At 42.8% G+C, this 72,089-nt stretch overlaps 3 protein-coding genes across 6 annotated transcripts; 1 reads left to right on the top strand and 2 right to left on the bottom strand.

Annotated features, from left to right (window-relative positions):
* Positions 1-23,715: 23,715 nt before the first annotated feature.
* On the bottom strand, positions 23,716-29,679 carry lrrc8db (leucine rich repeat containing 8 VRAC subunit Db). Its single transcript, XM_068707899.1, has 2 exons — positions 29,224-29,679; positions 23,716-27,853 (listed from the first exon to the last, which is right to left on the bottom strand). Exon 2 carries the CDS (start codon positions 27,849-27,851, stop codon positions 25,296-25,298), a length of 2,556 nt encoding a protein of 851 aa, XP_068564000.1. The 5' UTR covers positions 27,852-27,853; positions 29,224-29,679; the 3' UTR covers positions 23,716-25,295.
* A 232-nt stretch (positions 29,680-29,911) lies between these two features.
* On the bottom strand, positions 29,912-40,894 carry lrrc8c (leucine rich repeat containing 8 VRAC subunit C). The gene is made up of 3 exons (XM_068707898.1): positions 40,708-40,894; positions 36,080-36,222; positions 29,912-34,629 (listed from the first exon to the last, which is right to left on the bottom strand). Exons 2-3 carry the CDS (start codon positions 36,215-36,217, stop codon positions 32,380-32,382), a joined length of 2,388 nt encoding a protein of 795 aa, XP_068563999.1. The 5' UTR covers positions 36,218-36,222; positions 40,708-40,894; the 3' UTR covers positions 29,912-32,379.
* An 11,677-nt stretch (positions 40,895-52,571) lies between these two features.
* Positions 52,572-58,616, top strand: LOC137870524 (kynurenine--oxoglutarate transaminase 3). Of its 4 annotated transcripts, none has more exons than XM_068707894.1 (14): positions 52,572-52,658; positions 53,738-53,822; positions 54,235-54,296; positions 54,793-54,937; positions 55,554-55,703; positions 55,868-55,954; positions 56,080-56,202; positions 56,286-56,406; positions 56,602-56,678; positions 56,767-56,856; positions 56,947-57,133; positions 57,689-57,762; positions 57,886-57,972; positions 58,057-58,616. In XM_068707894.1, the coding sequence occupies exons 2-14, from the start codon at positions 53,739-53,741 to the stop codon at positions 58,111-58,113; spliced, it is 1,344 nt and encodes a 447-aa protein (XP_068563995.1). In that variant the 5' UTR covers positions 52,572-52,658; position 53,738; the 3' UTR covers positions 58,114-58,616. The 4 variants fall into 4 exon arrangements, with proteins under 4 accessions (XP_068563995.1, XP_068563994.1, XP_068563997.1 ...); XM_068707893.1 differs by having other exon boundaries at positions 52,609-52,714; XM_068707896.1 differs by lacking the exon at positions 53,738-53,822 and having other exon boundaries at positions 52,617-52,658.
* The last annotated feature ends 13,473 nt before the right edge of the window (positions 58,617-72,089 follow it).

Below are 72,089 nucleotides of genomic sequence, written 5' to 3'. Positions count from 1 at the left end.
TTTGTTGGCACTAAAACTTTATTGCAGGGGGGGTCATATGTTACATTTAGCATCGCAGTTGCTCAGTGGAAAGACATTAAGCAACCTCTGTTGGGTTTATCCCAGTAAGAGTGGGCCACACATCCACAGATAAATGTCATGTTTCTCATTCAGTGTTGCTAAAGCGTCTAGTCAGCGCTGATTGGGAATCCACTCAGCCAGAACTAAACTGTGTTTGCTCTATCCACAGTGGAGAGAGGGAAGAAAGAAAAAAAAATATTCATATTAGCAAAAATAAATGTTGGTGGGTTGTTAGAGAGTCTGATTATGTGTGTCTCAGGCAAATTGGCGGTAATGAGTCAAGAGACTGCACTCGTTCACATACATTAAAACAGCGATCATTAGGAAATTAGGGCCCAGATTAATCCTGTTAATGACACGCTGGTGCTCATGGGAGGAAAAAAAAAAAAAAGAAAAAGGGAAAAAAAAGACAGCCCCAGATGTCGGGGATGCGGTGCCGTGATGAAGCATCGACGAACGCGTGCGACGGCTCCTTCTCTCGCCTCCCGTCTCTCCCTCTCTTCCTCTCGTTCCTCCTCTCCCCTACGCCTGACTTGGGAGGGATGGAGCTGCTCCTGCACAGCGCCGCCACTTGAAATGCAAACGAGGAGAGTGTGTGTGTGTGTGTGCGTGTGTGGGGGGGGGGGGGGGGGGGGGAGACTGCTAATGAGAGCAGATCCCAGTGATAAGGAGCGAGAGAGAGTGGGAGAAAGAAGGGGGGAGAAGGGAAAGCGAATAAATTAAAAGAAAAAGAAAAAGAAAAAAGAGGAGCGATCTGAACTGAGGATAAGACGCAGCAGCAGGAACTCTGATGTCCCCAATTAGGAGGGATGTCACCCCCTGTCTGGGCCGTAGTAATAAAGCCCTCACTCTGTATTCGGAATCACATGGCTCCAACACTGTTAACATTCTAATATCTTGGGCGTGCGTGGTAACATTAATTACTTGGCCATTTGGATGGCTCCTGAATCTCCTTAATGTTTGCCTCCAAATGGAAATCTGAGCTCCGGCTTAGGAGTGTTACATCAGGAAATAATAAGTCATATTTACCCTACCAGCAAGCAGTCACGGCTGCACCGCAACTGCTTCCATTTCTCCTATTGACTGTTTGGATATACTGCCCTCCTATACAAAGACAATTATTCTGTGAATTTTAACAAGAGTGTGATCCCTGGAAACGGTGTCTTTTTAGCTGGGCTTCTTTTTTTTTTCCTTTTTTTTTTTTGGACCTCTTGCGCAAGCAAGAGCCCGCTGTTTGAGAGAGGCCGCGCCACATTTCGATTTAATTACAGGTGTTCGGAAATCTATGCAAATCTCCCCCAATCTATTCCTATCAGGGGAGCCCAATAATTGAAGGGAATCTTCCCAAACAATTCCTGCAACCATTAAAATTCATGGTCACCTTGAAAGGCATGTCTGCGGCTGTGAATCCTATCAATCGGCACTTCTCTCTCTCTCAGTGAGCAACAAACACTCTTGTTCTTTAGTCGCTGCGATGTATATCAATATATCTATATATATAGATATACAGATAGGGAGATAGATATATATCATACTAGATACAGAATTGTGGAGGAATGAACATTCTTCAGACTGACTCCAAATGGTCAACTTTCATCTGGCAGAAGCCGTGTCGACTGTATTGTTTTCAAAGTGTAGTGAACCCAAAACAGAAAGGGTAAAGCCATTGTGGTGTGTGTGTGTGTGTGTGTGTGTGTGTGTGTGTGTGTGTGTGTGTGTGTGTGTGTGTGTGTGTGTGTGTGTGTGTGTGTGTGTGTGTGTGTGTGTGTGTGTGTGTGTGTGTGTGTGTGTTTGTGTATACACAGCAGCGATGTGTTCTTTGGGGTGGCAATATAAGAGGAGGCCCTGGATAAAGGAGAAGGAAAAAAAAAAAAAGATTACAATTTTCCCCCCATGTTGTGGTGGCGGGGCTGCCAGCGAGAGGCTGAGGAGAGCAGCGAATGTAATGGTTGTATTACTGCACTCGGCGATGCATTATTAATGCAAACGTGATCAAGGCAGGTGGACAAGCCCAGGAGAGATAGCGCTGCTTAATGAACAGCCCCCTCTCTCTCGCTCTCTCTCTCTCTCTCTCTCTCTCTCTCTCTGGCAGAACAAGGCCTGGCAGCTGTTAGTGTTGCACTGTGAGGTGTGAGCGGCTGCACCTTTGTGGTTAAGGTAGCCCCCTATTTAATTAAGAAATAATCTGCAGCCGCTGCTAATTGACTCTGTTCATAAAACCAGGCTGCACGTGTCAGCGTCGCGGTCGCGCCCACCTGCGTTTTTTAAACGGCGACTTAAGCGGGTGTTTTGGTGCCGCTCATCATTTGTTCTCTGCAGCAAGTCGAGCGGACGTAGATCGTCGAGATGCGGGGCTCCTGGAAAAAAAAATGAAAGCGTTTCGTGGATTCACTGGACGGGCCAGAGCAACACCCAGATTGTCAATTTAAGGCGGCGTGATGTGATGGATCCAGACTTCTGCAGCCTCTAGATTCATTTCCAAAATACAGTAAAAATACGCATTTGTCTCCGTCTCTACATTACTGCACACCTGCATGCAGGCCTCAAATTCTCAAAAAACCTTTTTCCATCTGTGTGTGCAGCCCCCGAAGGCTGCAAGCTTTAGAGACACTGAATGACTATCTGTAAAACTATGCAGTGAAAACAAGAGACGAGGCACTAATCCTGCCACTATGAGCTGGGCTTCATTTTTGAACGAACGCCCATGCATGAAGCCGTGGTTGCAGAACATATGATTATTTAGAGGCCGTTGAAAATCAGCGCGCGGCGAACATGGCTCGTAGGAGCGTTGCTGATGGGTGCTGTGAGGATTGCTTTTATAGAGGATAACATCAATTTGACTTCAAATTTTCATTTAATTTCTGGAGCGCGGCACAAGGGCCTGTCAAGGCATCGGCTTCGTCGCCGCATGTTTTTAGGTCACATACTGCCCCCTAGTGTGAGTGCGAGGTATCACAGGTGTAAATCAGTGCCGTGGCTGGCAGCCTGCTCTAGTGGGAGAGAGATGCATGGGATGCATGGCTTTAGGAAAATGCATGATTACCCCAAAATGATATTTGCTAGTTTGTGCGTTTTTGTGTGTGTAGGTGTGTGTGTGTGTATAGGTGTGTGTGTGTGTGTTTGCGAGCTTGAGAGCATTTTTTGGATTCAAGCCGGTTGAGTTGGGGATAGCCTGTCTGATTGGGGGCAATTTGTTTCCGCCAAAATTTGCTTTCACTGCAGTTAAACTCAGCAGAAGACGGACTGTGGGTTCATCTAGGTTAGGCCAGGGTTCGGGTTCGCTAAGAATCCACGGAATGAACGGAACCATTTCCAACACGGCGCTCCGTTTAACATCCTCTACAACGTGGATGTACACATTTGTGGGTGTGATGTGTTCCTTTCTACTCGAAAACCCCCTAAGCTAACACCAGCTCCATGCAGGTGAATCCCCCACAACCCTCTAGCCTGGGACCCTATGCTGTTTTGCAGGTGGGGGACCGGAGCCAGCAAAGTCCCTGCAGGGCCCTGCGGTGAAGGAGCAAAGACGTAGGGGGGGGGGCGTATCCTCAGCCAATGAGCGCTTTAATAAGCAGCATGGACGTCGTTTACGGCAACGCTGACAAGGAGCCAGCAGCGGCGATGCAAACAGGGAAAAGACGGGTGGCCGGGTGCGGCGCATTAGCATAGACAAAAGACACAAACAGACAAAGCTGGCGTGGGCGGACACAAAGTCATCGATTTAGCCATGTTCGGCCCTTCAGACAGGTAGCACCGGGGTTAATGGAATACTTATGGATGTAGTGTGTCGGAGGCTGAGGGAAAGATTGGGGTGGAGGTGGGATTTGGGGTTTGCGGGGGCCGCCCGCCGCCTCGGCGGAGCCCCCGCAAACCGACAGAGCGCATCCCTTCGTCAGGGAGGATTAGGAGCATGTCAGGCTAGACGGAGCGGATCCGTAGCAACACCGACACATACATCCTGCCCTTTTGCGAAGGATTTTGTCACAGAGCAGTTATTCATGGCTCCAGATATGGACATATGCGTGTGTGTGTGGGGGGGGGGGGGGGGGGGAATTATTCCAGGATTACATAGATGATGCTTGAAAGCCATCAGTGTTATGAATTTGAATGAGATGATAATGTATTTGGGTGTGATGGGGGCATTATTTTATAGAGGAGGGATAGAGCAGTAATATGTTCCAGCTGTTAGTCCTGACATGCAGGATTTGGAATCTGGAGTGATTTGAATTGTTCAAATTGGTTGGATGTTATGTAGAGACGCGACGCGTGTGCTCGGTTCTACCACGGGCCGCCAGGAACCCGCTTTCCCGATTCACAGCGAGCGGTGACGGCTCGGGCCGTCGGCGTTTAGAACTTGTTCAGATTTGCTCCGAGGTCGTCCGAAAACCGATGCAAATGTGGCCACGGCGCTCTGTAATACCGGCGCGAGCCAAGGGTACAATTGTATCTCCGAACGACTTGTCATTATACTTCAACCGAGCAAAAATAAACATTTGGATACTGTGAAGCCAAGAATTGATTGTGGCTTTGGGGAGGGTAACATCGTAGCCCGTGTAGCTTCGCCCGGGGCTGAAGCTTACCAGCGCTTTTATACATAGTTTATTCCTACCTGTTCTCTCTCCATGTCTTGGACCTGTATGATAGTATCTGCTTCAATTCCCTAGTCTGAGCAATCTGTTTGAATCCGCAAGGTTGTGAATAAAACAAACCTGCTCTCCTGCTCAGCTTAGTGTATAATGCAGGACCTCGCCATTGGTCATGAATTGACAAAGTCCACGCAGAGCTATATCCCACACCCTTACCTGCTGGAAATAGCCATACGCCGGCTACGCTGCTAAGCAATGAGGTGGGAGGAAAATGCACGGCGGCGTATGGAGGATACTCGTCGAGGGGGTGAAAACAAAAATGAGCAGAAAATGGGACATTATGTTCAGAGGGAACCCCCCCCCCCCCCTCTCTCAAGACGGCAGGTTCAAGGTGCAGTGGTGGACACCGGACCGGAATGCAGGGGCGAGGCGGCGCTAACAAAGCCACAGCCACCAGCCTGGTCTCAGGGAAGCACTAAGCCTGAATATTTCATGGCTCCTCCAAGCACAAAAAGACTACAAAACTGGCCCGGCTCATTTGGAGCCACGTTCCTTGCTGAAGGTCAGGACCCGAAAACAGAAGAGGCAGGGGGCGAAAGAGAGCACGGCCAAACATGAAACATACATCTAATGTTGTTGTTGTTGTTGGCCTATTGTTTCTCTATTGGCGTGGATTCTAATCTTAGCTACATCCTACATAACTACATAGCGGAAGTATTCATTTTTGAACAGCGCATCACTCGAGACTCCCGTTCTCTCCAGAGCTAGACGCAGTCGGTTCATTAGATTGATGCGTTTTCTTCTTCTAGTTGTAAATGCGCAAAGTTGCTCTTTATTATAGAACGCCTTTCGACGAGGTGGGTGTACAATTCACGTTCGCTTACTTCTCCCTAACAGCACAAAAGAGAAAACAATGGGGTGGTTTATACCCTGCAGACCCTAAAGGGAGGCGTTTAGCTCCTTGTGACTTTGTGTGCAAAGCAACCCAAACTCCCGGCGCTGGCGCACGGCAGAGAACAACAGCGAGAACTCAAGGGCTGTCTCCGACAAAAGGGAGCAGGGTAGCGGCGTCTGAAAGCCCTCGTGTACCTCTTCTCCTATTCCCTCCCTAATCAATATCAAAAGCAACACAAGGCGCGAGGCGCGCGGAAGACACACACACAAAAAACACACGCGAACGCAAACAAATGCCTGTTCAGTGGGGGGAGAGAATTAGAGCACGGCGCCGTCTCCTCATCGTACCTGTCATTATCTGCTTTAGCTCTTAATGAGTGCTCCTCTGCACTTGGTCACATCACATTTGTTTTATACAAGTCCCTTTGAACAGCTGAGAGATATTGAGCCTCCTTTGATCACGGAATCCGTCTGAATTTCAAATCAGATACGAACCCCCCCCCCCACCCCCACCACCACCACCCCATATATCTCCAGCTAGGTCGTCTCCACATTTTCAGTCACTATTTTGTTTGTTTATACATCAGCCGAGGAAAAGGAAAAGAGAAAGGAAAAAAAAAAAAAAAAAAAAAGCGGGTGAAATAAAAGGAAAGAAAGAAATCAGATGACGAGAAAGTGAAGATGCGGGAGCCTCGCGACGAGGAGCATGTGGGTTGTATAAATTTTGTTCATTAATGTTTATGAATATAACAGGGAAATGGTGAAAGAATAAAAAGAGAAACGCTGCCACAAGATGCAGTGGCGTTCCTGCTTTTGGGTCTTTTTGTTTCATATATATATATATATATATTTATTTTTTTGTAAGGCAGCCTTCTTCTAATGATGACCCTTGGCATGCTGTGGCACCTGGGACCTCCCCTAGCATGAGGGAGGCTGATGAAAATTAGCCCATTCACATTTCAAACAGAATTTGGCCTGGCCCCTGATCACAGCCCCCCCCCCCCCCCCCTCCCTCCTCACGGTCCTGCAAAGAGAACACGCACCACCAGAAAGGCTCTCCACCCGGTCAGAGCCTCTCCCCTGGCGATCATTGCGGGAACACATGGTGACATGACTGTGGGACGTGAGGGGTCTGGATGTACTCCGGCTGTTATTCCCTGTTAAAAGATTTAAACCATCGGGGTATGATAGGTCCCTTTGATGTTTGCTAAGCATAGAGCTAGGGAACAAGGGAGCAGGGAGGAGGAGAAGGGGGGAGGTGGGGCGAGGTATGGCGGTGGTGGTAGCGGTGATGCGGGGCAGAGGCTTGTTACTAGAAGGCAATCATCTTTTGTGGAGCCACACCAGAGGAGGGAGGAGATGCGTTGAACCTCTGTTTCAACGCAGCCACGCCAACAAAGGGAAGATAAAAGACAGAGGTTGAAGCCGGGGCCAAGACCCGCTGTGGAGAAAAGATTACTGCCAGCGCAAAGTTTTGGCACTTCTACCACTCCAGCAACTTTTACCTTCCTAATTGCCCCAATTTGGCTCTTATTTCTAGAGGCGGAGAAAGGGTAACAGTCACAGTGAGATTATGTTTCATACTATAGTATATAATATAGCATGCTGTGATTCCTTGTATACTAATGGCGGTGAATTATAAAGATTGGAATACAGTGCATACTGTATACAGTTGGTATGTGTTATGGAATTGCGACTCGTTCATCACAGGTTACGTACTGACTTCCTGGTTGTACTTTGAGTTACCATACTGGTTTGACAGATAAATAATCTGGTCCACAAATACTGCAGCTAATCTGGGCAAAACTGTTGTAGCAATGTTGCCACATTTCATGGTTTTAGCAATTAATTGGTGAGTGCAATGTTAATAGAACCAATAGATGGTTGGAGCTATGAAGAGTTGTGATGGACCACATTCGTCCGTTAAAGGTGGTAAATTTGAAATTTAGAGCATTAATGTAGCAGAAAACTAAGTGCTATTTGCTATGTTAAGATATAGGGAAGTAATGTTCTGAGCAGAGAATGAAGTCACACTATCACACGGATTACATTACACTGGTATTTCCACGTGCGTCCCATTGTGTGTGCCCCACTGGCTAGCTAGCTCATACGGTGGTTAGGGTCAACGCCGCCCCGACTCACGGTGTTGTCATGGAAGCGTAACACGTAGCACCCTTGGGTTCCCCCCCTGAGGTAATCTCTGTTATCTCCGTCGGCACTCTTGTCGTTGTTTGCGCTGTTAGCGCTGATAGCACTGTTAGCGCTGATAGCACCGTTAGCCGTTTCCACGCTGAGAGCCCCGTGGAGGCAACCCTTGAATCATAGATGTGCTCTTATTTACACAGAGACTCACCTTCTTTGTATGAATAAGAATATAATACAATCCCTATTTTGTAGCAATGCTTGCTTGGTTTCAAGTAAGTCATTCATACATTTTTTTCTTTTTCTTTACATACACTGGAAAGACATGTTTGACTTTGGGGGTGGCCTTTTTCATTAGAGCTTCATCAGCTACAGTGCTGATGTGACTAGAATTAATCAAGGGTGAAATGTTTATCCTTTGATCTACACCATATACATTAATAGCGGTTCAATTATCTGAGTTCAAAAACGAATGGGAGTAGCAGAACTTTTACCCTCTAATGAGTGAGTTGTGCATAATTCTCTGAGCCTCACACTTCGTCCTCTGTTTGTTTGTGTGCGCGTTGCATCCCCCCCCTTCATGTTACAGCGTTTGGGAGACAGATGGAAGACAGTCTCAGCAAAGGGAATACTAAAGATCTGAAAGCGTTTTAGAAACAATTAAAATCTTTGATGGTTTAATCTGTTCACATCAAAAGCAACAATCCCTCTGTTTGATTTTCTTTTGATGACACAGTATAAAACCGATTGAGCCCAACTGCTAGCAAACACTGACGTAGGCTGAGGATGTGCTATACGGTACAGTACCGTCATGGGACACGATTTGCCATGTTGTTCATTTGAAAATGAAAACGAGTGCATGCAAACGCTTGAAATCAACATTTGATGCAGAATTGTCCTGGTAAGAGCCGAAATGAATGGTCATTAGCGATAAAGGATTGGAGGCCAAGTGTTTTATTTGCCTTAATCTGTTGGTTAAATGTTTGACTTCGGGGGGGAATCGGCAAAGAATATTTAATCGGTAAAACATCAGAGGACAAAAGTCTTATCAAATTGCCTAGGAAGCATTATTCTGACCCATTTCCTTGCTGTCTTTGCGCACGTTCATTAGACAGTTAATCACAGGAGGGACTACTTCATAGGCGCGGGGATTAGTGGAGTCAGGGAGGCTTTTTGACATCCTGACAGGGCTCCACCGGGTCACTCCTCCTCACTTTCCTCCTGAAACTCTCTCTCTCTCTCTCGCAGTCTCTGGGGGGCAAATTAATTTACTAACCTTCAAATTAACAACAATTCAAAGGAAGATCTGCACTGCCTCCGAACCGCGCATCAATGCGTTGATGCGTGCCAGTTGTGTTGTAGCAACGGTTATAAAAAAAATGTATTTTTTATTTCCTCACAGTAAAAATGTTCCTACCAGTAAAATGTGTTTTCACAGCTATTGTTTTGAGAATTTCCTTTAATAAAACATATCTTTTCCTTTCTAATTTACGCATCCTTTAGTGGAAGTCAACTCACATTCCTGCCTGCTTGCGTCTGGTGACCCCAGACTACTGAGATTTGCACTTGCGCCTCGCATGCGGTATGTTTACATTTGTCTAAAAGCGGTGTAAATTGAATTCTGCTGTATGCTCCCGACAGTGACTACAAGTGTAAAGTGGCGTGTACAGAGTTGTACATACCACTCCTCTGGGGCCCAACCCTCTCTCATTGTTCCATCAAGGCTCAGGATGATGGCTCTGAGAGCGGGAGGAAAATAATCAATAACTCACATGGCATCCAGCATCCTGGAACGACTCTGCCGTAAATTAACTTGACAATGGGGATGAAAAAGGAGAGAGAGCTCCTCTGGATATCTGTTTGTCTGCTCTCTTCCTCAGATGCGGCGGGGAAAGAAGCACCAAACGGGGAGCAATTGAATGCAAAGTGCTCGTTTTCTCGCCGACTTTTCTGCAAGCGCAGCCTACCCACCCACCCCCCCGCCCCTCCGACCCCTCGAGGCGAGACCAGCAGAAACCCGCATCAGATCAGAAGGTGACATATCAAAAACCGTGTCGCAAAAAAAAGGCAGTAATGGTTGCCAAAGATGTGGCAGCAGTTCTAGTTTTCTACTGGGCTCTTTCTATTGCTCCCCTGTCTATTGGGGTTGTATGGTATCAGAGGGAGACGCTCTCTCAGGCCTGCCATGTAGAAGCGGGATTTGATCTTGACGGCTCTGTGACAGTTTGGGATGAGGGATAGCGGTTAGTGCTGAAAAAGAGACTCGCAGCTGATCAATGGGACTTTTCAGACAGGCCTATGTGCAGAGAAGTTATGGGATGGTACCTCTGCGCTGCTCAAAAGGCTCCCCGCTCCACCACTTTCTCACTTGTTAATAACCACTCATCTCTTCTTCTTTTGTCTCCAAAAGCACATGATGGCAACACACACACACAGGCACAGCACAGCAAACTGACCTGCCGCCCACTCGCAGTGTTTTCTTCAAGAAGTGAATAAGTGGATGGAACGAGCAGATATTACTCGCTCAGGTGGGTGAAAAATAGGCTGAATGATTCATCTTTTTAATATTGAATAATCACGTTATTAAATCAATACCAATGTCCTAACGAGCTGTAAAAACTTCAGTCAGCTGTAGCTCATATTAATTCTGTCAGCTAGCTAAACTACAAAACGACACTGTGTGTTGTCAGGTCAGTATAGCTACTTCCTGCATGCTGGTGTCTGTACTATTTAAACCCGATAGTTTTGTCGTGGAAAAAAGCCCCGTTGATTTTGATAGTTGAAACGACACGGTGGACTTGGTCTTCATGCTGTTCAAAAACACTCGAGATAAGCAACGGGCTGACCTTTTTCCCCTACATTCCTGTTCCGTTACGTCTAAAAATGGAAGAGAAACTTAGTCTTGGCGTTAGCTGGTTCCCGGTGCTATTTAACGACACAGCTACGTCAACGAGCCGTTGAACAGCTACTCGGCAACACAATGTAGCTGGCCACGTTTGGCCATTTTGTAGCGTTGCCACTCATAGCTTGAACGTAGCAATAAAGTCAGTCGAGCTAACGTTAGCTTAAATAGTGAAAGTGCAGAGCTGTCACTACAGTAGAGTCGTCAGTCCGATATCAAAATGGCATCGCATTTTGTCACTACCACAAGTGGACAACAACGCAACTGTTTCAATAAATATGATGCAACTTTTTCAGGTATTTTGTTTAGACTATCTACTGTAGCTCTCTCCAGGCACTCGCATTTTGGCTAGCGCTGGCACGTTTGCATCAATGTTTATTAATGTACATTGTCCCCGTCAAGTTAATAGTAATTAGATAATAAGTAATGATAATCTAACAATATGCTAGACGGTTGTTTTTGTCTATAAAAGAAATTAGCTAAGTGGACGTGTAAGTTCACTTCAACAAACAAATTAAAACTAATAAAAGCAGTACCTCAACAACAAGCAACTGCACCCTTGCAGAGTCTTTTTTGTTTGCTACAAATTTATTTCAATTCATGCTATTTATACTACCTGTACAGACCTGAACGTCATTTATAGAAATTAATTGTAGAATTGGTGAGAACTACTGTAGATATTTTCCCTTTTTTAAATCATTCATCAAAATACAGCTCCAAGTGACATTTTTGTTGTCTTTTTAAAGTGAGAGAATGGATTCTTTGAATTATAGCGAGGTTAGTTTTCCACATGAGGGTCACGGGCTTGTTCCATGTCCTAAGAGATGAGGTTGTCTTAAAGGTTCCTCCTACTGGTTCAAAGGGTCTAATCAAAGACTTCAGACAGGACCACGGATGAATGCGCGAAAGGCCCCCAACTGGCAGGTCCCAGAGGCGCATGGTCACCAAAAGACGAAGCACGTTAAGGATCAAATGCCAGCAACCGTGTAAAAACAAAAGAGGAGGACATACAGCGAGGCACCTTTTACCATTTAGAGGCAGCTGTAGAGGAAGTGCAGCTTTTCATTATGGATGTAATGGAGAGCCGGCCAAGGTCAGAAAGCAATCATCATTCTGACACCTCGCCCAGCAGGCAGCGTTGCTCCTCGGGGCACCGCCATCGCTGGAAGAGCTGTCTCACACATAACAACAACAGGCGATAGAGGCCAAAGGCAATGTCACAGGCCACCCCTCCATCGATAACAGTGCAAAGGACCTGTAAGAGAGATTTCTCGTCACTGACAATAAGGCCTGTCAGCGTGCAAAATTCTAGGGCTTTATGTCAGAGAGCGCGGTTCAGCAAGTGATCTCGGGTGTGGACATGTGTTGACTTGACATATGTCTAAACTGGCTGGAGAAGCAACGAGTCAAGAATAAACGGCTCTTTTCTGTCGGAGCTAACCGAAGCTCGGCATATGGCAGGGCCCGTGGTGGCGTAAAGTAAAGACAGGAGGCCGGAGAGCGCAGGGCTCGTCCCAGGCATGAGCTGCCATCCCCGTAGAGGAGCCCTGTAATTAGCGAGGCTAATGAAGAATCGGGCTGAGACTAATGTCCCCGCCGACCCCTGAGCCCTCTTGGCAGGGCGAGAGGGTGGACTTCAGCTGAGCAGAACATGATACTATGCTATAGCCATTAACCCTGACCCAGCACTCCCCCTCAGGCTTACATCTGGTGCAGGACTGGACCGGTACCAAATCTCAGTGGGCAGCAAGACTGAATACCTGAGGTCCACGGGTAATGAATTGTCTGATAGGCCCTATTATCTCTCGTATCCTCCAACTCACTAACCGTAAAGCCAACCTTTAGCAGACAGTGTGTTATTACCAGGGTTGTGCTTCTCACACCGCTGCCGTTGACTTAAAAATGCAATTCAAAAGTGCATCTGAAGCATCCTCAAGAGTCCTCGTTTAAAGTCGGCACACTGTAGATATTCCATCATTATAGAAACTGTTGTTGTCTGTTTTGCACAGCATGGTTCCTCACACTGTGATTACATAGCGGAGGAAGACACCTGTCACATGGAGCTGTTACTAGCTGTCAAGGCTTCCTACAGATTGGTTGCTGCTATGAACGCGTAGGAAAAAAAAAAAAAAAAATGACAAACCCAATCTTGAAGTGTATAATTTCGTGTTTGTGTATGCCCAAATCCCAATTTTAGAAACAAAACGTTCCGGCGTAAGGAGGCAAAATAATAGCAGACTCTGGGAAGTGATTCAGAATGGGTATTTGGAGCTACATGGGGAATCATTTTCAATCCAGTCGGAGTAGATTTTTTTTTTTTTTGGGTGAAGTTGTTTTGTTGCTGCGAGGTGCCGGAGATGAGAGACAGGGAGTCTAACATGCCCAGGGAAAGGGTTGTCCTGCAGTATATATCAGCATTAAATTAGTTGTGATGACACATTTGAACGCGAACAGAGCAACATGACTGTCACCAGTCACCATTATAAACAGCAGCCCCACTGATGTGTGTCAAGCTTTACATGTGAAAGAAGAAAAATACACATCAAAACAATGCAAAATAATGGACATCCCAGTAGAAAGTAGCATAGAGCACAGATGGTCATTACCACAATTCATCTAACGGTCTGTCAAAAAACGTTAAATTATATTTAGATGAAAAATAACTACTGTATTGTTTCGGTTACCTCATCAAAGGACGCCTTTAGCCACGCTAGCTGTTCGCTTTGGTTCAGACTGAAATAACTCAACTACTGTGAGAAGTGCCATGATGTTTTGTACAGATATTCATGGTCCCCAGAGGACGAAGCCTAATGATGTTGGTGATCCACTGAAATTTAATTTGTCAAATACTTCGGGTTCATAACTGAATTCCCCGAAAAGCAGAAGACGGCTTCAGTTGGAGTTTAATGCTAATGCTATGCTAATCTAACAAGCTAAACTAAGATGGTGATCATGGTAAACATATCTGTTATTGTACCTGCATGTTAGCATTGTCACTGTGAGCATGCTGGCATTAGCATTTAGCTCAATGCATGGCCTTGAAACAGCCTGAAAGCGCTGACTTAATCACCTTACACAAAAAATCATACGGCATCACATAACATAATATATTGTATTTATTATTGCTTTATTACCAGTCTAAAAGATTTGTTTTTAAATGTATTTATTCCAGATTATTTTATAAAATAAGTGTTGACCATGATAAAATGTGACATCTTATGATGGTGATGAAAGGCTTTTCCTCTTACTATACTAGGCTACACATCTACACTACCAGGGTCTCCCACATAGTCATATTGTGTGAAAGAAAAGAAATATATATTGGCAGTAGAACTAAACTAAAACAGAAATATATTCTGTACTGAAAAAAAGAATAGAAAAACACACCAGCCTTGTATGTGTGTCTGTTTGATTAGACCAAGTTGAGGAAGAGGACGGATAAATATTGTATAAATGAATTTATTGTGTAATGTGAGCAATCAAATTAATTAAGGGGTCCACAGCTGTTGGAGGCGAATAAGGCCATGAATTTTTCAGTGCTACCACTTCTCCCTAAGATTTTACAATAAATATTTCTGGAGGTCTTGGATGAATTTTTCATGGCTGAGTGGGGGAGATGAAAGGCGAAATGAGGGATCCAGGGGACGGCAGCTCTCTGCTGCTGACACGCCACAGAGAGGTGCATCGGCTCCAATCTTTATCAATGAAACCCAACCGGCACTATTGCTTTAATTACCCTGCTTTGTCAAGCATTCCACTATCAATAAAGAAAGGCAGCGCCGTGTGGTCGGCTAAAGGAGGAGGAGGAGGAGGAGGAGGAGAGGGGGTGATGATATCACGAGTTCCACTTGTTTTCATGCCCTCCCACTTAAAGAGAGGAAATGATGTAACCGTGATTGAACAGAGGACAAGTCTAGACCACCTCGCCGTGCCACTGCAACACAACTGCAACCTGCGTGTTGTTTGAGGGCTCCGAGAGGACGGTCATATCAAACAGCGATTGATATTCAAGGCTGTATCATTTATTTACCCATGATATATACTAGTGGGAGAATAATCAATAAAGCATCAAACTGCTGTATCCATACCGCTGTATACTACCTATCATGAAATTGTGATGAATACCATCGATTTGCATGCTATTGTCTAAGCACGAGGCAGAGACTGGATGAATAAATCAGAATTGTGCACAACTTGTGTCTGATTTGGTATGCAGGGAGGATCCCGGGGTAACTAATTCAGGAGAGACATCTGTTTGGGTGGGCAATGCATCGGCAATACTCCACCTGGAATAGCATCCATAAGCAGCATCCCTTCTTTCCACCCTGCGCTTAAGTACAGAGAACAGAGAGGAGAGGTGGAGGTTCTACGTATTTATGTAAAGGATGTGATGGTTTTAGCACCACTTATGCCAGGTTCTGGATAACACGTAAGATCTTGAACAGCTGCATATGAAAGCAATGGGAGGTCTCGTGAGGGGAGGTCAGGTGAGACGTGCACATATTGATATGCATCTCTTTTAAGTTTTCATGGTCTGGGCTCAGCCTCTTGGTTCCACTTCATGTAAATCTTAAATCTACGTTACACGATTTTTGACCACTTGGGAGCAGCAGAAAAAAGTTGTTTACCGTATTATATATGTGTTTGTGTATATATTTATTAGGGCTGGGCAAGTTAACGCACTATCATCGCGTTAACGCATTAATTAAATAATGCCGACAATTATTTTATCGCGCATTAATGCAGTTTTTATAATTATTATTTTGTCATTACCTCGGAGTTACAGTGCATTATATTGATGAACAGTGGGAGCTGCATTCACATGCTCTGACTGTAATGGAAACAGAAGACAGACATTTTGCTGAAACGTGCGCGGAACATTTTATTCATGTTGCACAGCAGTGGAACGTTTCAAACAAAGTCAGCACACTTAGCACAGATAGTGAAGAAATATAACTGCTACTGTGAGACATCTGCCTTTTGAACACGTCGCCTGCATCGCGCACAGTCTCCAGCGTTCTGTCACAGTGTGTGAAGGAATACTGCTGTTAAAAAGCACCGTATTTGTTTAAACTGTTTGCAAACCAAATGTTATTGTACTTTTGTTCATATAGCAGTACTTTTAAAATAAAAGTGCGCAATACACTACTTTTGAATTCATTATTGAATTTTGCGCATAACAATCATGCGATTAATCGAAGAAAATCATGCGATTAATCGTGATTAAAATTGTAATCGTTGCCCAGCACTAATATATATATAATTTCCATATTAATAGCAAAGATTATGACTAAAGTTGGTAGTAACAAAATTTGATGTAGTTCAGCTACTTTTTCCATGTTGCTGTGGCTTAGCTTGCAACATTTCTATGGGTGGCAGCTTCAGTGTAGTGAAGCTTCATTTAAAGCAGAACCCAACACTGACAATACCCCTGTGCACAAAGCCAGGTATGTAAATAAATGTTTTTTTTTTCACGTTTCTAATAAAATGAACCAGCATCCACAGGAATTATGGTGGACGATTCCTCACCTCACAATTTACGTCAATGCCGATTGGTGGATGAGCGCTTCACTAATATCAATGTTTTATTTTTTGGGAGGGCGGCTTAAAGGGACAGGCGCTAAAACGGAACGTTTCAGACAGAGGGTGAATACAGGTATATTCAGACAACCATTATGAGAGAAATTAGGTGTTTTTTTAACATTAAAACATGTTAACATGTTATTGTAGGAACCCAAAAATACCAGTATGAACCTGGAAATGAGCATGATATGTCTCCTTTAATGGTAGTAAATCGCTGCAGCCTGGCTCCAAAGAGGTAGTGTTTTGTTGTCCAGATCCTTCCTGCCACATAGTGTGTATTTCAGTACAATGTTAACATGGGAATCTGTGCTCTACCAGCCATGTTGTTTTGAAATCTATTAATAGAGAGCAAAGCACACTCTCAGGCGCTCAGCACTTAGGAGGAGCGATTGTTTAATTCTGTTATATTCTCACCAATCAATGCGTTGACTTCAAAGCGATGGGAAACGCTTGCATCCAAAGTAGATTGATCACTTCTAATACAAGTCATTAACATACAAGTTGTTAACAAGTGAGGCCTCTGTACTGTATCTAGGAATCAAGAGAGTCATCGATAAAGCCAATTTGAGACTTTTAACGTCTTAAAACCTTGAGTGCACACTCCTCCACTCCTCCACGGGATCAACCACTGTTAAACCGCTGCTCTTTCCCCATGTTTTTCCATCTCTCTCTCTCTCTCTCTCTCTCTCTCTCTCTCTCTCTCTCTCTGTCTGTGTCCTCCATTCACTCACTCAACCTCAGCCACTTAGCTTGAAGCCTGTACTACGGCATGAGACCACTGGTATACTTTACTGATGATAAATTTATAAGCCAAACGGAGGGGAAAGTATTAAACAACCTTGTGAATGGCCCGGGGTTGCCTTTAACCGAGGCGGCGTATCCTTTTCATCAACAAAAATAACTCTTCAGAGGCAGTAAAAGCATGCTTAGAGAGTAAAAGGCCATTTTAGCGGACGGGGGGTGCCGATGTTGGTGGGGGGGGCGAAAACAGAAACAATCCAACCTCTGATAGCCCACAACAACCCCCCCCCCCCCCCCCCACCTCCCCTCCCTACTATCCCCAACCTCTGGCCACACCACTACCAACACAGCGCACATCCCGCCCCTCAAAAGAGCTAAATCAAGGCTTTGAGAAACATACAGTGTCTTTAATAATTCAAGCGTTGGTGGGTTTGAATAGCCTCTTTAGCGTAGAAATATACAGTCTCCTGATATAAGATCAGTCCCTCAGGGGGCTCCCTCAACATCTTACTGCAGTGTGGCCTTTCTTTAACTGCAGTACGGGCGGCTGCTTAAGATGCAACTACCTGCCTGATTATATCGAGTAGAAAAATTGAACGTATACAGGGTTGTACAGGGTGTGCGAGGAGCTTTAAGTATATATTTATATATTTTTAATGGGTGTCCAGTTGGAAAAAGAAAAGCGCTCTGAACTTGTATAACACCCGGCGAACGCATGAATCAAGTGCAAAGTTTTGCAGCAAAGCAATTATTGCAGTTGACTAGCATCTTTACTGGGGTTGTGGACTAACACAGGTTTGTAAATATTTAACTATCTTTGCACCCAATGCACATTCATATTTCATCAGGTTTCTCGCAGTTTATTCTCAAAGCAAAGCGTTGGACTGCATAATTATTTCAGTTTAGCTTTTTTTTTTTTTTTTTTTTTTCTCTCTCTCTCCAACCTATTACTTTCATAAATAGAGGAATTTGAGTTATAGCTCCTCAGAGGGCTAATTTAAGAAAAGCATGCATTAATTAATACAACCTAGATGGAAAGGAAGAAATCCCTAAGTAAGTGAGCTGTTGGCAGATATCAAGGATGATTTTCGCCTTCAAAGGAAATGGGGATGGATTTGAGCGGATGCGGCGGTTTAATCAATACTGTTGACTCTTGAGGTTGGCAGGTGTGGTTGGTGTGCGCGGCGGCGGCGGCGCTCAGTAGATACACTTCCATCATTCCAGAGGAAAAACCGCAGCGAGGCCAAACTGGAAATCTGCTCCCAACCTTCCAAAGGCCCCCGGTTGTCGAAGTGTTTCATCGAAGTTAATTTCCCCGATTTTGCCATGAAAAGCGTATTAAAACATTCATCCGGGCTTTTTCTTTTGTTTTTGCCCCGACCCCTTCGGTGTACAGTGCGGTACAGTGCCGTGACTTCAAACACTTTGTTGCATGCTTCTGCTCGTGTGTCCGTCCATTCTCACATCCGATGTGTGGAATAATGAAATAAATATCGAACTCTTAAATATTTTAGTGCATTCTAGGAGTAAAGTGGAAGTGTTTTTCTGACAGACTTTACCGCCCCCTCCTCGCGCCTCCATCCATCCCCTCCCTCCTCCTCCTCCTCTCTGTCTCTCTTCACAAATGCATTGTGTGCACTGGCCGGCCCAATCCATCACTCTGCGTCTGGCGGGAGAAAAAGCACTTTCCCAGGGTGGGTGTTTTTTAGTTCTGCCAGCGCTGCTGTTTCAGCGGGCACCCGTGAGACCTCGCTGATGGACACTCTGGTCATCGCTGGCAGGGAGCTTTGGGACTCTCCTCACCCCCCCTCACCCACCCACCCAACCCCTTCCACCTATCTCCACCTCAGCCTGTTCCACTCACCTCCTGTTTGCACCGGCGCCTTCCTTTGTCCCAGCAGCGTTGTGCACTCCTTCTTGACAATGATGACTACTGCGCCTCGCCTGGATTCTCCCTTGCAAAGTGGCTCGGCCTTCAGAGACCGTGCCGGAATTCGTTCCGAGGTCTCGGGCCTCCAAGCGTGTTTGGAGACGCGAAGGTACCGATACCAGCAGGAGGGAAATAATCTGATTCTAAATGTGCTCGTCTTGATCATATATAAGTTTGAGTCTAGTGGAGGATAACATTTGCCAGCCTTGAAGGGATTCTCAATGGTGCAGCCGGGGGAGACGCACACAGTATTTTATCCCATTCAGCCCCCCATTTTTTTTAATTTTCATCACAACCAGGCAAAGCGCAGAATAAGAGGGGTTTCGCACATGTATGCGCTCAGAACAATTATGTAGAGATAAATCTATTCAAATTGAAGTCTGCTCCAGTTTTGCGCCGACAAACTGAGATTTGATTTCCAAAATGCTCGCTTCGTCTCTTCTACACAAAGAAGCCGGCGGGTAGAGGGTGCAATCGCTGGAGAGAAGTGGGCTGGAAGGCAAATCTAGGTGATGCGTATGTTCTTAGAGTGCCCCTGGGTCTTCCATGGGTAGGTAGGATCTGACAAAAGAGATCTGTACAACAAAAAAATCCTCCACTCTGCTTGAGCATGGGATATTAAGCCCAGATAAAGATTCTCTCTTAAACATACTCCCTTCTCTCTTTTCATCCCGCTTTCTTCCCCTCCCTCCGCAGTGGCAGAAGAAATTACCCATTGTACCATTAGATAAACCCAAACAGCCCTCTCCGTAAGACCTCCAGTTCCTCGTGCAGTCCCGGCTTGGCGTCCCTCGGGTGTTTGTTCAAAAGGAAAACTCTGCGGTGCCTCCGGGGGATGTTTAACTCATTGCAGTGGCAAGTATTTAGAGAAAACTCAACAAGTTTGAGGCTGTCAAAGCTCCAATCCAACTGTCAGGCAGAATTATGTCTCAGAGGCGTCTGATGTGAGGTAATGACCAATTGCATCACTTTGACAAACCCACCATCGATGAGAACTAGGGCAGACGGCGATTGCTTTTTGCACAAGTGTTTCATTAGAATTTGAAACACTGCTGCTAAGTGCATTAAATGATGCTGATTAGCTAAGATTATAGCTGCAGCAGGGATGTGATTTCTGTTTTGATACGGAGCATAAAATTTTTTTTTTTTTTTTTTTTTGAGTGGCTGATGAATAATTGAACGTCAGCAGAGGGTACATCAATAAAGTGGTAATGAAGCATATTTGTGCGAAATGTCTAATTCTCAAAGTCGTCGAGCGGTCTGAAACATCCGGTGTTGTGATGAGGCTCACTGTATGTTAATTTGAGTCATATTAAATGGCCACAAAGAATTCAAAATAACAAATAATACAGAAAATCACTAATTATTATTATTACGATTATTTTTATTATTGTTTATATTATTATTATTATGGTTGCTAATGCTGTCATTATTATTATATTTTGTATTATTATTATTATTATTAGTAGTAGTAGTAGTAGTAGTAGTAGTAGTAGTAGTCATGTCATAGACAGCTATTTCAACTAAAATATCATATTTTTTAACCCTAATCCTCTCTGGTTTGTGGCCAACATCAGAACACAATTACAAAATGCACTAAACAGTAAATACACAAAGCACTTTAAATCCGCTGTGCTGATGATGATTTAATGATATTAATAGGATAACTGTGTCTGTATAGCACTTACTGAGTTGAACAGCAGTCTTTCCAAAACTGAGGCTTTGGTGCCCTCTGTCTTTGAGTCAAGGTGGCAAGAAAAGCGCTCTTGATTATTGCAAACGGATCAGCTGTTTCTTGGTAATTTCATTAATTTGGAGTCCTTTTACATGACATAGAGCCATAATAAATCTATGGACAGGAGAGTAGTAGGTTATTCTGCCAACAGAGATATATGTATAACCTGATGCTCACAGTGAAGCTGAATAATGGCTTTTGTTTTTTTTTTGTATTTACAGCCGTGTCGACAGGTCACTGTCTTTGGAGTAAAACTGTTCCTTTGTTCTGCCTTTTTCTAACACAGTTGTGGCATGTTGTGTCCACCTGGAGTACTGTTGACCTTCTGAGAGGCAGCTACCTGGTTAAAGAAGTCCATTTTCAAGGCTGTTCTTGCTCAAATCAAAACTCCATTATAGATTTTACCTCCAGGGGAACCTAGGGCTCACAAGGTCCTTGGCAATTTTACCTGAGGAAGAAGCTAAAAGGATTTGAATCTCCCAGGATGGGTGAAGAGAGGGAGGGTGTGAGGACCAGAGAGAGGGTGGGATACGCACCCCAGGACCCGAGCCCCTAATCTCTCTCTGCCAAGCAGGGAGCGAAGCCGAGCGAAAAAGATGGAGATTGGGAGATGGTTCAGTGGCACTGAACCCGAAACATCAGGGCCTGCAGAAGTGGTGGAGGAGGCAGGGAAACCTTGAAAAAAAAACCAAGGCGTGGAAAAGAAGTGCTGGGAGATTGTTGTGGAGGGTATTGCCAGGGGAGGTGGTCTCGGCTCCCAGAAACAAGAGCTTCCAATGCATTTAACATATACGAAAGCTCCCTCCTCACACCAATCCTTAACTATTTGTACTAACAAGACAGATGGAGGCCAAAGATGCAGACAGATCACATCAGGACATCTGTCACTTCGTGGCAACAGCCTCCTTAATAAGTGACAAGGCTTCCTCACCCGTGGGCACAGGGTGGGGGGAGGGTGCATGGGAGGGGGGGAGTGTCTCCCGGAGCATTGGCTGTGCAAAAGCAGCCGTCAAAGTCATGTGGCGCCCCCCCCCCCCCCCGCCCCTTTTTTTTCTTCTTCTTCTTTTTTTTTTTAAACAACTTGTCCCAATTACGGCCTATCACATGCGATCTGTGCCCTTGATTATCATCCCGGCCAGTAGACATCAAAGCTGCCGTCTATGGGTGCTGACACGAGGCTGTGCAGTAATTAGCGGACTGAAGAGAGTTTCATCACCAAATGTTTTCAAAATACTGAATGTCTTAATTTGCAGCAGGGGGCGGGGAGTGGGGGGGGGGGTTCATGTCAGGAGAGAATGATGCCCTACAGAAATAATTAAAACATAATTACAGCTCATCAGCTGTGCAAGTGCTCACAAAGTGCTGTCGCTGAAGATCTGCCGCTTTCCTCGGGGCGTCGGCGGAGTAGCAGGCCACATACAGATCCCAAATTCGCAGCACGGCCACGCCAAATAAACGCTTACGCCTTATTACCGTTGATACCAGGAAGAGAATAAATTGGCAACAACAGGCCCGATTGGAAGGAATCTCTCTCGACGCTAAATCGCTGCGTACGAGTGCTTATTATCCTCGATAAACACCTGCGTTTGTTAGGAATATGTTGTCTGCCAAGGACAAAGCAGGCATCAAACCGGGGAATGCACAGCAGGTCGTTAAAGCAATGACTTGTCCACACGGCTGATGTGTCAGACCGCATGTTCTGTAACACAGAGACGCACAGATTGAGGAGCCAGCCAACCTTTTCTAAATTGACGTCACGTTAGCTCGGTCCCCAGGTTGGCGGTGTTGGGCCGACGGCCATTTGGTTCCATGATGACCACTTGATACAAATATGGCCGCCGGTGCAGTCCTGCAAAGGGGGAGAGCGAGAGAGCGAGAGAGAGAGAGAGCGCACGCTAAGTGATTGTGACGAGTGCTAAGGCCGCCGCTTGATTCCAAGGGAGTAATGAAGGCTGGACTGTGGGCGGTGTGTTTTTCTTCATCCACCTGATGGCGGACTTCTAACAACCCCAGTGTCAGGCCGGCTTAAAGTCACGCGCCCTCCCTCTGCTGCTCGGCCAGAGTTATCACGACATGTGTTTGCCCCCCCCCCCCCCAGCGCAGAGCCGGGGAGCCGAATGGCACAGTCGTCACAATCAAAGTCTGGCTTGAGGACGTTTGCCCTGTATGTAGTTCAGAAAACATTTGTGTACGCGGCGGTATGTGGCGAGTTGGCTAAAAGCATGTTAGGCTAAAACAGAATGCCCGCGAGGTGAAACACAGTTGCTGACAAATATAATAATAAACACTTAAAAATTCCTTATTTCTGCATGCAACTACATTATATTTTGGTAAAAACGATTTACTTTTTTTTATTTATAGCAGTTGATTGTAATTGCTTAAGTAATTAATACATTTTAAGAATATATATATTTTATGGCATTCTTTACCTCCCATACATAATTAGTGTACCTTACTGACAGAAACAACGAATTGAAAAGACAGTTTTCAACAAGTAATGCCAATTTATGGTGAGATCTGGAATCTCTAAATACATAGATATGTTTGTGTGAATAGCACAGTCTTTTTCTTTTAGCTGTGCATATAAATACCCACAAATTAGCCTAATTAATCTCACTTAAAGTTAACTCGGATTCAAAGCAGCAGCAAAAATCATTGTTGTGAAATGTAGTAACTATTTATGTCCACCAGAGGGCCACATTATCTAAGAAATGTGTTCAGTGATACATAAAAGTGAATTGAATATATTTTGTGAAAGTCAACACAGTCATCATACACATATGTGCCAAAAACAGATGCTGTCATTCGTAAGTATTATGTTGAACGAGAAAGGCGCACTCAGTAAAGAGCAGATCTCCACCAGCTGTGACGGCAACGACCACCGCTGTACAACCCACAACTGACGTGCAATTCCAGTCAGTTGTTTGACAATGAATAAATGAATTTAAAGAAAATAATTTGATACGGTTTTAAAAGGTTATTCAGGCATCAAGGTTCGACTCTGCAGTTATTTAGAATAATTCTAAATATGTTTCTTTGGTGCAAAACAACCTTTGCAGAGAAATTTGGGCTTCATTTTCTAGTTTTGAGTATTAGTAATAATAACAGTGTAATAAGTCATTCTTTTATTCATGTAGCACATTTTAAAACCAGGTTTACAAAGTGCTGTGCAGAGAGAAGAACAGATAATAGACAATGAGATCATAAATACATACAAAGAACACACAACATACATGTTAAATACACTGTTTACAAGAATGAAACAAGGTTAAAGCGATTCCACCCAGGCAAAAACATCATTTTTCATCATGGACTAGTCAATTTTTAGATTTGGGGTTATATGGCTTCTATAATAAGATTTAGTTTTTTAAACCTAGTAAACATGTAGGTATTCATTTTACTGCTGTATCTGTGTATTTCTCTTAAATTCATCAAACGTTACCATTAGATAATGCCTCATTTGTATATTGAAACATAACATTTAAAAAAAAACTTGTCATACAAAAAAACCCCATCATCTTGATATCAGTAGTCAGCTGGGGAAGTTTCACAGCGATATCTAGTAGTTGAAATGTATAACTCCTTCACCTGGGGTGTCTCCCCTTAAAACGTTAACAAACAGCACAATTAATGAAAAGCGTCATTGGGGGTTGGTTGTACACAAGAATGGAAACACTCTACTGCCTACTCCTTTGAAAAGAAAAAAATCAACTACATCAAAAATAACGGCGCGATTCAAGACTTTTCAACAAGTCGAGAAAAGGATCAGACGGGAGCCGTCATCATCGTGGCGAGTTAAATATATTACAAGTATATTCAAATTGGAATGGATGAGGGTCAATTCACCCAAATAACAACAAAAAAACATATTTGCTCACTCATTATTATCTATCCATCCAGATAGTTTGTGTTTTATTAGTTCAAGTTTTGAGATCTCCATACCTGAGATTTCTGCCTCCATCCCAATACAGTTAGAGGGGAATGGAATGTTGCAACAGCAACGTCTCCTTCCAGAAGCAATGTCCCAGTCACGCTAGATAATCAACACACTCGCTGTAAACAAGTTTCACTAAGAACACTTCTTTGCTAAAAATGTAGGTGTAATAAAAAAAACTGCAAGGTCCTATTCAGGGTAATTGGGACAATGTTACTGGAAAGAAATGTCATTGTTGAATTTTTGTGAAATCCAATATTCTATGGCTGCGAGCACCACGGACCAAATTCTACTTACATCCATCGTATTTGAGGGGAGGCAGACATTTAAAACTACTTGCATACCATGGAAGGAGATTTTTTTTGTAATTTGAGTGAATCGCGCCTCTAAGTTGAGGTCAATCAAGTGTAGGCCTATCTAGTCCATGTGAGGAAAATAAAAGTAAATCAAAAAGATGAAAAGGAGGGTCGTTTTAAAATGATACAAATGTCCACTGTAGATATTTTTGCATAAGAAAAGGTAGAAAATATAAGCAGAGTGATTTAACTGCTACTATGTCCCTACATTAACTTAAAGAATATAAATATATATATAGACATGAAACAAGCCATGGTCATTTCTGGAGTTCATCTAAAATGTATCCAGTGGTGCCCTTCTTGTATGTGCTGCGGTATGTTATAAGTTGCTAAAACATCATGAAGCGTACCACTACAGTACCCTGAACAACTTTTTCTAACGGCACGATAAAAAAAAGAGACTTCTAAGATGAAATGCCACGAAGGTTGTGACTACCGTCCATCACTGAGACACTTGCAACCGTTTGGAAAAGAAACACTAGATTCCTGATTGATGCTCTCTTTGACCTCCATGGGGAGCGAGTCAAACAGATGGTCCTCCACTATCAGGCAGCCCCGGCGCAGGAGGCCGCACTGACCGAGCTGAGCCGGGAGGCGATCCAGACAGTTGCCTCTCAGTTCCAGGTGGGTCAACTGCGAGAGTTGGCCAATTTTCTCCGGAATGGAGGAGATGCAGTTGTGGCCGAGACATAAGGTCCTCAGTTTGTTGCACTTGAGCAGTTGCTTGGGAACTACCTCGACTTTGTTGCCTGTAATGGCGAAATGTTGGAGGTTCTGCAGAAAGCCAGCCTCCAGCGGTATGACCACTATGGAGTTGTGGCTGACATCGAGGTACCTTAACTTAAGAAGGGTGAACAACGACGACGGTAGAGACTCAAGCTTGTTGTGTGAGAGATGGAGCGACTCGAGGCTTTTGACATGGCTAATTGACAACGGAATGGTGATGATCTTGTTGTGCCAAAGTTTGAGGCACGTCAGTCTCTTGAGGTGCTGGAAGCTGATGATCTCCTCTATTGTACGAATGTTGTTGGACTTCAGATCCAGTTCCTGAAGGTTGTTCAAGCTGAAAATAGCATGGGGGATGCGCTCCAGCTCACAGTTGAGAAGCTCCAGTTCGGCGAGATTCATTATTTTCTTCAAACTATTCAGAACTAAGAGCTTTGTACCGTCGTTATGAATGACCAACTTGTTGAGATGCGGAGACAGATCCGTTATGTTTGTCGGGATCTTTGTGAGGTTGCTTTTGAGGTGCAGAATGTTCAAGTGCCTGAGGTCTCGCAGAGACTCGAGTCCGATCATTTTGTTGTTTTCAGAGTTCAGGTTACCGACCAAGTACAGTTCCCTTAAATTCTTCAACAAGTATACCCAGCTAGGAATCTCAGCAACATCTGTAAATTTGACATGAAGGCATCGGAGGTGATCACGAAGAAAAATGAAAGCAGTCTGTTCAACTTTGGCCGGACAGTGATAGAAGTGCAGCTCCTGGAGGTTTATCATTTGTGAGATTTTAGATGTTATTCTGGCCTCTGGGATTAATTCTAATTTAAGGATTTCCAGATCGGTGAGATCAAACACAGCATCTGGCACTCCGGAGAGCATGAAAAGATGGAGCTCCAACTTCTCTTGAAGATTGCGCGTCACATGCTGCCGCAACTTCTCAAAGGTCCACTCGTGGTTCAGGCTGATCTCCCGAAGTTTGTTCTCACTCACCTCAGAGAGAAACACACCAAACCGCTTTGAGTACAGCTGGTCGTACTGATCGACCATGTGGAGGAGGAACGCAAAGTCATTCTTAACATCTGGAATGTCACTGAAGCTGCTCTCCTCTCTGACTTTTTCAAAAGAATACTCCTTAAGAGGTCTCCGAAAAAGCCAGAACAGCGTGTATATACAGATCACGCCATAAACGCATATGAGAGCAATGTAACTAACGAGGAGTTTCTTTATCATGAACGCCATGTTGTGCGTGCAATGGAACTTGGTGTATCCAGTCAAATGCTTTATTTCAGGCTCACACACGTGGTCGAAATCTATAGAGGCGACAAAAGTCATCGTGTAGCACAGGATCAAAATGAACTTGACCGTTTTGATGACTGTCTGAATGGCATACAGCCTGTAAATCAAGTCGCTGTCTTCCACGTGGGCACGGAATTTCCGAACTTTTTCAAACAGGGCTTTTGCTTGCTCGCCGTCTTTCTTGTCCAGTATGGTCATTGCGGGAACTTCACTCACGAGCTTCTCAGCAGAAAACGTGACCCCGGATTTTGTCAGCATTGGGGTGGACTGGTTTGGACTCCCGTCCTCGCTGCTCATGGACAGATGCTTCAGGAGGGAGGAGGCACCAGCCAGTCTCAGTTTGTTCTCCTCAGAGTCCTCGCACGCCGTCTCGGACAGAGCTTTGGTCGTCCAAGGCGATTCAAAACATTTTCCCAGTATGGAAACAAAATGTTCGATTTTGGAACTTGTCTTTGGGTACTTGAACCAGAAGTTGCTACTGACCATTAATACAATAGTGTGGATTAGAGCGAGGTATGGGAAATATTTGGAATACCAAGGGAGGGCGACGTGGTAGCACATCTGGTTGACAAAAACATACTGCTGAAAATCTAGCTTGGTCCTGACGCCTGTAGGCTGCGGCTGCCCAAAAGTACCCGACTGGGGGAAGGGAATTGTGGGGCCGATGCTATCAGGAGGCCTTTTGGCCATTAAAGGAGCGGCTTGCTCTCCAATGGCGCTTTCTTTGTTCCATAAACTGTCAGCTGTCTCTGGTGGTTGGGGCCCTAAGAAGCCCCCAGCTGTCTCTGGAGTTTGCTCCAGAATGGGAAGACAAACCACTTGGTCTTTAGTTAACTGCATTGTTCCAGAGAATATGGCCAACATCAACATGACGATACCAAGGTAATCCATGAAGACATCCCACCATGGTTTCAGTATGCGATAAGTTGGCTGGATGTCATTCAGAGAGGCTACTTCTGTGAGGGTGAACATTCCTGCAACAGAAAATATGAATTAGTAGCATGCTTGATTTCTTTCACTACAAAAGTATGTGTATGTACAAAAAGTACACCAGCAAGGTGTAAAAGTTATTTTTACACAACATGGATTCTTTAAAATAATCATGTGAGCTAAGCGAAGCTTGTCCTTTAGCGTAGCTCCCTAAAAGTAACCTGTTGTACAGGTAGTGCCGCCCTCGCAGAGAGTATAAATAATGAAGTGTTGTGGCTGTTCTTGCCTATTTAATATCTAAAATCTCCATGTAGAAATTTGCCCTTGAATGTGTGACAAAGTGGTAAATATCATAAAACTTTACACAATTGTCATTTTTGTGGGGAAAAAGGTTTCAGTTTAGTGATGAATATATTCATATAAATACACTGTATTTCTAAACGATTTTATGTGGCGATGAACATATCCAGGCAGCTAACACAACAGAGTTTTTATGTCTGGTCATAATCCTGTTTACATCCTGAAGTGACTTGTTTATTGGGCCTGTTCATGTGAGAAACACTTACTGACCACAAAAGAGAAACCAGAGAGAGAAAGGCCCTGCAGTCCAATGCAATCCAATATAACAACATTGTAATAAATTCATGCTTTTAAAGACTCTCAAATTGTTCAATGTTACAGAGAGGTGGTGATTACTGTACTATGTTCTATTGGGGCACTCTAAACTCCAATGCGTTTTGAAATATTAAATTTTCCACATTTTGTAGTAAAATGGCATTTGCTGTATTCCACTGTAAAGGTGTTTCTGTTTTTCTGGTCACTTGTATATTACACTCGGTATCATTTATACTTCCTGGCAGTAAGAATGAGCCAATGAGACACAGAGGTCTGGAAACATACACTGGTTGTGTGCCCCAGTTTTAGGCATTGCTACATTTTCCAGATAGAGAGAGAACAGATTGTTATGAATATATATATATATATATATACATATATATGTATATATATATACATATATACAGTATATATTCTCAAAAGACATGAAATAATATCTGTACCAACACGGCTTTGTCCATATTCTATTGTCTGTTGAAAGCATGAAGGTCAGTATTTGCAACGAGGCTGCCGAGCAGGGCGAGACCGGCTCCAGCAAGACGCATCCACGGACACAAAACAAGAGGTGAACCTGATGTCCGTGAAGCCTTTAAACGCACCATTGATATCTGGGTTTCGCTAGAGAAAATCACGACGCGTTCACAGTGCATGGCTCATTTATGTGGCTATAGCCAGCCCCCCCCCCCCTTACACACGCTATTCAACCCGCTAACATAACGGGGCCAGAGCGCAGCGGTTACATTTGTAGACCTTGAATAACCTAAATGTGGAGCGGCACTCAAGACGCACAGATACGCACCTCCAGGAGGTCTGATCCAGTTATGTCGATGCCGGCAGTACAGAACAGCGCCTCTTTCTATACGCCATGTTTCGCCGCGGTGATGAAGCCGTCCATTCTTTGCACCAGTTCAACCGTAGGCCTGCTGGCCGGGCTGTAAGCTGCTTAGCTGACTACCCCCCACTCCGCTTCAGATGGTCGGGTCCTCTGCCTCCGACTGGCGACGCAGCCCCGGCACGGCAGCGCCAGCTGCTGCAAGTGTAGCCGGCTTGCTGTTATTCACACGCTCGCCGAGGTTGCTGCTCCTCGGTACGTTTCACCGGGACCATCAATTAGCGACAGTTCTGTTGTAATGTGCAGGATAAATATCTCCTGATGTTGCACACGTGTCGTTGTTGTTGTTGTTGTTGTTGTTGTTGTTGTTGTTGTTGGGTTTTTTTCCGCACCAGAATCTGGTGAACAGCATAGCGTTTCAAAAAAGACCTCTCACGGATTGACAGTAGCAGAGGAGATGACCCACTGACGTTAGGGACCGTCGTAAAAGTGCAAGGGGTGTAATTTAAAGTTATATCACAGCTTTGTTTTGTAATTCCAAAAATCTAAAATAATGCAAATTAAAAATAGATGAAACACCTAAAATACAAGTAGATCTGTATGTTTAATAAAGAACCCTGTTTGTCAACAGAGACAGACACAACTTTATTTCCATGCGGGTCTCATTTATTTGTCTTTGCACAATGTCACAAGAGTAGTTATATGATCCAATGAACTGTTTCTGCTTGTTTTCCCCAATAATTTTTTTTCTCCCCTTATTTTGTTTTTGGTATATTTGCACACAATTCCCGCCTAAGGGACACCAGTAGAAAAATAGCCATTTGGGTAGCACTGGTAGAGTAACAGAAATGTTTACCAATGTGCGTTGTCCCTGTAAAAATAAATACAAATAAAATTCATTAATTTATAATAATACATTTTGCAGAGTCCAACTTCCCTTGTAAGTTCAGTCATTATTTACAAATATATAAGTTCCCTTATTTTACCTATTTTTACTTTCCTTCTTCATATGCATGTATTTGGTAAATACAGATTCATTAATTAATTTATTCTAGGACTGGTCCTATTGCAGCCACACGCTTTTTTCACATTTTGGCGGGAAAATTGTGCAATGAGGGCCCCCCCCCCCAATAACTTTAAAAATGTTTGTTCTAGACACTTAGACAACTTAATTTTTTCATTGGTGCCTCCTGTGCGCATAATAATAGACTAATCTTCTTTGCCTTATTAATCCTCACCAGCAAGTACTATCTAATCCCACAACACAATTGTGCAGTGACCCCATTCCGATATCAAGTAATTAAATAGATGTTATTAGGAGTTTTGTGCTGTTCGATCTTTAACAATGTTCAACCTAAGCTGTGGCATTTACAAATATATACATTTTGAAGGGTTAACAACATAAAAAATACAGTTTATAATAAAACATTTTTGTAATAGGCTGCACACTTCTTGTGCACATTTCAAGAGCTGAAGGAAAACACCATTGTGACAAGTCCTTTAAGTTTAATGCACTTTAAATTGGCATCTTTCAGATACAGAATTGTTCAGCCAAGACTTTACATGTAGGCCTACTTATGTGAAATATACCCTTTGTTTAATTGCATCTGCCCTGCTGCGGTCCATGACAACTAACAGTCTCTTGAAGAAAATAAAATACTTTATAAGGGCAACAGTAGATATATACAATACAGCGTACTTAAGGCTACTGGCCTAAATACACCCTCAGTGAGCTCTTCGATAAGATTTACATTCAGTAATCAAATTATTTATTGTAGCAGTGACAGGAAATGTCCATTTAAACATGATTTGGGGGAAAAGCCTTATTCGCTTTCTTGCCGAGAATAAGATGAGAAGATCAATATCACTCGTGTCTGTATGTGAAGCTACAGCCAGGAGAAAGATTTGAAACAGAGGGAAGTAGCTAGCCTGGTTCTGTTTAATGATTCAAAAATATCTTCCTACCAGCACCTCGGATATCTCACTACTTAGGAGTGGGAGTGTACGGATTGCTACTGTGATATTGCTACTTTGATACTTACAAGCTACTCATTTAGTGTCGATTCCTTCAAAAAAAATATTGATGTATAGATATCGATATATAAATAAATATAAACGTGGATGGCTACATCGTCTCCAAATGTCTTCATCACTTTTGGATATTGTTTTTGCCAAAACAGTCCTGACATATTTACCTGGCTCGTGCCACATGACAGTGAAAGCCAATGTGCCGTCAGAACCTGGCGCACAGTTGCACACTTCCACCTCAAACGTTGAAGAATGGCAGAAAGGAAATGTAGCGTGATGCGGTGCTACTAGATAAAAATACAGCAAGATGCACTATTTGTGACAATAGTGCAAAAGTGTCGCTCGAGTAACCTCCTAACATTTAAAAACACCATAACCTGAAAGTTATAAGGGGGCTTATTACTTAATCATAGTATTTATGAAAAATACTGGACTATTCTTTTTTTTTGCACTTAGTAGCAACGGTTTTTGTTGTAGTTTTCCTATTTGTTTTTGTAATAAATTTCCCCAAATTTTCCCATTATTTTGAAAATTTCACATTCCTATTTAAGACATGATTAGTATAAGGTATTTAAGGTATAAGGTAATTGGTATTGGAATCATTACAATTGTAAAAAAAATAAAAATAATTGTGTATTGTATCTAATTAAAAGTATTTTGTATCACCCATCCCTAATTAACAGACTCCAGGACCTGGATCAAGCCAAAGCATAGTCCAGCATGTTACTCCCCATAAAACCACATCTTGTCCTTTTCACATTTACTTTTTTGTGCAGATGAAACAAACAAGCTATATGACGTGTTAGTCAGTTGGCTTCAGAGGTGCTGATTGGTCTTTGTGCTAAGCTAGCAGCTAACTGTCAGCAAGAACTATTCCTTTAAGAAGATTTTTTTAGTTGGATAATATGTCAAAAACAAAATAAGCACCCCCGTTGCAGCCACAATCTATGTGACAATATATCAATAAGTAATTTTTCCCTCCGTCAAGGAAACAAGAAAGATAACTTAACAGTAGTGTAAAGATGGTAATGAGTTCATACAAAACGAATGCTTTGAATTGGTAGACAGCAGGCACTGTGGCGACAATAAGGCATCTTACTCAGCCTTCATTTGGTCCCTGACATCAGAAGGCAGAGTTTCAAATAGTGTCTCTTCCACTATAAGGCCACTGCGCTTCAAAGCGCGACAGCAACCAAGCTCTTGTGGCAGAATCTCAAAGTGGTTGTATTTGAGGTCCAAGTATGTCAGTTGAGCTAAGTAGGAAATCTTTGGCGAGAGTATGGACAGCGAGTTCTTGCCAAGCTTTAGCGTTTTGAGCTTTTTGCAAAAGAACAGCTCATCTGGTAGATTTTCGATTTTGTTACAGGTGACAGAGAAATACTGTAGACTCTGAAGGACTCCAATCTCTGGAGGGATGAACCGGATGTCATTGTTGGACAGGTCCAGGTAGCGCAGCTTGTTGCACAAGAACAGGTGCGAAGGCAATATCTCAATCTTGTTGTGGCTGAAGTAGAGGCGCTCTAGGTAGCTGAGCTTCTTGATGTGCTCTGGGATATACATGATGCCGTTGTACCACAGTTTGAGACAAATTAGTTTTCGAAGGTGTTGGAAGCTGATGATCTCCTCTATTGAGCGAAGGTTATTCTCCTTCAGGTCGAGCTCTTGCAGATTCGTTAGGCTGAAGATCGCGTGTGGGATGCGTTCCAGATCACAACGCACCAGCTCCAGCTCGATCAGGTTGGTCATCTTTTTCAGGTTGTTGAGCATTACTAGTTTAGAGCCATCATTGTGGAAGTACAGCCGCTGCAGATGGCTGGAGACATCCACTATGGACTGGGGTATCTTTGTCAAATTACTCTTGAGGGACAGAGTTTTCAGACACTTCATCTCCCGCAGCGACTCAAGAACTATATTTTTGGAGACATCAGGGCATAGAGACCCGGTGAGATAGAGCTCCTCCAGGTTGCGCAGTCCATACATCCAGTGTGGAAGTTCCCTGTTATCATCGAATTTCACGCGAAGCACTTTCAGGTTCTCTTTGAGGAAGGAGGTAGCTGTTGTGTGCAACTTTAAAGAGCTTTGGTATAGAGACAGCTCCTGCAGGTCTTCCAGCTGCGCGATGGAGGCAGGGATGGTGACATTGTTGATGATCTCCAGCTTGAGTGACTGCAGCTCCGTCAACTCGAAGACAGGGTCGGGTAACCCAGGGAGCATGAAGAGCTGAAGTTCAAGTCTGTTGTTGCCGTTAGTCTGCAGTCTCTGACGCAATTTCTCCGCGGTCCACTCGTGGTTGAGGTTGAGCTGCTTCAGTTTGTTCTCACTGACCTCGGACAGAAAAACGGCGAACCGCTTTGAATACAGCGGGTCATACTGATCAATCATGTGCAGCATGAAAGCAAAGTCGTTCTTGACGTCGGGGATGTCGTTGATGCCCGTTTCCTGTCGCACATACTCAAAGGAGTACTCTTTCAGTGAGCGGTAAAACAGCCAGTAAGAGGTGTAAAGGCTTGTCAAGCCATAGACGGCCACCAAACACAGGTAACAGTAGGACAACTTAGAAAACAGATGAGCCATTGTGTGGTTACATTCAAAGTACTTGTAGCCCGTCATGTCCTGGATCTCAACTGTGCACTCCACTCTATTCTGCACTTTATTCACTAGGGAACTATTATAAGCAATGATCAGTAGGAATTTGAACACCTTGAACACTGTCTGCCGAACGTACATAAGATAGAGGATGTCCCCTTCCTCAACGTGCAAACGGAACTTCTTCACCTTTTCAAAAAGAGCTTTGGCTTGTTCGCCCTCTTTTTTGTCAAGAGCACTAGCTGAAGGCTTGTCCACTACGATCTTCTCCGGGATCGACCGGAGGGACTGCGTCTTCTCCAGACTTTCTTCTCCAGGAGACAAAGTGATGTTAGACCTAGAAGTGGTGCTCTTTTTATCTTCCTTTTCCTCAGGATTTTCTCCGGATACCTCCGACAAAGCTCGCGTGGTCCAAGGAGAGTCGAAGCACTTGCCAAGCATGGAGATGAAATGCTCTATTTTAGAGCTCGAGCCAGGGAATTTGAACCAAAAGTTGCTACACACCATGAAAATGAGAGTGTGTATAAGAACCAAATAGGGGAAGTACTTGGCATACCAGTGCAGAGCCTTCTCATAACACATCTGATTGATGAAACTGTACTGTTGAAGATCCAGATCGGTTTTTAGACCTGTCATTTCTCTTGGTGCGGCTGAAATATTGGATTGCAGGTGTAACAGTGACTTCGATTCCACTTCACTTGTGTTCACCGGGAGCGACGGGACTCTCCGAGGAAGGCATATGATTTTATCTTGCATTACCTGAAACAAAATGAGTGAGAAAAAAAAAAAGACAGATCAGTTTGCTCCGGGGCCGGTACATGGTTAGAAACCTCCTGAACACACCTTTGTACCTGGTGGAAAACTAAATACAACCCAAGGCATCACAGTCAAGAAAGTCTCACAGCACACCACAGCAGCTTCAGCAAAAGCTTCTTCCCATCCGCATTAACGCATTGACTCACTGCCAACGAACAGCTCTGAAAGGTAAATAAAGTAACCTCAACTTCCTGCATTGACCAGGTGTTTTCTGATTACGTGAGTAACCTGATTTCTCTGAGAAATGTGTACTGAGTGCATGTAAACATACTGAATATTTGTCAAAAGTTGCCATCAGTAAACAAGAACCGGCTTTAGTGTTTACCGTACAGTACATGTTGAGAAACAGCTGCTTCACTCTGCAATAACAGGAAATGGGACGCTTTAATTCAATGGTCGCATGACTGAAGGAGAGAGATTTTGTGCGCTTTGTCAAGCTGTCTGATTCTAAACTGTCAAATGCAGTATTTTAAGTGCAAACTAACTTAATTTGTGAAGAGTGAATGCAAAAGGACAGTATTACTAAACTAAGGGCAATGCAGCTGTGCTGCAGCACCACTGACTGAAATGCAAAGTCAGGTCTGCTGGGGTCTCCAAAGAGCTGATCTGCAGAATTTTACAAACTCAGTCTCTCTCTGTACTTCTCCCTTTAACTCTAATGTTGTGTGCGACAATGAAGCAATTACACAAAATGGCATGTTGATAATGGTCTGACTTATAATGTAAACTTGGCCACATAAATAATTTAATAAATTATTAGAAACTATTCGATCATGTCAAAACATTGTTGTAGTGAGAGTGGGAAACAAGAGCTGTTCCCACACTGATAAATATCCTGTTAACAGTTTTTCTAATAAATGTTTTGCTATAATTTCCAAGATTTACACTACAAAGTATCGCAGGAGCCAAAAAACGGTCCTATTTGTCACAGAGAGAAAAGTTAAGCGCCAGGCCACAGGAGTTTGGAATCTTGTGTTTACTAAAAGGGGCTGGGTGGGTAAATGTTTCCACTGGTGAACTCCTGTTGGGCTGAATGCTTCCTTTGCTGTACACAGTCCCGGTTGTAAAAACAGGGAATTACTGCTTTTGAGCTGCTGCCAATGCACGAGGCAGAGCAGTAATGTTCTATCGGAGAGCTTGAGTGAATTAAATCACTCTAGATGTTCTGAAAAAAATAGTAGGACAACTCCTTTTATCTTATAAACATGTTGCAGTTTAAAGTGAAGTTACATTAGCGTGCATTATCTAGTTTCCCCTTCACTTTCAAGCAAATGGTTACAGTCAAAAAGTGGAAACACAAGCGGCACAAGCCATTACATAACCTTCATGTAACTCATGAAGGAGAAGCCTGTTCACCAAAGTAGAGACATCATGGTGAGGCTTTGTCACTGACCTGAAGAGTGCATCCGAAGACACCAATCATGAGCATGACAACAGACAGGTAGTCGGTGAACACGTCCCACCACGGCTTCAGGACTCTGAATGCTGGCTGCTGTTCAGAGAACTGCCGGAATTCCATCACAGGAATCATGATGCCTGTTAACAAAAAAAAAAGTGGAAAATTATCCCATATCACTTTCCGTCTGTGCAAAGGAAAAAACAACAACGCCATTATTGCAATCACAGTGTAAAGGAGATTCCGGTTTGCAACAACTCACAACAATAACTTGTGAGCCTTCATTCAAATACCTCTCAAGATGAATTGTAATTGCTTCAATCCTCAATTTTTCATCTGGCGCCTCCATCAGGTCAAACTTTTTTTGCCCAAATATCTGCCCAAATGAACCACATTCCAATCCGCCTCAGCTGTACTTTGTGTCTGATGCTCATTAGCTAACGTTAGCATGCTCCCAAGCTGTACTAAGAGAGTGAACATGCTAAAACATACCTTCTTCATCAGCATTTTAGCACTGTCATTGTGAGCATGTTAGCATGCTGTTAGCATTCAGCTCAAAGTACAGCTGGGCCTTACAGGGCCACTAGCATGGCTTCATGCCTGGTTTGTGATGTGAACGCCGTATTTGTAGCCTAGCGTTTACCGTGCAATTGTTATGACGAAAGATGACCAAATACCAAAACTAATGTCATTCCCATCAGCCTCTCCTGTGTTTAGAGCTACTTAGCAAATTGCTTGAGAACATGCCAAAGGATAAGAAGGTGAACATACCTGCTAAACATCAGCATGTTAGCATTGTCAAGGTGAGCATGTTTGCATGTTGACGTTAGCAATTAGCTCAACGCACCGCTGTGCCTGACATTGAGCCTCCTAGAGCAGAACGCTCTTTTACCTAATTTAAACTTCTGCTTCCACTGAGCCACAGGGAAAGTTTGCAGAGACTATAAGTCAGACATTAGGCTGCATTCACACCTAATCAGTCATCGCAGTGAAGCAGTGGGGCACCACAGGGGATGCCGGGAGAGATTCAGCGTTGCCTGCGTTGAGACAGAGTCAACTTTTGTGGCCAATCGCACAACCGGCGATCAATGGGCCATTGGTCACCTGAGTTGCTATGAATGCAGCTTTAGACTACATCCACATTACTCCGTTTCTATTTGAAAACGCATATGTTTTGCTACGTTTACACTGAGCGTCCGCACTACGCCGGCGTTTTCGAGCACCGAAAACGGAGGACTTTAGAAACGCTCCCGAAGATACGTTTGGAAACTCCGGGTAGCGTATTCGTCTGGACGGACGGAAACGCATAAGTCTACCAGGTCGACAACCAGGTTCATTTAACGTGGACAACTGATTACAGGCAATGCTGACCTTGTTGCCTTTACTAGCAGCTGTTGTCCAGTTAAAGTCTGCATGTCTGCGGAGGAAACAGCTGTTATTGCAGCAATCAGTGAGGAGTGAGAGAGAGATCAGTGAGCGGAGAGAGAGAGAGAAAGAGAGAGAGAGAGAGAGAGAGAGAGAGGGAGAGAGAGACCCGCAGCGCTGTAACTAACGTTAAGTCTGAAAAATAAAACTTATAAAACTTTCCACGAACTGTATCTGTTTGAGTTGATAGAGGAAGATTTGAGAGAAGATCTTAAGTATCAAACACGTACTTACGATCATTAAAGACTACTTTATTACTCTGGTTGCTTAGTTACAAAATACGACAATCTACTTCCTGTTTACATCGGTGCATGCCCAGCGTACGCGAAGAGTCACGTGATATTCGTTTCCAGGCGTGTGGTGTGGACGGAGATCATTTCGGAAATGATGGCTGAAACGCCGTGTGGACGGAGATCGTTTTCGTTTGAAAACTCTGTTTCCAAACGGAGTAATATGGATGTAGCCTTAGTCTTGTATAATATGGACTCAAAAACACAAATCGTCTTTGCACCTTGAATTTTCACACCATGTCCTCTTTGGTGATTGCTCAGTGATAAACAGAGACCAGTGATTACAGAATGTGTCCTCAAACTGATGACTCCCTCTCTAGTGGAGCTCCAACATTATACAAATGCACATTACAAATGTAACTATTTAAAAGTCAGCGCCCATAAACAACTAAATAAATGACTCATTTTGTCGAGTTGACGTCAAAGTCCAAGAAACACTTTGAAAAATGACTTTCCCATGTACCCGATGGCTGACAAAAAAGACTATTAAGCTATTACTGTCTTAAAAGACTATTCAAAATCTGTCTTTGTTAACGCATGTAGCATGAAAAAGAGTGGTGTGTCCCTGATGCAGCTTTCTGCTCACACTCTGTGCTCACCTTCTGTAAAGTGCTTACTACAGCTGCAAGTGTCCTATTTCTTTTGTCTGTCTGGCAGTAGGTTGGCTGCAGTGTCATTCAAACTTAAAAGGCCCAGTCGGTGAGAATTCTCTATCAGCACCAGTGATCTCCGTGTGAAATATATTTAACATGATTATAGTATGATGCGTTCAATGAGCTGGTGGAAACAATAATAATGTCAAAATACAAATATGTCCCGTATGTGTCTCAAAAGTTTATGCTGGTATAATGAAAAATCTACAAGGTGCCAGACCATAATGTATTTGCATCATCTGCAGCTCCACAGGCCCATATTGTCAAGTGCTGTCAATAGCTGAATACATCTACACTCAAACTCCCGTTCATTATTAATGAGTTTAGCTGCAAGGTAACGTTGAATAGGTAGCTGAAAGCCTGGGGGCTTTTAGAGACATCACAGTTTTGATAGTTCCATAAAACATTTGTATTGATCCTTCCATCTCAGTGTCATGTCAACAGGCAGGATGTATTCGGGGGATGTTTACACTGAACTGTCTACAGACGGTTGAAGGGCCAAGAAACATTTTCCTCACTCAGCTCTAGTTGTATCTATCCAAGCAGGTTTTGTGTTAGAGTTTCAGATATCCATCTCAATTGAATTTTGTATTGAAAAAAATCCAACTGCGACATCTGTTTCCAGAAACAATGATCTAGTTACTCTGGGTTATACGCAGACCTTGCTGAGAACAGGTTTTGTTGGAACTACTTTTTAAAGAAATAGTCCCCATGAAAAAATGTTAATAGTGTGTTTTAGCTTATACTTGTACTCCACAACATTATAAAATTAGACTTTTTAGTCCATTAAATGTATTTGACAGCGATAGTGGTTAAGATAAGTTGACCTTCCCAACCTTTCCCCAACTGTGGACTGTTGTTCTATCGACAATTCCGTGACGTCCCAGCCACACTCTGCTGAATGCTGAAAGGCGATGATGATGATGATGATGGGTTGCTTATCTTACTTACAGATTACCAGCTTTACTTCAAAATCCCTCTATTTTTGTTAGGGGAGTGACGGCGTGTTAAGGATAAATTGCGGTGCGGACTACAAGGTAATGTTAGGTACATTTTCTCATAGACTTCTATACAATCAGACTTCTTTGCACCACCAGAAGACTCCCCCTGATGGCCATGAGAGAGAATGCAGGTTTAAGGCTTTTTTCGCATTTGGCTTCACTTTCAGACCTGGAGGTTGCAGCCTGTTTGCAAGGGAGTGATACTAATAATGAAAAGAGTTTATAAAAGGGTTGTAGGCAGTCAGAGGAGGTCAACGTCTTCTCACTAGTAAAGCTCCCCAAAAGAAACCACGTTTCCCACAATGCAACACAAAAGTGTCTTCGTTCAGATCCTCGATGCTTCCAAAATGCCCACATCTTACAAACCCCACATCTCCAGCTTGTAATACAGACCTTCTATTAAAAAGTATCAAGACCACACATACAAGTAAACTGAACCACCATATGTGAAATTGGTGGAGTACCCCTTTAAGGGTAAGAGACCTATTAATCCTTAAATTAATAGCTAATACATTATAATCTGGCTGGATGGCAAAAGTTAAAAATAGTTACTAAACGTCATCTGTATGGCCACTTTATGCTGTTTTAATATCGGGGTGGATTCTCTGACACAGAGAAAGGAGGAATTTGGGTCAGGGTGTGAAGCCTGCAGTTTGTATTGGGTCCTTAGGAAAAACCCTGTCTTTGCACTGGATGAGTCAGCCATTGAGTTGAGCTGAACGGGCCATATCCTTGTCCCTTCCTGACAGGAAATGTGTCTGAATCCCAAAAACAGACTTTGTTTGGAACACACCCAGCCCCAGGCGTACAAAAAGTCCTGTCTCGTTAAGGATATGGAGAAGAAGAAGAAGAAAAAAAACTACCCGCATTGCAGAAAAAAAACACCTATTAATGAGGCGCACTTTTATAGACTTTAGTTAGAAGCTCCTAAAAAAAAAAGTGTTAATCCAGTCAGAAGAGCTGCGGATTCATCCCGAGATCAGCACGAGCCACCAAGAAGCCATCCGGTTAGACGCTTTGAGTTCCCCGTTTTAGGATTCTGAGGACACATAGGGTGAACGCGGCTCTGAGGCGCGGGCACGCAAACGAATGCGTAGCCTATATTCACGACGACCGTCCGTTTGAACACACCAGGTAAACTAACGGTAACCGCGGCGTAAACCGGTTGGCGAGACGCTCGTCACGCTACAGTTCTACACGTCGCACCAACACGCTCCGTGTTATTCCTCCATCGCAGCGGTGCTGTGGTGACCTACCTTGCGTTAGATGAGCGCTGGAGTTGAGGATGTGACAGCTCGGCTTTTCATGCGATGAGGTTTCGGATCATGATGGTGCGCGGTTGTGCCCCCCTTTTTTTCCCCTTCTCTGTCCGCCAACCCTCCTGGATCCTCGTCCGGGACCATGCAGGCATGCAGCCCTCTGTCAGACACACAGGGGCGTGGACTTGTGGAGAAACCCAAGCAGAGACTCCACTGTGTGTGTGTGTGTGTGTGTGGTGAATGTTGTTTATGAGGCGGCTGAGGGGAGGAAAGGCCAAAACAGGAGCAGTCCTTCTGCTAATAATACTCGCAGGAACAAAACAACAACAACAGCTTCAGCACCATTCTCCTTTGTGTTTGCATTTTTGCCTTTCAGTCTAATGAAAAGTATCTTTGAGTTCAAGTCAATACAAGTATATTTTTTTTATGATTATACACCATACAGTACATAAGTACACATCCTGTACTTATAGGTAAGAGTAGCCTACACCAAAACAAGTAAAAGTATCCTTTATTGTAAATCCTACCCAAGTAAAAATACAACAGAAGTAGCCTATCATATTTATACAAAATATATGTATATTTAAAATATATATGTTTTTCAGCCATAGAGACATGATAGAGGTGGTAATGTCCTGGCCGACATGCTGGTGGTCGGAGGCTGCAGCTGCCTCAGTTTTTGAAGCTAGTATGCAGAAATCATAATAAGTTATCATATAAAACCAGACGACCCGATGAACCCATTGGTACCAACAACATCACATCACGCTCGCTTGTCAGGACGAGGCTTGAAAACAGGAATTGCAATTTTTCAGAGGGTTCCCTTAAACTCGCACCTCAAGACAGGTGAATGCTAATGTGTTCTATGTGTACACACACGTCTCCCTGTCACAGACGTGTCCACTTTTTAATAATCCCCGTGCAGTTTGCATGTACTATGAATTACATTACTATTCTAAAAATCTCAGTGTATAAAATGACCTGTTGTGACCTCTAGGATGATCACAGCCTCAAACTAGAGAACCTGTGGCGTTCAGAGGAAGCATGGCTTTAGGTATATTGACAATGAGGGGGTTCCTGAGCCGTTTCCAGTAAGTGTTGGCGTCTTCTACAGGTTTGTTGTCATTCTTATTTAGGACAAACAGCTGAGATGCTTAGTGTCACAGGAAGTTCACACAAACACTCACATGAGGACGTCAGCCTTGGTAAACGTAAAACAATAAGAACGGATCATTCTAAAACGTATTTTTCTCTTAATGTAGTTTTTTTTTGCAGGATTTTGGAAAATATTTTTTTTTATCAATTCTCAAGTTAACTTTAAGACCATATCTGTGCAATAAATAGTATCAACAGAAAAAAACTATTTATGAGACAGGTCACAATGTTCTAAGCCCTTTTACACTTTCACAATTTATTGTAATTAATTAATCAGTTAATTATTATTTCTGATTTATGACTGAGCTGCATCAGTTAGGTATTCAGGTTCCCAGCTTTCAGATGATGTAAACCACTTCTTTGGCATTTACTGTTGACCTGCCATCTAACCCTTAGAGATCCCTTGTCCCCATCTAAAAGGACAAAGGTGGGTCTATGTGAGTCTCTTAGGATTCTCTTATAATGATCTTCTATGATATAGTTCTCATGACGTATATGTATTTATGATGTACCTTGTTGTTCCTTTCACTCTTTCTTTACGGAGCGTTTTATTAAAAGCTTTGTAAATAAGAAGTGGCCGTAGTCACCGTGACGTCACCCATTGGTCTGCTGTTTTAAAGCCTTGAGTTCAGCATTTTGACCGTCGCCATCTTGGTTTCTGACCGTTGCCGTCTTATTCTTTTGCAATCCGAAGTGACAGCAAAGGGTGGAGCTAGTAACACCCCTTAATTGCACTGTAGAGACATTTATGGACCAAAATAGTTTCACTCATGTCCCTCATTGGACACTCCAACTTGCCTTTCTGCCGGTCTGCGGCAACAATTGGCCTTAAGCCACGTGACCTTAAGGCCAACCCACCATTGCAGGTAAGCCATTGGCTGATATGTGTGTGGATGTATATGATTGGCTGTCTCATATTTTTTCACCTCTTGATATTTTGTTCTGCTTCATACCTACCCTGTAGTAAGTGTTGCTGGAGTTTTGAGCTCTTTAGACTTTTTTTCCCTTCTCCACCTTGAGAATTGTTGGAATGGCTCAATATTTGGTGCATTTATGGTTCACAGAGGATGTATTCTAATGACTACGTGATCCTCAGTCTTTTCTTCTAGCACCACCATGAGGTTGACATTTCAGCTCTTTATTGAAATATGTTTCCATCTATCGTCTGTGATCCCAGAGGGTGAGGAGTAATAATCTTAATCTCCTGACTTTTCATGAAGTGAAACCATCGGGTTATTTCATCCAATACTTTGGTTTTATGACCAAATACCTGACATCCCAATCAGCCTCAGCTGAACTTATATATATTCTGTGAGAAGAGACACCGATTCAATTTCACTGCTTTAGAGTATAAACTTTATCGGTGTCAACGTAAAAAAACCTTTTAGAATGGCATCATGTAAAATTGCACAATGCATCTGTCTGTATGTGTGCATAATCTGCATATACGTATGTATTCATAATCTATACTTGTGTGTACAGTATGTGGCCCTTTGGGGGTGAATGACACTTCAACATGTGAACAGGGGAGGCGAGGGATTGAACGTCCAACCCTGTGATGAATGAACAACCTGCTACTCCTAAATCACATACTGCATGTGCCATATAAATAAAGTTTATCATCAGCAGAGTATTATTATTATCGACTCCTTGAAGCCTTTCAATATTTGTTAAAAAATATGAATGGAAAAGGCTGAAGCAGTTCCAAGAAATACCAACTGATGATAAAATCAACTGATGCTTAATATGCGATATTTCAGCTCTTTATTGAAATATTTTTCCATCTGTGATCTCAGAGGATCATCTCCTGACCTCTCATTTTGAGCAACCATCAAGTCAGGGGAAGAGGTTCAGCCATCATCCCTGCTATCAGGGATTCTAGTTCTCTGGCCAAATCAGTGTCGCCCGACTCCGCTGGTGCAGCGGGGGACTCCATCGCTGTGGACGCTGATGTTGCGGAGTCCAAGCAGAAGGACTCATAGTCATTGAGCAGGTCACTGAAGCTGCTGACGTCCACAGTGGAGAAAGTTTCCGTATGAGGACGCTGCACCTGGATGGTCTCCATCGCACTCGCCTTTTGGGTGGATGGCTCCGTCACAAATGTGTGTGTGGGAGGAGCCTCCACCACCCCAGTGTGCACTGAGGTCACACACCGCCTCTTTGTCTGCTGGAGGACCTCTCCAGATGTAGACGCTGCTGTACAAACAAACAAAACACCGATCAATCCTCTAAGACTTGGTAAAGGACGGTAAAAGCTTCTTCTTCTATGTATTTTGACTCTCGATGATCTATCATAATCCAACAGGAGCCTGGCATGAAGTTTTCATCCCATTTGACATGAAAACCAGCTGTGATCCTCAGAAATATTGTCTGACCTTCAGCCATCTTGGCGGCCTTGCTCCTGTTCCTCTTCCTCTTTACTCCCTACACAAAAACAAACACGTTAGACTTTCCATCTGACAGGAGCTGATAAAAACAAGACTCTTTCACTGACTTTGTTTCATAAGCTCTCGTATTCTGGCGTTAACATGAGTTGTACATACGTAATTGTTGCTGTTTGACCAGTCAGGGTGGCGCTCAGCATGTAGACGTTTCTCTACAGCTGCCTGCTGGTAATATTTGGCCTGTCCTGCATGGGAAAGAGACTTCCACTGTGGAAAGAGGACAACATTAATGAGAGCGGGCTTCCACAGACTCCCACAATGCATTTGTGTCAGAACAGTTTGCGTTAAGACGTGTTCTCTAGTTATGAGACGATAACTGAAAATCATCAAAGGTTCCTGTCCAGATGTGAAGATTTAGATTTAGAGGAAAGAGTTTTCTTGGACACTGATCAATAAAGAATAAGCACATCAGCAGAATCTTTGACCAAACTGTCATGAAGGTTGCGTAACATCGAGTGTCTCTCAGAGCAAACGCACTTACCTTCTGTCCCAGGATGCTGTTGATAACCGCCATCCCGCCGGTGTTCATGTCGGCCTCGTGGTTCGGCCTCTGCTCCTTCATGAACAACATGAAGGCGTTTGGCGGCTTCTTGACGTACGGCCCATCGAGGCGCTTGCCTTCACGCTTTCTCTTTCTGTGGGAATACGGAACAAGACAGAAGCATTTTAGGAAGAAGCTCTGAAGTGAGCAGAATAATACAAGACATGGGCGAAATGCATCATCGTCTGTGCTGTGCTGCTCATTAAAAAAGACCGATTATTATAATATTCATGCAGGAATATTGGTCGACAAATAACAGACACAACAGCTGAAAAAATAGAAAAGGTGAATGTGGTTTGTTTAAGAGTTGGTGACCACTGCCAAAGATCATGAGCCAGTCATAAAAAAGTGCACATTGACCAGAACTGCAGAGCTTACTTTGTGTTAACGGTGTTCGGTGGAGGAGCAGCCGAGTTGAACAAGGAGAAGCTCTCTGGAAGCTGGTACAGCACTTGTCCATTCCTACACAGAGACAGAGAGACAGAGAGACTTTAGTCCATAGAAAGATTGTGTTTGAAGATAAACAGAAGCTCAGTGTGTGTGTGTGTGTGTGTGTGTGTGTGTGTGTGTGTGTGTGTGTGTGTGTGTGTGTGTGTGTGTGTGTGTGTGTGTGTGTGTGTGTGTGTGTGTGTGTGTGTGTGTGTGTGTTACTTACAGGACTCCAACAATAGGCAGGTCCTTGAACAGGTCTTGCACCACAGGAACATTGTTATACTGGAGACACAAACACACACAGAGCGGCTGGTTAGAGAAGCTGCAATGGTGTCACCTGTCTATCAGGCTACATCACTGCAAGAACATCTGGACAAAGTTACTGGTTTACTGATGGAATTAAGCTGCAATTCAGTTGAATTATTAAAATAATACTTGTAATAAAACGGATATTCTCTAATTCCAGGTCTTTCAAAAAAATATTTGAATGATTGCGTCATGCATGAATAATTAAACAACCTTTCCATTCTGTCATGTTGTAAGTTAAGGTAGGGTTTGTAAGTTGTTGAAAGTATTAGAATATCATCTAATGCTCATTACATTCAACATCAAGTGAGATAAAGTGTACTTATATTAAAATCATGTTCTGTCCTCCATATGTTTGTTCTAATGCATCCACCATTGATACCAGGGCTGCTACTAATGATCACTTCCATTATTGATTGATTGATTAACCGTTTGGGCTTTAAATTGCAATAAATAGTCCAAAAAATGTCCATCACAATGTCTTCAAATTCCCTTTTTGGTCAAAGTCCCCAAAAGATTCACACTTGAAAAGCTGCAACCTGTGAATTATGGTCATTGTTGTTAAAAAATGAAATGAATTGATTATTTCAAATAGTTGCAGATCTACTTTGAATTAATGGACTGATCCTTTCAGCTCTGACTGATGCTGATCTTTTCTGATGCAGGTATTGATAAAACTCTTATGATATCTCTCCCTGACCTCTTCTTATCTTACCAGTCCCTGGCTATGAGAACCTGCCTGATTGTACAGGAGACCTGGCTGCTCAGATCTGTGTGGGTCTGCTCCCAGGGGGGTGCACCCATCCATCCCAGCAGGGACAATAGGAGGAGGTGGAGCTGGATCACAACTACCATCCCAGAGGGTGGATAGCAGATCGTTCAACTCCTGATCTGACAGCAGGTTGTTGATGTCCTGATCTGATAGGAGATCGTTCAACTCCTGATCTGTTAGCAGGTTGTCAATGTCCTGATCTGATAGGAGATCATTCAACTCCTGATCTGACATCAGGTTTTTGACGTCCTGATCTGACATCAGGTTTTTGACGTCCTGATCTGACATCAGGTTTTTGACATCCTGATCTGACAGCAGGTTTTTGACGTCCTGATCTGACAGCAGGTTGTTGAACTCCAGATCCAGATCAAAAACAGATTCTGCACTCTGATCCATGTTGTAAGACATGTTTGCTGTCTTCCTAGTCAGATAATCATAATGATAATAAAACAATAATAATAGCTGAATTAGAAATATCATCTAAAGTAAACACACAGCACAATAACAATCTATTACTGACAGAATAATAAAATCCTGATGTGTCTTAGGGGTGTAACGGTTCACAACATTCTCGGTTCGGTTCACTACGATACAGTGGTGCCACGGTTCGGTACGGTTCGGTACGTTTTCAGTACAGCAAAAAAGCAGAAATGCCAAATCCTCGCTGGTGAGACTCTCAAGTCGTCTTTAATAATGAAAGGTCGTGTTTGATACTTAAGATCTTCTCTAAAATCTTCCTCTATAAACTCAAACAGACACGTTTCCTGGAAAGTGAACATCCGGTCACGTGATAGCAGCGTGGCCAATCAGGGAAGGACATCGCGGTACGTCGGGTGGGTTGCCATGTTTGGGCGCAGTGGCTCCACCAATTTCAGCTAAATATTTTTTTTCAAAAGCAATTTAATATTATTCAAACGTATTGTTGGGTTCGTAATGCGCACCGAACGGTTCAATAGGAATACGTGTGTCGTTACAGCCCTAGTCTGGAGGGAAAGTTACCACTGAGAAATACAATGATGTTTTCTTTCTGCTACTTTATACTTCTAATGTACTACAGTTCAAAGGAAAACACGTTACATTTTACTCCACTGCACTTATTTGACAGCTACAGTTCCTACTTATTTTACAGATAAACATTTTACACAACTTATACTTTTATGAAATACTATGCATTTTTTAAAAAGGTGAAATAATTGTATAACTATGCACCATTTCCTCTAAAGTCCCATCTGAAATTAGAGAAATTGTCTCATGAATGTGATTTGAATTTAGCTCATGATGAGATTTTGAAGGGCTGTAATTTAAAAAATGCTACATCAGAATCTCCTGTTCCTCTCTGAGTTTCACCTTGAGGTGGTTTGCTGTTAACCTGAGGTGAAATGATTTCACCTACATGCTACATTTAAATACAGCTTACATGTTGATGAATCAGTATTAATAATCCAATAATATAAAATATGATATAAACTTTGAACTGAGCCAATCTGCATGATACGTTATTATGCTGATAATACTTGTGAATCTTTCTTCAACAATTCTTTGAGGTGAACAATTTGACAATTAACAGAGCAGAGGAAATATGTTTAAGTAAAGTTTAGAGAGATAATAACATCCACTTCATGAGTGTTTAACTTGTACGTGAGTGAAAACAGACATTTTCACGGAGCTGATCAGCTGTTAGAGTACTTACTTAATAGTTCACTGACGGTGGAGTTCGTTGAGTTCGTTGACTTTGTGTAAAGTGGTTTTCTTCCAGGAGAAAATGAGTTGTTCACACGGTGAAGTCAAAAGGTGAAATGAGGAGAAGTGAGCGACACACTCTATAGAGCCTCACCGAACGTTCCGTTTCTGCATAAATTAGAACGTTTAATGATGACGTTATTCCGAGCTATAGCTGCTGAGATCTCACGTAATTAGCATGAGATATGTTTAATATGATCACCTGTAATGAAATGGGTATTGTTAATAAATGTTTGTAATATTGTGTCATGCATGAAGTGAAAATATGCCCAGCCTGCACGGCCTGACAATACGCCATAAATGCATATTAATCAGAACCACAGCGCTGTGTGTACGTTTTCAAACAATAAAATATAGTAAAAAAAAATCCTTAAATCATTGTCTGACTATGTTACTGGAGGAACCATGAATTAGTAAATATTTCCTCCTGTCGGCAAATCTTTAATTAAACAGCCATCCAGCGTACAACAGAATATTTCAAAGTTTAGTCAAGATATTTTTATTTTCATTTAATCTCCACAATGCATGAACTCGTCCAACGCATTACAATGAATACAACATACTATAAACCTCTTCTGTGAACCTACAAAGGCCAAATAATAGTAATATTACAAACGCAGATCTTATTCATGTGATGCCCAATGAAAGGAACATTCTGCATGAATAATATGCATTTTATCTTATATTACAGAACATACCACAGGATGCTATGGTATGGATTCTAGGTAACCACTTTAGAACCACACATTGACTGTGGTTTGAAGATTTCCCTTCCAGACAGAGCGATTGTGCAGATCCCATGTATCGCATTATTAATCGCAATGTAAACTGTAAATGATTGCAAATGGGAAATTATCTTTTACTTTCCATCTCCACATTTCCATCACAGCATCTCTTTAAATGTAACTCGTAGAACTTGGGAGGGCAGATGCTGACTGATCAATGCATCCCACATCCGGCTGCTGCAAAGGGCAGCCTACCCACACGGTGAATCACTCTGCAGCCTCTGGACCAGTGTACATCGGCAAGATATTAAAACATGCATCATCTTTAATTCCTTAAATACATTCAGCTGGTGCAAAAAAAGAATGCAGTATTATACAGCTCTCCATATGGTGTGGTTGTGTTGTAACCATTTTTTATGAGGACCCTCCCCTTCCTTCAGCCAAAAGAGAATAGGGGCGGATCCACAGACGCACCTCCAGCAAAACCATTGTTTATTATCTCCACCAGGAAGATCATGAGATTGGTCGCTTGTGTGTGCGCGTCTGTGAATGAGTGTGTCTGTCCACGGCTAATGTCGTGTTTTTGTATGCTGACTTGGGTAGAAGTGGCAGTTGCGACAACACATCATTAGGAAGTTATGAGTGACCTGAGGCTTATGTTCAGCGCTGCTGCTGAAAGCCTCGTCGTCATTTTCGTAAAAGTCGTTTGTTTATCCGTTCACAAAATGAAACCGCTGCGAGAAGTGAGGAAGAGCCGCTTGGATTTGACAGCGATGTAACACAGAGCAGATGCACGAACACGTTCAGTGCGTTACAGAACGGATTCCCAGAAACGCTGGAAACCTCCATGGGAAATACTGCAGGCCACCAGGTGTTGTACAGGCCAAACATCTTCAAACGAATCAAGAATTTAAACACAAGAGAGAGACTGGTGATAATGCGTATGACGTATCCACACAGACTGCTGACTGCAAACTGGATGCAGGGAGAAAACTCTCTCTTCACGCAGTAGTTTCCTGATACGTCAAACAGAGAGTTGTTCAACTTCATTCTGACTTTGTTCGTGCAAACTTAACACCCTGCTTGACGACAGTTAGTGCTGTTGTTGTGCTATCTTGCTGTTATTCCTGAAGATATCGACATTAATATTGTATTGACACCATTTATTACTTCTTTAAAGGCGTCAGGCAAAGATATTTTAACTCCATGTGACTTGAGGTCCTGCTCTACAATGAAGGAAGCGATAAAAAGATTGGCCACCAGATGGCAGTATGCAGAAGAACCATTTAATCTTGCATCCAGCACGGCACCAGTAATTCCAGGAGATGGCCATCTCTCCTCACAGATGCTGACAGGATAGATATATCTAAAGAGACATTTCACGTTATTATTCTCCTTTACTAATATTTGTACAATTTAATTTTCTTAAAACAAAATAATTGTGCTTTATTTGTAAATTAAAAGCCTTATTCATAATAAAGTAATGCATGCGGCATCTGCCTTTCATGTCAATGGTCACTGATTCAAGGCTCGCTCTGACAATGTAAGAGAGTGATAAAACTGTCACTCAATTCAGGGATAAATATTTTCTGCGTTAATATAATAAATCTTACTGATAATTTTTATGTCAGTTTGTTACGATAGTATGAATGTTTCCTTATTTTATGAAAATAAGAAAAAAAATGAGCATCGTTTCTCTTTGTGGTGACTTTTGCTGGATACCTGGAGCGATCTGACTTTACCGATCATAGTTACCATGATCGTCACAGAAAAACAGCATGAAGGTACTTTTTTTTCAGGCCTGCGGTGCAAAATTTTGTAAAGAGTTCACGGCTTCTGGTGTTAAAAACAAAATAGATAGATTTCGATTTAGAGATACACCAATGCGATCCTTTTCTGCCGTTCATCTTCGTTTTAGAGCTAGAACTCCAGACTTCCTGTTTACATTTAAGTACTGAGATGCATCCAATAATACATCTGGGTTCTTCACATAAGATTTCGGTCCACGCCTATGATGTCCTTTTATTCATTTGGGATCCTGAGACGTCTGTTGCCCCCCTGCTGGATCGACTAAACAAATTTGGCTCCTTCTCAGGGTATAGGAATAATTGGGTTAACAGTAAACTAATGTGTTCATCACAAGTGGGCATTCCTGAAGACCATTAAGATTGTCTGAGACAAATTCACAGGTTTGTGTATTGTAGTTACAAGAAAACTGGCCTTGTTATGGGGGCATAATTAGGATTAAAAAAGTGAAATAATTGGAGAAAAGCATTGATTTTTTTTGAACAACTGTCTTATCTCAATGGTGGGACGCATCATTGCATTAAAAATGGTAGCTTTGCCAAGGTTTTTTAATACATTTTTCAGCCCATTCCAGTGAGCATCCCTCCATCTTACTTCAGGAAACGAGACGTTGCTGTTTCATCTTTCATTTGGTCTGGTAAGGTTCCTTGAATTTCTAGGGAAGCAGTTGAGTAAAGGTGCGAAGGTGGATGTGGTCTCTCCCCAGTTCAAACTGTACTACATGCCCATTTATTGACACATTTTGGCTTGCTGGTGTCGTTGCCCTCCTGATAGTAACCTGAAAGAGATGCCTGCATACATATCAAGCAACTTTTCTGCAAGCTTCCCTCTCTCCCAGCACTCCTTAAAAGTCCAACAAAGGCTACAAATAGACATATTTTACAGGAATAATCCCATAATCCCAAAATCCTTGAAAGTTTGGTCTCAGGCGTTATCAATATTAAAAGCCCCTCCACAACACGGAGGGAGACGGGTATCGTGTTTCTTACATTTCTATAAAGACGATCACCTCGCCTCTTTCCAGCTACTGCAGCAGGCCTTTCTGCTCAGCTCACCTCCCCATGCTGCTTCACTAAGAGGTGCTGTGTCTGCTTTGTGCACCATCTATCAAAATCTAGATAACCCATCGTCAAATTCCTTCAGGGAAGAATCGGGTACTGAAATTATACAAGTGTGGAAAGCCTTTATTGAACATATTCACAGTAGCTACATTGATCTGTGTGAAATATATTTAAATGATAAAAGGAACTCTGTCTCAACAATTCTTAAAATGCCTTTTTTTTTGCCAAAGCTTTTAATAAGGAGTCCCCCCCCCGTCCCCAACCTCATACGATAGGTGGCCGAAGGAATCAGGAAATGTATTGTTACATCTCAAGAAAATAAGATTCACAATGTCAAACAGAGAGTTGTTTTTCCCCTGTACATTTGTTGTGAGTGTGGAATTGTTTCCCGTTGTAAAAGCACAGAGCTTTGTTGAAAGCTGCGTTAAGTGTAGACCTACATCAGTTCCCAGATGGTCCATTCAGCTCACTGGGGATCCAGATGCTGCCTTCACGTTCACCACGTCCATTATAAAGACCCGTTATGTGGCCGTGCCCTTCTGATATACAGTCTAAGTGCCTAATTCAAGTGGACCTTGTTCAATCTGTTTGAACAAACTAAAAAGCCATAATGCAGTGTCCGAATAAAATGAAGTGAATACAATGTATGTCAGGAGGCCTACGACTGTATTTTTCAAACTTATTTTTTATCACCATGAACACATGTTAAGGTAACAATATAAGGTAATGCCAAAAAACTAATCTGAGAAGAAGCACTTATTGCAACCCTGCTGTATTTCTTTTTAAAATTGAAGCCAAGTTTGCTTCGTCAGTTCATGGCTAACGTCCGTGGCCGACATGTAAATAAGGCAAATTTCCGACAACATAAAAGGCAGCACCCCTCTCTCCAGCCCACGAGGACGTCACCTCCTCATGACCGTTTTTTCTCACTGGAGCTCTACTTTGGGCAACTCAGTGTAAGGACAAGTAAGTTGTGGTTGCTGAGCTGGTGGTGTCTTAACTTCTACCAGTCACGCTACATGGTACGTGTATCTTAAAGAAGGACCGGCGACAAGTTGCTGTCACCACCCCATTTTAATAGCATCTGAAAGCTAACGCAACAGCAAGCTCGCTTGGCAGCCACAAGTAAATGTTGCCACTGTTTGGCTATAGCTAGCTAGCTAGCAAGTGCTAGCTAACGTCTCTGACGGGCGGCGTTACGCTATTCGGCTGTAGCTAACGATAGCACATGGTTTACTAATCATACTAACAACATGCATGTTCCCTGCGGTTTTCATCTATCAGAAGCGCTAGCTACTATGCACGTTAGTTGCCAAGTGCTGACAGTGTTTCAGTTGACTGCTGGATTTATATGTAGCACAATGGCGCCATCTACTGGTGTAGTTTTGCAAGGTTAAGTCAAATTAAAATAGTGTGACGAGGCTGTTGTCCCAGGAGACCAAGGTGACCCCTTCAGATACACTGTTGGTCATAATAATAATTAATAATAATAGTAAGCATAAAGCTCAGACAAATTCACCCTCCTCCTATATATTGATTTATTTGTACTGAATGTAAAGAGTTGTAGGAAAAAAAAATATTTTGTATATGGTCAATGTCACTGTGCGTTTGATCATGTTTTTATGGCCTCTTTTTTTTTTAGTAGTTAGAATTAACGTTACATTGGTACTTTCCCTAACTATGACATAATGTCATGTTCATTTGTTCAAACTGAACTAATGCGTCAACCAACACGTGTTAGTCTAATCCCTGATGTCTCTCTTTGGTCATTTTAAAAGTAATATTCTTCAAAATGCATGTTGAACAGAGAAGACATCGAGCCACCACACTTAGATCTGCGGTGACGTTTGTAGCGATTGGTGTCTAAAAATAGTGGTGCTGTGGGGAAAAAAAATAAAAATGTCCGTACCATGAACCTTACAACAACTGCAAATAGATGCACAGGTGGCAACGTAGACCGGAGCAAACCGCCTGTGTGACGAAATCACACTAAGAGCGGAAAAAATAATCCTTATTGTACTCATCTCTCTGGTTTTTTTGTGCAGCATGAACATTGCACGGCAAGTCCTGAATCGCTCCAAGCTTGTGCATCACTCGGCCGACTGCAGGAGAAGGTTCTGCACTTCACAAGTAAGCCCGCTCTAAAGCTCTTTGGATGTAGCTATGTGTCATTTGTCGGTTGGTGATGAACTAATTGGCAGGACTTATTGTAAAATTCAACACTGTTTAAAAGAAAGCTGTAGGCGCTTTGGGTGCTGCTTTTACTTTTAACAGCTCAGCTTATTAACGCCGGTGCGGTGAGGGCGTAGTGTTCTCGGTAAATGGCTGGATAATGCGTTCAGATTATGCACTGACATGGTCTCAACAGCTAAACTAACACCGACCAAAGTCCTGGTATGTGAGCGTTCTGCCCCAGAGGGGAGCGGTGGTTGATTCTTTTACTTCTGTCGCACAGCTTGTTGGACAGGGAAGTCAGTAGAAACACTGAAGATGTTCATTTAAAGTGTGTCTCTTATTAATGCGTCTCCGTTTTGCGTTGCAGCACATGATGACGTCACGGCACACACACTCCAGAAGGATCGAGGGACTGGACAAGAATGTGTGGTGAGTGCAAACGTTGCTCTCTCTTTGAGGGCTTCTGCTGACAGACCTCTGATCAGGTTTCACACTGTACTCTTATGACATGAAGGCCAGCCAGGTTACTGATGTTAGACCAAGAGCAGAGTAAGTCTGGCATGTAGTGTGTGAAGAACTGTAGCTCTGCATGCTTTTTTATCTTACTGATTCATGCCATTCAAACACATTTAAATGGGAAATGGGAGCGTTTTTTTACTGAATGATTGATGTATTTGTATTACAATTCTATGGTTGACACATTTCATTATGGTAGATTAATGTACATCAATGTGCAAAAACGCACATATTGTTGGCTGTGCTTGTAACAGTCAATGTTGATATCAAATAACAATAAGTTTGGGTGAAAAACTATATTTTGTGGCTTTTTTTCTGTTGTTCTTTGGTCAAAAGCCTTTTTTATTTTATTTTGTATAAACATCTAGTCCTGTCAAGTGATTGCTTTGCGTTTTTATTGTCACTTTAGGGTGGCTTTTACTTCATTGGCGGCTGACCCATCTGTTGTTAACCTGGGCCAAGGCTTTCCAGACATCCCTCCTCCTTCATATGTCAAGGAGGCTCTAGCACAGGCTGCATCAGTGGACCGGATGAACCAGTACACCAGGGGCTTTGTAAGACCGACGACCTCGCTGTCATCACCCACTCACGGTCCGCTACTGCTAAAAGCAAATCGTTTTTTTTGGAATCTAGTTATTTAAAGGGACAGTTCACCCCAAAGTCAAAAAAGTCCATATTTTCCCTCTTATTTCTAGTGCTATTTATCAATCTGGATTGTTTTAGTGTGAGTTGTTGGAGATATCAGCCGCAGAGCTGTCTGCCTTCTCTCTAATATAACAGGACTTTGTGGTGCTCAAAGCGCCAAAAATACATACAAAAAAAGGTAGAAATCATGACCCAGACACTCAAGATAATCTACACAAAACTGTCCACAACAGCTAGATTCAGATTGATACAGATGATGAAATGTATTTTCGATTTCGGTGTAAACTCTCTCATTGACAGTTGTTATGATTTTAGAAGGATCGGTGTAGCCGAGGGACTTGAATTTAAATTAGGTCGCGACAATTAATGAGCTGTAATTAAGAATGAATCATTAGTCGGCGCTAAGCGTTATTTAATCATAGCAAATTTGAAAATAGAAGTTTATTATTTGGACTGATTTTGCATTGACATGGTGCATTCACTGTATCTGGTTTTTCTGACTTTTGTCTTCTGTTGATTTGCAAGGGCCATCCGCCTTTGGTGAAGGCTCTCTCTCAGGTTTATGGGAAGGTCTACGGGCGCCAGATTGACCCCCTCAAAGAAATCCTGGTCACAGTAGGAGGCTACGGCTCCCTATTCAGCACCATGCAAGGGCTGGTGGAAGAGGGAGATGAGGTACGGTCATCTCTCTCTCTCTCTCTCTCTCTCTCTCTCTCTCTCTCTCTCTCTCTCTCTCTCTCTCTCTCTCTCTCTCTCTCTCTCTCTCTCTCTCTCTCTCTGGGTCACACAGAGTTGTTTGTGTTCATGGATTCATGTACTGTACACGTTTCTCCCTCCAGGTCATCATAATAGAACCTTTCTTCGACTGCTATGTACCGATGGTGCGAATGGCGGGGGCCAAGCCTGTGCTGATACCGTTGCGTCTGGTGAGTTCAACCTGCTGCTGCCGCTGTTTGTCGTTCACGTACCGCGAGTGCGGTTTCTACTCGAGCTGCTGCACGCCTCCGGCAGGTTAGTCGATTTCAGGGAAATGTCTTCCGCAATATTTCAGAAGTCCGGAAAGAAGACGATCACGAGTGCCGACTGGTTCCTTGACCCGGAGGAGCTCTCCAGTAAATTCAACTCTAAGACAAAGGCCATTATCATCAACACCCCCAACAATCCTATCGGGAAGGTAAGCGTCCGTCACGCTCGTCCCTCGTTAGGCCCGGGAGATGTAGACGCCTGCTGACGGGAAGCCCCGTCCTCTTCCTGCAGGTCTTCACCAGAGATGAGCTGCAGATGATTGCCGACCTCTGTATCGAACATGACACGCTGTGCTTCAGCGATGAGGTTTATGAGTGGCTCATCTACAGGGGACACCAGCATATCAAAATAGGTACGCTCAACAAAGAAGTCGATGGGAGCCGATCGCTCCTCGTCCCATCTTACGTATAACAATATGTTGCCTCCTCCTACCGCGAAGAGCATCTGAAGTATGTTCTATTGTGCACAGCTCTACAGAAAACATTGTTGTCAAATTATGCGGTTACTCAATTTCCTGAAGCTTTGATGTGGTTTTCTTTCTCTGAAGCCACTCTGCCTGGGATGTGGGATAGAACGATTACCATCAGCAGTGCGGGGAAAACGTTCAGTGTAACCGGATGGAAGGTAAGACATCTGTCGACTCGGAACACCATTTCTAAAATTCGACGATCGGTTCTCGCACACCACGTATCTGGAATTCTTGTCTCCCTAGCTCGGTTGGTCTATAGGACCAGAGCACCTGATCCAGCATCTTCAGACGGTCATGCAGAACACTCTGTACACCTGCCCGACACCTCTACAGGCGAGTTCGCGAAGCTCTTCCTTGAAATCCAAAAGGGTCATTCAATCCTCTTTTCTTCAGAAACCTCCAGCTGTCTGTGTGTCTCTTTAGGAGGCTGTGGCGCAAGGCTTGATGCGAAACTTTGATCTGATGGGGCAGCCGGAGTGCTACTTCTCCTCACTGGCAGAAGAGCTGGAGGGCAAGAGGGACCGCATGGCCGCCATCCTGCGAGAGACCGGGATGACTCCCGTGATCCCGGAGGGAGGCTACTTCATGCTGGTGGACGTCACGTCTCTCAGTGAGTATCTGAACGTCTGAACAGCACTTGCACGGTTTGCACCACTGCTGCTTCACTTGTTGGGACATGTCCAGCTTGGCAGCTCATTTTCACTGCAACTTAGTTCCGTTTCACATGTTTGTTTGTTTTGTTTTTTTCGTGTTGACGTTAAAAGTTCAGAAGTTTAAAGCGTGTGTATTTTCAATATGTGCTTTAACAAATGGCTGACAAACAAATAGTTTTAAATCATTTTAGATCATAACGCAATGATTTGAAATTCATAAAACATAACAAACTACTACCGGCCCTTACAAATATGGAGAAAATGAATGAAATAGCTTTTAATGAATAACTTGATATTTAAAAAGAGGAAACATTTGTATCAGGGAGATCACTACAGGGCATCTCTTTGGTGCTTTGATGAACTTTAACTCTTCATATAAATTAATACCAGCAATGGTTGAAAAGAGAGCCGATGGAAACTTCTTTAACTCCTGGTGTTTTGTGGACGGTCGAGTGGATCAGCAGTGTGTGTGTGTGTGTGTATACGACCGTATTCATCTGTGCTTATTGTAGACCAGGACTTGTCCCATATGGCCGATGACGAAGCCTACGACTACAAGTTTGTGAAGTGGATGATTAAAGAAAAGGTAAATGAATAGAGTTCATTCGTTTAGCTCCCTACAATCTACAGCCCTTGACTCTTTAAGTCGCTCTCCCATTGCAGCCATTTTTTTAAAATGTGGTGTTCTTAATAATAATATTTCCTATAGAAACTGGCAGCCATTCCAGTCACAGCGTTCGTTGGAGACGAGTCCAAGAAGCAGTTTGAGAAATACATCCGCCTGTGCTTCATTAAGGTGAATACAAAACTGCCAAAGTGATTATGTTCAGATTCATGTTGGACGCACTATTTTCATAACCTTCCGTCTTTCTCTCAACAGCAAGAAAGTACTCTGGATGCAGCGGAGGCCATCTTGAAGAACTGGAGGAGGACTTAGTGGGGTCAGGAGGAACGTCTCTGGTGGAACTGAAGGAATGGGATTTTACTGTAACATTGCACACTAGAAGTTGGTAAAATACCAAGAGTGAAGCCGTTAATAGCAAAAAAGCCTGTCTGTATTTTCACCTTTAAACGATGCTACCCTCCTCGAATGTTTGGGGTTTAATACCAGACACACAGTAGGTAGTGAGGACGGCTTCCACTGAACCGTCCCCTGTCTTTGTTTTGCAGTAACAGGACCTCGGTTAGACCGCAGTGAGAGCTGGTTGTGGCGAGGCGTTTATCAACAGAAAGGTTTTATAGTGTTAAGGTGTGTTGAGCCTCTTCGACGTCAATCTTTGATTACAAAACACAAAGCTGGACGGACCTGCTGCTTTGCCATGTGTTCATGTTTGTCTTTGGAAAACCTCCGTTGTAGAAGAATGATTGATGCCGATGTTTGTTATGTCAAGAAAGTATTTTTTATTCAAATCAATGCAATTATAAAATGTATTAACTCAACTCGTTTTCCAAATGTTTTCGTTTTTCTCACCCTCAAACCCACTAAGTGAATTATTGTGTTTCTATTGTTACATTGATGCCACGATGCAGAAGTTGGATTCAAACTTTAGCTCTACGCTTCAGGACCTGGTCTTGGAGACTCACCCAGATGTCCAGGTGTGTCACACGTCACAGTAGGGAAATGGGCATGATGGGAAACACCTGGTTCTCTTTAGATCCAAGACTTCATTGGTTTAGATGGTGGATCAGAAAATTCAATTTTTGTGTGATTGGAGAACTATTGATTTTATTAGTCAGAAGTGTTGTGTAACAAATCAGTCAGAAAGGCTGAATACATTGAGCTCATATTACAGACGGCACACAATCTGTGATAGTTTAAGTGTACAATATGAATTATTTAATATGTAGATGTGCTGTAGCAACGTCACCTAACTGTAAATCAAGGAATCTCTCTCTTTGTGTCCTTCGCTCATCTCGAGAATCATCCCTCCGATCTACTTTACACCTCAATATGAAAGAACTTTGAGTAGAATCAGTTTGTGAATGAAGAATATGTCGCAACAAAAACCCTGTTTACACACATGCAGGGTATTCATTAGGTAGCATTACAACATTTATGTGCACTAAAAATATACAAACAATGTTAGTTTAGTGGCCTTTGCTGGTGTTGGCTAACAGCAGCTACAATGCCTGCAGATGTGTCTGCAGTAGGGACGGCTATCATAAGGATTTTTATCAATACTTCTCTTCCGTTTGGTCCTTTATCTATACTCTTTATCGGTTCTTTTTCATCACTAAAACCTTGCTTTTTGATGTATATTCATAATTAAAGAACGGGCTTAGTGGTACCCATCCCTAGTGTGCAGACATTTAGGCGTAAGCGCAGACATGGGCTGATGCCGATTATCTGGAAATGGACGGCGTTGCTTTCTAACGTTACTGACTAAATGGAGAGAAGCAGCGCGTTAATCAGCACGAGCCTCTCCACCCCACGGTTCTGTTGATTTAAATCACTTTCATTCATAAATCCTGTCATATGTGCATAACGCGCTCTGCCATGCGCATGTCTCTGCTTCGTCAGCAGGGTGAATGGAGACCTGTGAGACATGAAAGTGACATTAAGGCGTATGCATCGTGTAATACACACACCGAGCACTGCAGGAGTCTCTCACACTGTGGACTCTACTGTTTCTAAACTGATAAGATGTACATGAAGGCTAAATCGGTACAAAAATGAATTCATTCCATCCTCCATTAAACTGTGGAATAGCAACAAGTAGTATGATATGATATCATTGTATTGGGGACTAATACTGTATATGGTGACTTGATTATTATGTGTTGATCACACCTGGTTTTGGTTTTATTATTTTATTATTCGGAGGTATTGTCGACATGTAGCATGTTTATGCATGAGTGTGTGATTTATGTTCTGTGCGTGTGGATTGCGATGCTGGCCAGTGTGTTGTGTGACGCAGCGACTCGGAGCCCGAGACATATTTCCCCGCGGGACAATAAAGTCTATCGCATCTGATCTTATGTTGTGTACATGAATGTACTCAACGTAGTCCAGAAGCTGCTGGTTTACTGTCACGGCTCACTGGGACGCTTGAATAGAACAGAGCCATCAGTAATGTCGTCATTATAGTATTTTAGTAATTTAGGTCACATTGCCTTCATCTATCTAGCTGCTAATCATTTTAATGCAAATTATAATTGAGTTATAATTTTGCACTTTTTTTTTTATATTTCTCCCAGACATCCATATGTTCAATTCAGATACAAACTCCATTGACGGAGACGTTGATGAAAACGTAGATAAGTAGTTTGATTAGCGCTGTCATGTTTTTTTCACAGCAGGCCCTTTGACTTACAGAAATACAATTATTAATAACATTAGTGATGCTCCCCTCTATTTAATGCCCCCCAGTAGAGGACCAGCATGCACAGTACCAGGGGCCCCCAATGCAACGCAGCCGTCGTTACAGTAATTAATTACACCTGTGCTTTTCTTGCTACGACATGTCATTGTATCCATGTATGTAACATTCAAAAGTTCTTCATCGTCAGATCCAATCTTTGATGTTATTTATCCTTTACACCACTTGAGGGAGACAAAGTACATCACACCGTAATAGAACTTACAATATGCACAACCCAACTCAATTTGTGTTCCATCGTTATTTATTTAATTTAATGTTTTTTACATTCATATAGATGTCACGTCTTACTTAAACATGGCTGCTGCTTTAGTAGAGTGAAAATATGGAAGCATGGTGAGATTAACAGTGAAAGACCAAAAACATAAACATAAATACACTGAGAATACAAAAAGTAAAATGCCAAAAAAAACTCTATAGAGATTTTAGTACTTGTCAATTTATACATAGGAATGTGAGCCGCCTTGTAAAAGGTACAACTTAACTTCAAATACTGAATGCATGGCCAGACTTCAGGGTCAGGGTTCAAGATGCTGGGAATCCTGTGTAACATTAGCACAACATGAGCCACTTAATGGGTTATTCCCACTGCTTATGCATCAATGAAATACTTACTGTATCTACCATACATTGTACTAGACTGTACATATCCAAATCACAAGCACACAAGGCTACTGTGTCAACAAACACACACATGTCACGCCTATAGCCGCACACATTTTGATTGATCGAATTCTGTCTAGTCATTATAGTCAAAATGTCCAAACCATCCTAAAGATCTACAGCGACACATGGAAGGTAACATTCTCACTCGACATCGTTCTGAAATGGAAGAAGCACTCGGTGTCTCCAGACAAGCGTGACTCATGCCATCTGTTGCAGCACGTCTAACCACTTCCACGTTTTCAATGCACTGAACTCAAATCGCAGTAAACCTGCCGCAAGTTGTCAGAAGCAGCTTCATAATTTGTAAATGGCTAAAGCACCACAGACCAGGGGATCCAATGAGACGAGTGAAGCCAGCTGGTGTCATGCTAGAACCACGAGGCCGTGGACACAGTGAGGACTCTGTTGCAGGGATGTATATGTAAAGGAAATGGATCTTTTGTCCCAGCAGACAGGTGTAATCCGCTTCTGTGGTTATTCATAAACCTGGCGCCTAGTTACCGCGCCACCGTGAGCCTACATGTATTCAGAGGTTCACACGGTCATGGCGTGGAGACGTTAATGTCGGGGGGGTTGGAGGTGCATCGATGCCCCTCCTCACCTGTGGCGGTGAGGCGATTAAAAAGAATATCGCACAATGCTCCCTTCTGAGCGCCGCTGACCGAGTGCTGGAAACAGCTTTTTAGTTCAACATTTATTTTTGCCAAAATTTTGCAGTGCACGCAAAGACGTCGTGCTTCAGGCGTGGGCTGCCCGTCATTTATCCAAGTGCCATCGTGCAACGAGGGCCTTCTTGAGTTTAATTAGAATATCTGCCAATTTGAAAGAAAATGATGCTTTATTTAACAGACATCTTGCAGCTAATGTTTACGTTTAAAGCTCATTTCCATGTCACATCTGTGTTCACGCAGGAAAAAAAAAAAAAGCATTTCATTGACGCTTGTGCAAGTGCTTCTGTTTCTAAACTGCGTTTAGTGAGACTTAATCTGCTTATGTTTCATTTCATAACATGGTCTCTTTCTTCAGCCTTAGTCACACACGGTCTGCCTGTTTTCCGCATTCACTGATTTCGCCTTTTGCTCAGTTTCAGTTTCACATAACAGCGTCTAGCGTTAGCTCACACGTCATGTGCCACGTCGAGGGAATTTTTCATGTATAAGAATATCCAGCTCCAGTAAATGTGTTGTGCTTCATAGCTGTCATTTCTTGTGAAAAACAAACAAACTGTGTGCTGGGAACACAACAACTGCAGTTGAAAATTATGAATAGGATTATTATGTGGTGTGCTGTTGTTATCAGACGTTTGTAGTGTGCGGTTACCAGATCCCTGTGGATTAGATGTCTGTCTGCATAATACCGTCATAATTTATGTTAATTATGAATATTGTGCCAATAGTCCGCCGTCACGATCCTGTCACGAAGGCAGATTGAGGTTATTGTTGCCCTTAAAATGAGACCAGATGTTTGTATTACTTTATGTTTCCTCTAGGTGGCCACAGATCCTGTTCTGTAGGAGGAGAACATAGCTGAGCATTGTGTCCTCCTTCCTGCTCTCAAACCAAACTTTACCAACAGGCTCTGATGGTCGCAGTGTTGTTACATCGCCTGTTTGGAGCGTAATCGTTTAACGAATTCACTCCTTCCGGTTTGAGGGACTCACAGGAGCGTAAAGACGGGTTCAAATCGAAGACGCAGAGGACGAGAAATTCAGACTTCCCGTCTCTGGCTGGGGGCAAAGCTGCAACAAAACTAGATCCTACGTATCCCATAATGCAACTCGTCTTTCATCACACCCTCTCTCTATATATATATATATATATATATATATATATATATATATATATATATATACACCTCACCCACCTCTTTCAAAACACAACAACTCCAGTTTGTGATGCAGGCTTTCTGTTTCCCGAAGCCTCGGGCCTGAGCTGAGATAACCTGCACTATGACATCATCAGTGTCATTTTCTCAAACTTTGGAAATCTCCCAGTGCTGTGGTGTGACTAGTAAACTATAATGTGCGTGTACAATGGGGGGGGGGGGGGTGTTGTAACAGGAGTAGTTCTTTCGGTCAAGAAAACCAAAACTGTTGTTCAGAGCAGCATTTAGAGACAATTGTTCTGCCATTAAAACCCACAATGTTAACGTCTCGGCAGAATGTAATTTACAGTAGAAAAGTCAATTTGGCTGAAGGGATCACAGACGGATCAAAATCAAGTACTCATCATCATAAACGATAAACAATCACAAAAACATTCCTATTAGACTAATTCCGCAGCATTTCACAACGTGTTATCCATTGTGACCGAGACATAAATATCTGTGAGAATTTGCACCCCCAAACGATGTCAGCTCCCACACAGGCCATATGGCGGTGTGCGCCCGCCTCTTATTGCCAGCCCTTGCTCTCTGCACACGAGCTAACAGCTTGGTGGACACATAATTAATTTGCTTAGGCGTCTGCCATTTATTTCCCAACCTACATTTTGTTAATTGGACGGAGGAGGTTAAAATCAAATGAGTGTCTCTGGGTATGTTAAGGCCACTAATTGCACTGAATTTACAAGATAGTGGTGGCTTTAGGCGACACGGAGACCCGGGGTGATGTTCGGGAGGTTGTTGGAGAGGAAGGGAGCGGGAACCATCACGTGTTTTCAGTTGTGCTTGTGCTAAAAGTCTGCAGAGGACAGGAGATGACGATCATCGACACAAATATAAATACATCGTCATTTGGAGAAGATGTAAACGACCGACTTGGATCTCCTTACATGGGTTGTATTCCTTGTAATGTGTCATATCTGTTGTCCTGCCTTGTTTAGCATAATGGCACTTAAGCCCCCCCCCCCCCCCTTATCCTCTGTTGCGTCATCTAACCACGCTGCTATTTAATTTACCAATAACTGTCTCTTGCAAACCGAAGTTGAATCAGACTTGTAATATGCATTTTATCAAGTTAATTCACTAGTAAACGTTATCAGCAACCGACTATGCAGCATAAATCTAGATGATGATTTTTTTTAATTTATTTTTTTGTAAACATCAAAAGATGATGATGAAAGTTGTTATCCAAATGATCAGAGAGATAGAAACTGAGCATAAACAGAAACCGTTAATTAGAAATCCTGAATATAAAATAGGTCTCTCATTGTGTTACGTTTTTTTTAATTTTTTTTTTTATTTAATACCGTTCCTTCACACTGAATAATTAACAGTGTACTCAGATAGCAAATAATTAGCTCACAAACATTTAGGAATGTTACATAAAATGGTATCATACTCAACAGAGCAGCAGCTGCTTCTTTTTTTTTTTTCTTTCTTCTCCTTCTTCGTGTCATGGAACACTCTTTCAAAGTCTGTGTCAACGTGTCCTTCTGTCGGAGCCATTTTTTTTTTTTTTTTTTTGGTGTCGAGGAGAGAAATTATGGGTTTGTAAGTGCTGAGGCATGGAGACGGCGCACGAGGGGTTAATGACAATACAAATGATTGCACTCATTCAGCCTTTCAGGGGATGATCCAGCTAGCCTGCGCCTGCAGCAGCTGTGTGGAAGTGTTCGTATGGTGCCCCTCGAGCTGAGTAAAACAGGGCACGTTGTCCACGGCGGCAATCCCTGCTGTTGTTAATCACCTGCCTTCCATCCCCCCCCCAATCCCCCCTTCTCCGGTTCTTTCTCCCTCTCTTTCCCCTGCACTGATTTGCAAGCGCAGATTAATCAGAGCATGGGGGCCTTGATGAAATTTTGCTGTTATTGTTCCCAATTTTAGCAACATCTTTTATTGTCTTCATCATTCATTTACAGGAGGGAGACAGAGGGGGGGCGGCGGCGGGGGGGGGGGGGGGGGGGGGGGGACTGTGTCAATTATGCAAATGATGTTGCACACTTTTGCAGATTACTTCATTCGGTTGCCATTGTTTGCGAAGAATTTAATTATTAAATATTATTATGCTCATGTTTCCTTCAATTTTGCGGAGCTTTGTTTCAATTTGATCTCTCCTCCAGCTGCTCATCCCTCTGCTCCGAGCCAGAATCAAAGCAGCGGAGCACACCAAGGCCAAACAAACTCCCCTCCGTTTAATGATTTTGAAGTTCTTACCTCGCTCTCATCTGCGGGCTCAAAACTATGATTGGAAAAAGGCGGACCACATTCCGTTTAATGACCAGGAATTGAATTCAAGTTTATTCAAAATTGACATTCAATTATGGAGCAACCTAATGATATTTTAATCTCTTTTCTTTAATTCCCAGGAATTGGCTTTTCAAAGGCTTTTGTCTGGCTGCAACACAGGCGGCCTGAATAAAGAATACAGATTGGTATTAGATCGTGGTGATGATAGGGAAATTAAAGCTTTCATAGTTCACACGTTCACAGGAAAAGGCAGCGTTCCCTTATTAGACATTTCAATCCCAGCTTCTTGAAGCCATCGCTGACATCTTTACTCTGACTCGGTAAGTTGGAAAGTTAAATATCGCAAGACATTTTCAGAAAGCATTTATCAATTTCTACTTTTTGATACTGCTCTACTATTTTAGGTTGTGGGGAATCTGTCAGGCGTAGATGGGCTGATTATGATTTGATCATGCTGATTGATCCACGTGAGTTTTGTGCTTTGCCATGTCGTAGATATTTCAAAAAAAAAAATATCAAGGTATGTACCACAGTCTCATGTGTATGGAAAATAAAAATGATTGCAAATCAAGATGGGAAATGGGACTTGCAATCAGAAATCTCCGCTTGTGACGGCTTCTTACACGCCGCATGGCCAAAGTGGTTTGAACTGACAAGCTGTCCACGCGAGGAACAGGCCAACGCTGCCATATGCACGAGGTTAGAAACTATTATGGAGTCACAGAAAGTTAAGTGAGAGGAACTTGAATATCTTTCAGCTTTGGAGTGTTCGCTGGACAAAACAAGATGTTGGTCTACAGGAAAGTGTAACAGGTATTGTTGGCCGTTGGATAAAATTTGACAGACCAGACGAACATCTGAATAACCCAGAATATATTTGGTGAAGTACTAACAATAATCTTGCTGTCCTAAAGCTCACCCCACTGGTGGAGACAAAAAACTGAATGACCAGGGCCCGCAATTCAAGCTTCTAAGAACCACACTTAATGCTCGAAATCACCGAATTAGGATTCAAAAGTGATTTTTCGGAATGTGTGAAGAATAAGACACATTTACTCCCTGATTGACCTGATTTTACGGCGAAGAGTGAGATTAACTTTTAAGAGAAACTCTCAAGTGATCACATGTATGCTATTTGCAAGAAGAGCCAATCGGAGACAAGGATTTGTACATCTGCCATATCGCTCATTATTTGTAGAAAAAAAAAACAAAAACCCATTGTATATAAAATAAATCAGTAAGACGTTTGTAATTAGAAAATAATAATTTAATTTGTTTCATCTCTAGTAGCAATTAACATCTCAAATGACGAACAACAATCTAATAAACTGGATTTAAAACATACATTTGGGAATATGGCTGAAATAATAGGGAACTGTCTGGACTGGAATTAACATGCAAACAAACTGCGTATTTTAGTTTATTGACAAGCGCAGACAATAAAGATTAACGTTAAGTCATGACAAACAAAATCAGCGCCAGCTTGATTCATGTCTGACATGCTAAAACTAACCCATTTCAGCATATTGCTGCAGCTTACATATGTTCATAATGACAGTGGTGGCATTTTGTACAGCCACTCATTGTGTAGGATTTAGGGGGATCTATTGTCAGAAATGACATATAATATTCATAACTATGTGTATTATATTGTCGCCTGACTTGTGGGTTGGTAAGCTGAGAAAGAGCCCTTCATATCTAAATAGGAAGCAGACTCGTCTTCACATAGTCCGCCATGTTGCACTGCCATGTTTCTACAGCGGCCCGGACCGGACAAAGCAAATACTCTCTCTCTCTCTCTCTCTCTCTCTCTCTCTCTCTCTCTGGCCTTTTATGTTTTTACACTGAAAGGGCAGCTTGAATTTTGGTGGCCCGAAGGCACCTGAAGGCCAACGTCTGTTTTATCTTCCGCTCAAGTCCAAACTTGTAGTAGTTTGAAGGATACCGGTCCTGTACTTCCTCCTGCAGCATCACCACTACCCTTGCCTTTTGGCTGCATGCCCTGTGTGAGAAATAGTACTGGAGTCCTTACCACATACTGGTGGAATCAAACAACTGCACCCATGCAAAGGGACGGGATGGGGCCATGGACCGCCTCGTGAACGGTCTCGAGGGCAATCGGCTGGTTCATCAAGGGGTTGCGGGGGGGCTGGGCCTGAAAAAACATGACCCGAGGAGCACTTCCCCCGCTGATTACGCATTGACATTTCCCTGCCTTGTGGGATGCTTTTCTATTTCTGACAGTCGGGTGTGTTCGCCGGCGTGTCCGGCACCACTCGCCGTGTTCGCCCCGTTCGCCGTGGCTGGGAGGAACAGCTGTCTGTGTTAACGAGGCCATAGCCACGCAGACCAGCGAGGCGGCGGTGCTCGAGTGGACTGGAGCACCACTCGGGCTACATAAGGCCCGGGGACACGTAAACAATGACTTAATGAGAATGCGTGCCATTACTGTAATTAACACAGCTCACGTCAAGCACTGTCAGCTTTCCAGAGTTTCAGGAAAGGTTCTTGCGTTACACTGTAAAGGCTGGCATGCGATGACCAGAGGCCCTCCCTACAACACTGACCCTCTACAGAGCATGAACAGACTCAATACAACGGTACATCAAAATACTACAACGCTCCATCTGTAATTCAAACACCAAGGATGAATGTCATTATCTACAACGTTTAACTCTTATGTAATGATCTGTAACTGCGTCTTAATGTATTTGTTTTAAAGTTGTACTTTTTTTTAATGACCATAATATTTCACAATACAATATTGCATATTAACATGTTAATTGTTACAATGTGTAATCATTTACCAGTAGCATGTAGAATTGACAGACCCACATACGATGTCAGTGCATCCCACAGAGTTGGCTTGTGCAAGTGGCCCATCGTCACATTCTGACCATGTTGGACTCCACCCCTTGAATCAGGTTTGACCCCAACTTGTTCTCATTACTGTTAGCTTCAGACACCCAAACCTATTTTCAAACACAATCCAGAGAATCTGACCAAAGTGGATCAGGTTCGATCCTGTTGGAGGTGCTTGGCTGATGATTTCAGCGAGCCATGTTCCATTGAGTCAAACTTCTGAGGATTAAATAGGAATTATGTAGAAAAAAACAAAACAATTTTACAAGCAAGATGGCGCTAACGCTATTTATTTTAGGAGAGGATATTTTTAGCCATGCTAGCAGGATGACATTATGGCTTTTTTTTAGTAAAATGCCTCAACAATTATTGGATTAATCTCCTGTATTAACTTTAGTGATCCTCTGACTTTTCCTCCTGTGCTATCATCAAGTCAAACTTTTAATTTGTGTATTGTGAATATGTTAGCATGCTGACGTCCATTAGGCCAAAGCACTGCTGTGCACTACACTGTGCAGCTTCACAGAGCCCGAGCACGTCTTAAGACCCTCAGTCCTGTTGCTTTCCTTGTACTTGTACTTCTGTTGCCATGTGGGTGAAACTATCACCTCACTTCACACTCTTTCAGTGGCGGCAACACATATTACAGTGTTACATGACTGGTGGTTGTATTCAGAAGAGAGTTGAACCATTAATCAGTAGTTCAACAATGCCGTACCGCTATAAAGAAGTGCGTGTCTTTTACTTTCTCATTGTTTGTCACCACTGTAATATTTGTAGACACTTTTATTATATGTCCTTTCTTTACATATAATAGGTAATGTATTTCACGTATGTGTAGAACATATTTAGTGTTGCTGATCTGACAGAAACCGCAGTGAAAAAGCACAGAGGGGCAAACAGTACCGCTGCCTCACTGAAGGGGGCGAGCGAGAGCCCACGGGTCAGGTTTATGCTTGTTCTGTCGTTGCTCTTCTTCTACACTTCTCTTCTTCTTCTTCTTCTTCTTCTTATATTTTGCTTTGACCGCAAACATGTAAGATTCTATAGCTAAGCTTAAAAATGTCTCAAAAAACAAGGAAATGTGACCAAATCAGCAGCAATTCAACGTCGGACAGGTAAAGTAACCTTTTAAGTGTTTGTTGTTCTCTTTATACATCCGTGGTTGTTACGCACATTATCGAGGAATCTCACGATTTTCGCGGGTGGCGCTCGCGAGCGCTCCGCTTCTGAAACGCTCCCGGTGGAATCAAATATGGACCTTAACTATGTGTGTGTAAAGAATGCTGATATGAAATATGAAAAAACAACCAGTAGTCAATGTGCAAGCTGCCTATTGAATGGTGATTTAAGCTACTCTATTGGGTTCATAAATCTGACTTATGTCGCGTGCGGTCAGTGGCCAAATCCCAACGTTCCCCCCTTACGGACTCACGGACTTAAAGGCGCGCTCCCGCGAAGTCCATGAGGGTTTAGGGATGTCCTGCTGTCAAATCGTCAAGTGTTTGAGACTCTCTCGCAGACATTTTGAGCCCTTTATTAACCCTTTCCGTAAGGGAATTACCCACAAGTCATAGCAACGTGGCGTTAAACACGGGGTAACCAATGGACGCATAGAGACGTTAAAAAAAAAGGTAAACAAAGAGGACGGCTCACGTGTGTTCAGCCTGTCTTATTATATTTACTCAGAAAGATTAAGGGTTAAAGATGGAACAAAAAAAACATGAACTCAGAGGATAATTATTTATTCATCCATCAAATATTAGATTTTTTCATCGAAGATGTTTTGACAAAAACGAGTACATAGATTATATGAATTGACCTCATCTTGTGAGGAAAGAGCCTGAAGACGTTCAAATCAGGAAGTACAAAGTATAAAATAAATACACACAATTATACATCTTATTTTTTTTGTCATTTTCATGGTAACGTGATATGTTGCAGCAAAGTGCTGTCCCATTCCTATTTACACCATTTGGAGCCCTTGCAGCCTCTCACACTCGACCACTTACCAGGTGATGCCAATTAAGTCCTCGAGGGTTCAGGGCTTAGGGTTTAGGGGGGACATTGGGATTTGGCCAGAGCCTCACCAGCCACGAACCTCACCGCACATCACTGGGATTAACAATATTCTTCAAAAATCTGAGTGTGTTGAAATATTGAATTTTAGGACTTACAAACAACTAACAAAATGCTGCATGCAATGACAACCTCATTGGCATCGTTTCTTAACGTTCTGTTGCTTATAAATGACATAATCTTCTCAATGCAAGGCTTCGGTCCGCAGAGCCCTGAAGCCCCGCCCCCTCTGTTGCAAAGAGCGCAATCTCTTGTTTATTCAGCGTATTGAAGTATATAAGAACATGTAATGTGTTGCCTGTCTAAATTGCACCAACTTCCAACTGCAGCACATCCTTTGGTCCCCAGCAATACATCCGGCATGTTCTAAATCAGATGAACGGTTCTCAAAATATGCAAAGGAAACACACACACACACACACGCACAAACACACACACACACACACACACACACACACACACACACACACACGCACATAGAGACCGAGTGAGATTCCTTGCTTTATAGTTGGATGAGACTCCTATTTATTTCCAGAGCTGTACAAAGGTTGGGTGTTTTCTTCCCTTTTAAAATGCCTAATTGGTAGTCTTGAGGTCGGTGCTGTTGGATGTTAGATGTCACTGTTTATTGAGTTTGAGGTTTTGGTTGCTGCGGTCTTTTTGTCGTAGTGATACTCTACATTTGTTGTCAATTGTGGGGTCAGAAATTTGTTTTAGATTATACTTGTAAAGAAAGAAGAATCTACTAACGAACTGTTGTTTTCGTAGGGCCAGCCGGCTTTCAAAGTGGCTTCACATCTGGGGAATCTGCACCTCTTGACCAACGAGGTAAGTGCTACAGTCCTTTACATGTGAGCTATTTGTATTGCGTTTTAATTCTCCTCAGATGAGGATAACCACGACACGTAGAATGTGTGCCATAGACTTTTGGGCTACCGAGACCCAGTTGAAATGGCTGAAGTACGGAATAAACTAAGCATCTGGAACAACTGGATTGCGCTGCAGGGGTAAATTTGAGAGCTTAGTTTCTCCAAATGTTTCGATGCTCTCTCTCTTTGTCTGTGATGCAAGCTACAAACTCTTCAGACACACCGTTCAAGCTTTTAAAGTGTATTAAATAAATAGACGTAGATGCTGCTTTGAATTTATTACCTCCGTCACACTGGCTTGGTTTGATGCTTCTGTTGATCTGGGAGGAGTAAGCCAACGTTGATAACAAAAGGTATGTTGTAGTGTGGGTAAAGGAAAAGAGACTTTGTGCTGGAGCAGTGTTTTTGCAGGGAGGCAACATTATTACCGTTAATCATGGAGTGGAGTTGTCAGCGGGGGAGGCTGCAGTTTTCATAATGGCCTAATTTCTAGCAATCGCAGACTAATTATCTGCATTTGCAATTGTTGTGAATTCTCTTTGTGACTATGAGGAGAACTTTTAATGTAGAGTTTATAGTCCAGGGGTGAGTTGTTGGGTTATGCGTTTTGGAAAACACCATAGGGCATAACTGCCTCATAAAGCTGTGACATGACTACAGCATAATTAGGAAGGTAAATTCTTATTAGAATCCTGTTTGGTCCCCATGCTCCAACCAGGCATGGTGTAGTTGGGGATGTAATGCAAATGAACACCTACAGCAGCAAGAAATAAATGTATTTTTTTTCTTCTTCTGAATATTAAAAGTATATTACAGCAGGAACATAATGGTTTAGTCAGGGCTGTCAAAACCACCGTTGATCCGTGATCGGTACGTTTAACGTTATCCACCGCAGTGCGATATAAAGTTTTATTCACCAATATTCATAA

This window comes from Cebidichthys violaceus, unplaced genomic scaffold (assembly GCF_023349555.1).
Source record: "Cebidichthys violaceus isolate CVI_PGR_0920_01 unplaced genomic scaffold, fCebVio1.0.p SCAF_13, whole genome shotgun sequence".
Taxonomy (NCBI): Eukaryota; Metazoa; Chordata; class Actinopteri; order Perciformes; family Stichaeidae; genus Cebidichthys; species Cebidichthys violaceus.
The sequence above is the reverse complement of the archived record's forward strand: the minus strand, read 5'-3'. Positions and strand labels throughout refer to the sequence as shown.

Coding starts and splice junctions, on each gene's coding strand:
- lrrc8db (XM_068707899.1), bottom strand. CDS start 27,851: ATGTTCACCCTCACAGAAGTAGCCTCTCTGAATGACATCCAGCCAACT.
- lrrc8c (XM_068707898.1), bottom strand. CDS start 36,217: ATGATTCCTGTGATGGAATTCCGGCAGTTCTCTGAACAGCAGCCAGCA. Junction 34,630..36,079: donor TCTTCGGATGCACTCTTCAG/GTCAGTGACAAA, acceptor ATTTTGTTTCAG/GTAATGCAAGATAAAATCAT.
- LOC137870524 (XM_068707894.1), top strand. CDS start 53,739: ATGAACATTGCACGGCAAGTCCTGAATCGCTCCAAGCTTGTGCATCAC. Junction 54,297..54,792: donor GGACTGGACAAGAATGTGTG/GTGAGTGCAAAC, acceptor TTGTCACTTTAG/GGTGGCTTTTACTTCATTGG. Junction 57,134..57,688: donor GGTGGACGTCACGTCTCTCA/GTGAGTATCTGA, acceptor TGCTTATTGTAG/ACCAGGACTTGTCCCATATG.